The sequence below is a fragment of the Salvelinus sp. IW2-2015 genome, linkage group LG23 (assembly GCF_002910315.2).
Source record: "Salvelinus sp. IW2-2015 linkage group LG23, ASM291031v2, whole genome shotgun sequence".
Lineage (NCBI taxonomy): Eukaryota > Metazoa > Chordata > Actinopteri > Salmoniformes > Salmonidae > Salvelinus > Salvelinus sp. IW2-2015.
In genome coordinates, this window is record NC_036863.1 from 18,813,692 (window position 1) to 18,885,780 (window position 72,089).

At 43.4% G+C, this 72,089-nt stretch overlaps 2 protein-coding genes across 3 annotated transcripts in view; both read right to left on the minus strand.

The window, feature by feature from the left end:
• Positions 1–3,440: 3,440 nt before the first annotated feature.
• LOC111951081 (PRKR-interacting protein 1 homolog) lies at positions 3,441–22,108 on the minus strand. Of its 2 annotated transcripts, none has more exons than XM_023969083.2 (6): positions 21,953–22,108; positions 21,674–21,752; positions 21,378–21,478; positions 21,171–21,256; positions 20,979–21,037; positions 3,441–6,434 (listed from the first exon to the last, which is right to left on the minus strand). In XM_023969083.2, exons 1-6 carry the CDS (start codon positions 22,079–22,081, stop codon positions 6,337–6,339), a joined length of 552 nt encoding a protein of 183 aa, XP_023824851.1. In that variant the 5' UTR covers positions 22,082–22,108; the 3' UTR covers positions 3,441–6,336. The 2 variants fall into 2 exon arrangements, with proteins under 2 accessions (XP_023824851.1, XP_023824850.1); XM_023969082.2 differs by having other exon boundaries at positions 20,973–21,037; positions 21,953–22,107.
• A 14,462-nt stretch (positions 22,109–36,570) lies between these two features.
• Positions 36,571–72,089, minus strand: part of vps37d (VPS37D subunit of ESCRT-I) — a 47,789-nt gene continuing 12,270 nt past the window's right edge. Inside the window, exons 3-4 of the mRNA XM_023968712.2 lie at positions 43,120–43,202; positions 36,571–37,319 (exon numbers count right to left, since the gene is read on the minus strand). Of these exons, the coding sequence (XP_023824480.1) occupies positions 36,789–37,319; positions 43,120–43,202 (614 nt within the window). The 3' untranslated portion in view covers positions 36,571–36,788. The remainder of the gene's footprint in view (positions 37,320–43,119; positions 43,203–72,089) is intronic.

Consider the following 72,089-nt stretch of genomic DNA (forward strand, 5'->3'; position numbering starts at 1 on the left):
GTACACTTACAAATTATTTATTTCATGTTATTTTATTTAAAATAGCATACTTTGTGCGACATACTTGTCCATAGCTGCTGTTTGAAGAGTTGAGACACTGACTGAAGGATATTGTAGTAGACTCAGGCCAGGTGCACATATTTAATGACTATATAAATGTATCAGAAAAAGTCAAATTAAAAGGTKAATTCAATACGGAGACCAACTTTGTGATGGTTCTCAATGGAGATTCTTTTAGATGTGATCACACCATGTTCATTGTATTTATGAAAACTACACCCATACAGTGTACAGTACCATTGTCACCTACTGACCTTTCTTGATATTGCTGGTTGTAAGTACGAATACCTGCATACATACTGGACTGGTAAGGAGCACTGCTATAACTATTATTAGTAGTAGAATTATAATGATTTAAACATTTGAACAAGTTGGGAAAACCCTTCAGTTAACTACTGTACCTATCAATTATCCAGTTGTAGGAATTATGGTTCCTCAATATACATTTAACATATAACAACGTATACTATGTGTTACAGCACTACTTTTGGTGTCCCCCTCAGGAATTGCTCTTGAGAAAATGTAATGTAATTGTCCCCTCCAAGGTTGATATCAGATTTTCGCCCCTGCCTGTATCTATTGCCGGTACCAGCCATATTTCACAGGTAGCAGAAGAGCAGGACACATTTTTCAGACTGTCGAAGTAACACCTTGGAGGCATCAGTATCACTGAATTAGAGGTTAGTTTCCCAGCAAAGCTGGAAGGTGTTATTGCAGGAGTGTTGTTGACTGATAAAACTGTGAAAGGACAAAGATAAATACATAGAAAATGCTAATTTGATCATTATAATGACATAGAAAAAAAAGGTTCTTATCTGAAATGTTTCATCTTTGTTTTACAGATACTGCTTTTCCCTGAAACATTCCAACACTCACCTTTAGGGTGTGTCGGGTGAAACTAGAAGGTTGTATAAAAAGCAAGGCCCACTGTTATGGACTTTCTATCCAACTTCGCAGCAATATATTTTTAAATAGAGAGACACATGTCATCTTGATCAAGTTGCACTTATTAAATAATGGCCCGATTTCTTAATACTGGCTAAACCAGTGAGGGAGGTCATGTTATTGCYCAACATACTGTATGAGAGGTCACACTATTCATGTTCAGTCATGCCAATTGGATCTGAACACTATACCTCCCAACTGACCACACACTGGTTGAATCAACGTTGTTTCCACGTCATTTCAATGAAATGACGTTGAACCAATATGGAATAGACGTTGAATTGACGTCTGTGCGTAGTAGGTAGTAATTGATTCTCCTCTCAAATTGTAGATGAAGTAGAAAGATTTTCCATATGAACAAAGTGTGCGTGAGTTTTCCAACCTGTATTTAGGGGGTTAAACCTGTCAGTTTAAACTAGAGATAAACGTCTCAATCCACTGCATCCGCCTATGGCTGCCTCTGCATCTGCTCTGGAAGGTTGCTGAACTACAGCGGTGTTTGTCAGACCATGAGACATTCCGAGAAAGAAAAAAAATCGGTATGGTTTGGACTAACAAACTAATATGTTAGACCCTCACGAACACGATGGTGTTCTCCGTTTTGCTCTATGACCCCACAAGTGTCATGGGACTCGTCTGAAGATAACTGGTACCAGTTTAAAAAAATGAATGGCAGTATGGAGGTACAGTGCATTCGGAAAGTATTCAGACCTCTTGACTTTTTCCACATTTTGTTACGTTACAGCCTTATTCTAAAATTGATGACATTTCCACCCCCCTCAATCTAGCAGATTTATTAAAAATAAAGAACTGAAATATTACATTTACATAAGTATTCAGACCATTTATTCAGTACTTAGCTGAAGCACCTTTGCAGCGATTACAGCGTCGAGTCTTCTTGGGTATGACGCTACAAGCTTGGCATACCTGTATTTGGGGAGTTTCTCCCATTATTCTCTGCAGATCCTCTCAAGCTCTGTCAGGTTGGATGGGTAGCGTCGCTGCACAGCTATTTTCAGGTCTCTCCAGAGATGTTAGATCGGGTTCAAGTCTGGACTCTGGCTGGGCCGCTCAAAGACATTCAGAGACTTGTCCCGAAGCCAGTCCTGCGTTGTCTTGGCTGTGTTAGGGTCGTTGTCCTGTTGGAAGGTGAACCTTCGCCCCAGTCTGAGGTCCTGAGCGCTCTGGAGCAGGTTTTCATCAAGGATCTCTGTACTTTGCTCCATTCTTGTCACTAGTCAGTCCCAGTCCCTGCCGTTGAAAAACGTCTGCCACCATCATGCTTTACCGTAGGGATGGTGCCAGGTTTCCTCCAGATGTGACGCTTGGCATTCAGGCCAAAGAGTTCAATCTTTGTTTCATCAGACCAGAGAATCTTGTTTCTCCTGCACTGAGAGTCCTTTAACTGCCTTTTGGCAAACTCCAAGCGGGCTGTCATATGCCTTTTACTGAGGAATGGCTTCCGTCTGTCCCCTCGACCATAAAAACCTGACTGGTGGAGTGCTGCAGAGATGGTTGTCCTTCTGGAAGGTTTTCCCATCTCCACAGAGTTACTCTGGAGCTCTATCAGACTGACCATCAGGTTCTTGGTCACCTGCCTGACCAAGGTCCTTCTCCCCCGATTGCTCAGTATGGCCAGGCGGCCAGCTCTAGGATGAGTCTTTGTGGTTCCAAACTTCTTCCATTTAAGAATGATGGAGGCCACTGTGTTCTTGGGGACCTTCAATGCGGCAGAATTGTTTTGGTACACTTCCCCAGATCTGTGCCTTGACAATCCCACCTCGGAGCTTTACGAACAATTCCTTCAACCTCGTGGCTTGGTTTTTGCTCTGAAATGCACAGTCAACTGTGGGAACTTATATAGACAAGTGTTAGCCTTTCCAAATCATGTCCAATCAATTAAATTTACCACAGGTGGACTCCAATCAAGTTGTAGAAAAAGCTCAAGGATGATCAATGGAAACTGGATGCACCGGAGCTCAATTTCGATTAGCAAAAGGGTCTGAATACTATTTTTTTAATCAATTTGCTAACATATTTAAAACCTGTTCCATAGAGTATTTTGTGTAGATTGATGAGGATTTTTTATTTAATCAATTTTAGAAAAAGGTCTGTAAAGTAACAAAGTGGAAAAGTCAAGGGGTCTGAATATTTTCCGAGTACAGTGTAGTTTTGTGCCAAACCCCAAAAAGGGGTTAAATGTGTAAAAAAAAAAAATATATATATATATATATATAATTTGCAGTACATATTCTGCTGTTCTGCACCTGTCTCTTATACACATCTAGATGTGTATAAGAGACAGCCCCAAAAAGGGGTTAAATGTGTAAAAAAAAAAATATATATATATATATATATATATATATATATATATATATATATATATATATATATATATACACACACACAGTACCAGTCAAAAGTTGACACATCTACTCATTCAAGGGTTTTTATTTTTTACATTGTAGAATAACAGTGAAGACATAACACACATGGAATCATGTAGTAACCAAAAAAGTGTTAAACAAATCACAATATATTTTTGATTCTTCAAAGTAGCCACCCTTTGCCTTTATGGCAGCTTTGCACACTCTTGGCATTCTCTCAACCAGCTCCATGAGGTAGCCACCTGGAATGCCTTTCAATTAACAGGTGTGCCTTGTTAAAAGTTAATTTGTAGAATTTCTTTCCTCCTTACTGTGTTTGAGTCAATCAGTTGTGTTGTGACATGGTAGGGGTGGTATACAGAAGATAGCCCTATTCGGTAAATGACTAAGTCCATATTATGGCAAGAACAGCTTAAATAAGCAAAGAGAAACGACAGTCCATCATTACTTTAAGACATGAAGGTCAGTCAATGTGGAACATTAAAAACTTTGAAAGTTTCTTCAAGTGCAGTCGCAAAAACCAAGCGCTGATTAAACTGGATCTCATGAGGACTGCCACAGAAAAGGAAGACCCAGAGTTACCTCTGCTGCAGAGGATAAGTTCATTAAAGTTACCAGCCTCAGAAATTGCAGCCCAAATAAATGCTTCAGAGTTTATGTCACAGACACATCTCAACATCAACTGTTCAGAGGAGACTGTGTGAATCAGGCCTTCATGGTTGAATTGCCGCAAAGAAACCACAAAATAAGGACACCAATAAGAAGAAGAGACTTGCTTGGGCCAAGAAACACAAGCAATTGACATTAGACCGGTGGAAATCTGTACTTTGGTCTGAGTCCAAATTTGAGATTTTTGGTTCGAACCGTCATGTCTTTGTGAGACGCAGAGTAGGTGAACGGATTATCTCCACATGTGTGGTTCCCACCGTGAAGCATGGAGGAGGTGGTGTGATGATGCTTTGCTGGTGTCTGATTTATTTAGAATTCAAGGCACACGTAACCAGCATGGCTACCACAGCATTCTGCAGCGATACACCCTCCCATCTGGTTTGTGCTTAATGGGACTATTGTTTTTCAACAGGACTAAGGAGCCTAGCCCAAACAATGAAAAACAGCCCCAGACCATTATACCTCTTCCACCAAACTATACAGTTGGCACTATGCATTGGGGCAGGTAGCGTTCTCCTAGCATCCGCCAAACCCAGATTCGTCCGTCGGACTGCCAGATGGTGAAGCGTGGTTCATCACTCCAGAGAACGCGTTTCCACTGCTCTAGAGTCCAATGGCGGCAAGCTTGACACCACTCCAGTCAACGCTTGGCACTGCGCATGGTACCTTAGGCTTGTGTGCGGCTGCTCGGCCATGGAAATCCATTTCATTAAGCTCCTGACAAACAGTGTTTGTGCCGACGTTGCTTCCAGAGGTAAGGAGTGTTGCAACCGAGGACAGACGATTTTTACGCGCTACACGCTTCAGCGGTCCCGTTCTGTGAGCTTATGTGGCCTACCACTTCGCGGCTGGGCCGTTGTGGCTAGATGTTTCCACTTCACAATAACAGCACTTACAGTTGACCGGGGCAGCTCTAGCAGGACAGTAATTTAACAAACTGACTTGTTAGAAAGATGGCACCCTATGACTGTGCCACGTTGAAAGTCACTAAGCTCTTCAATAAGGCCATTCTACTGACAATGTTTGTCTATAGAGATTGCATGGCTGTGTGCTTGATTTTATACACCTGTCAGCAACAGGTGTGGCTGAAATAGCCAAATCCACTCATTTGAAGGGGGTGTCCACATACTTTTGTATATATAGTGTATGCTCACAACCTTCACATAAGTTCAGTAGGGGAAAAAAGTAACTTATCCTATGCAGGTCAAACAAACACTTACTGTAGGACTTGATACAGAGATTAAACGGTTTAGGATGTGTTTTTCAAAATAGGACAAAACCTGATTCCTCATCTATGTAAAACTGTAGTGATAGGTCACTGGAGAACCCTTGACAATAGCCACCGAACCGGTCTGGCAGGTATGAAAACTGAGTAACTGTGGGTGATAGTCCTTAGCAACCAACAATACACATATTTGAGGAAGGAAAATAAAGCATTACACCAATCTTATTGTACAATGGAACCACCAATAGCCGATTTGCAAGTCAAGGTCAAAAGGTATGCCATACCAGCAAACTAGTTCAAAACTCATTCCATTAAAGACTACAAATACTAGTACTAGACTACTCGTTACAAATACTAGACCAATTATATTATCCTTCCCCAAATTAATTTCACATGGAGGGTGGAATGAGTGGAGTGACCCCTATGAATGAGTATTACGTCCTGCTCAGCATTGTGGAAATAGCTTGAAAGTGCTACCTAAAGTAATTGTATATCTAGTGAAATTGGGTTATCATTTAGTAATACATTCCAGAAGATTCTATAGGGGTAAAATACAGCAAATATAGGCCCAATTCTTCCCAGATGTTCATGAAAAATATATACACAAGCATAGTATAAAATAAAAATTTGAGAAATGACGCTACCACACAACAAGAAACTGTTTCAAAGTAGAGACATGCATGAAATTAACACCTTGATAATCATATTCATCAGGGCACACTGTAGCAAAAGGTTTTTGCAACGAAAAACAGAAATGAGGACGTCTTATTTCAAGTTCAGGTAGTCCCTCCCCGTTACAGACCATTTGGTGCCTAATGAATACAACCAAGCTTTGTCAACCTCAATTCAAAGAATCTAACTACAATCACAAGTTGGGAAGAATAGCAGTTACCTAACAGAGGCTTATCTCCCTTGGTTCGCTCTCAGATAATGTCTCGAATCCATGACATTGATCAAAGCTAGGCTGTGTTGACTTCTGAACTGGTATTAGATGTTGTCCCACCGTTCAATTTCGTCTTGGAGCATGTCTCATGACCCGGAGCCATGCACTCATCTCTTCCCCATGACGAAACTGGGCGCCTCTGCATCATCCTCAGCCTCCCTCTCCTGGTCGTCCTCTTCACTGCTGGAGGAGGACTTCTCAGAATCTAAAGAGAGGGGACACCAAAAATAGTCCAAATCAGTCTCTTCTGCCATAACTTTTTACCATTACCATTTTCCACTAAGAAACTGTACTGGACCGGGTTTAGAAACGTTAACATCTCTGATCTGTTTCCCAAAACCATCGTTAATAACATTGCGCTTGTAATCTAACGAATGCATCAGACCACTCGTAGAACAGCCAAGTGTGCCGTTAAGATTATATTTTGCATTCCCAAGTCACTTGACAACATGAGGTATAAAGCGGGCTCTAGATGGATGTAACTCCTTTTAGCATAGAGATCGTCATTGAGGGCTTCCACCATTTAAAAGTAGTCAAGATGGTGGAGATTTCTATGGGTTGGGAGTGATCAGGCAATGATCGGCACTAGGGCTAGCACGCTAATTGTATAATCGTGTAACCGACTTCAATGAAAAAAATAACCGTCATAAAAATATATTCGCTAAAATGAATGTATTATCAACTTGATTCAAGTAGTAGATATACTATCCCAATTTCAGTAGTGTAAATTGATAATTGTTTTGCTACCTGAATGCATTTATATCAAACTGTCTCCATCTCCTCCCAACGCACACACTCACCTCCAAAATGCCTCCATTATCTGTACTACAGTGAGCATAACTCTGCACGTTTTCTGGTTTGTAAAGATGGTAAAATACACCCATAAAAATCACCACCATGCTGAAATGAGCTACCAAATATCATCTTGGTGAGTGTGGACATTTATAAGCTATAGTCATCAATGACGTTATAAAAACAAAGTTGAGAGCCATGCTAGGCTAGCGAACAAGTATGTGCGGGAGAGTAGACTCCAAAAAGAAATACAACTTGCCTAGGCAGCTAGGCTGACGTAGGCTACCAATTAGCCTTGAATATTTATGTTAGTATACATTGTCAGACGGCTCCATATGCATTCATAATCAATCACCCAGTTAATTATTGTGTGTGCACATCTGACATTGCAGCTGTAGCACTTGTGCTAATTTTGGTCAGTTTTGTCAAATTTGAGTCTGAGCAGGAGCCGGAGTCATTCACCACTACCTGCTAGTGGAGAGTRGACTCCAAAATAATTGATCCCTCGACTCCTGCCCTTTGACTCCCGGTGTCGACTCCCATTTCTGGGTGTAAAGCTTAGATTTCACTGGGAAACGACTCCTTAGAATCAGCATTTTTGCAACGGAGGAGACCGAATAGTGGCCGTAGGCTACTTCAGATAACAGAAACTCTTGCATCTTGCACGAGCAAAAGCGAGAGGCACAGTCAGGCATAGGCAGGTCGGCAACCAGACACTGCACTTGACACATTTACGAAATTGCTTATCCCAGTTACTAATAAGCATGCATCCATTAAGAAAAATACGGTAAAAACTTTAAATCCACATTTGAATTGAAAAATTGTTTGTCTGAGCGGGATGAGGAAAAAGGAATAGCAAATAAGTGTCTGCACAACTGATTGGCAAATGTACTGCAATTTGAGAAATAATGTGATTAAACTGAATAAAAATAAATCTACACTATGAAATAAAGATACATGACAAATGATAGTAAAAKGCTTTGGAGCACCTTAAAATTACGTTTTGGGCAAAAAAAGGTAAACACAGCTCCATCATTCATTGAATTAGCTGGCTCGTTCATCACAAAACCCACTGATATTGCCAACTACTTTAAATGATTTTTTCCATTGGTAAGATTAGCAACTTAGGCATCACACGCCAGCAACTACAGGGTTCTATTCAATAGAGCACACCATAGTAAAATGCTCTGCAACCAAAAATGAATAGTGGGTGTTTGTTATTGGACAATTTTTGACCCCTTTTTTGTGGTATCTAATTGGTAGTTAGTCTTGTCCCTTCGCTGCAACTCCCGTACGGGCTCGGAAGAGGCGAAGGTTGAGAGCCATGCATTGGTCCAAAACACAACCCTGCCAAGCCACACTGCTCGCTTAACCCGGAAGCCAGCCTCACGGACAAGGACATCCCGGCCGGCCAAACCCTCCCCTAACCCGGACGATGCTGGGCCAATTGTGCGCTGCCTCATGGGTCTCTCGGTCGCGGCCGGCTGCGAGGTAGCCTGGGATCGAACCCAGGTCTGTAGTGACGCCTTCAGCACTGCGATGCAGCGCCTTAGACCGCTACGCCACCCAGGAGGCCCAGTCCCTCCATGTTTTAGTTAGTTTTTCTCCCGGTTGGTGCCTAATTAATACGACCCATGTTCATAGGGTCTTTCACCTTTAACATTTGCTACTGGGGCTACTGTTTAATTAATAAATACCTTATTATCACTTTAATGTTAACTCCCTACTATGTTTGTTTTTCATGTATCTCCAGAAACAGTCAACACGTTTGTCTTTTTCTCCTTGGTTTTGTGTACGATGAAAAGTGTAGATAGTCCTTCGGCGAAGCCTGTACGGCTTTGTCTCAATATCATGGTTTAAATGACATTAAGCCATCCCTTTTTAACGTTTGTTCAAATAGGTATAAACGTTACCATTAACCACTTCTAGCAGGAGAAAGAGAAAGACAGAGTAAAGAAAATCTATCCCGTCCCTGAGGTATTTCAGATTTCCCTGAGCTTGAATTCTCTCCATTTCTTTTCCTTTTCTACTTAACACCTGTCTGATCTACTTGTCAGCGGTAGGCTAACCCTGGTGGTGGATCCTGTTACACATATACTAACACCCCGCTGTCTGTGGTCTGTCAGCTCAAACCTGTCACTGGTCAGGGGTCCCTACCTGATCTCTGCCTGGCTTTAGGCTTTACTTTTACATTTACATTTAAGTCATTTAGCAGACGCTCTTATCCAGAGCGACTTACAAATTGATAAGTTCATACATATTCATCCTGGTCCCCCCGTGGGGAATGAACCCACAACCCTGGCGTTGCAAGCGCCATGCTCTACCAACTGAGCCACACGGGACCGTTTTGGCTGTACTTAAAGCTGCAATACYTCACTTTTTGGGCTACCTGACCAAATCCACATAGAAATGTGTTATAGATCTGTCACTAATTGAAAGCAAGTCTAAGAAGTGGTAGATGTGAGCTATTTTGGGGCGGCAGGTAGACTAATGGTTAGAGAGTTGGGCCAGTAACCGAAAGGTTGATGGATCGAATTCCAGAGCTGACAAGGTAAAAATCTGTCATTCTGCCCCTGAGCAAGGCAGTTAACCCGCTGTTCCCCGGTAGGCCATCATTGTAAATAAGCATTTGTCTTGCCTTGTTAAATAAAGGTTCAATTTAAAAAAAACTAAAGTGGACACTACACATCCAAGTATAACTAATAGAATTATGAAAGACAAGCATTGTAATTTTGAATTCCGTAAAGTGAGTGTGGAAGTGAAAAAAATGATTGTTGTCTATCAACAATGACAAGCCACCAGGGTCTGACAACTTGGATGGAAAATGACCGAGGATAATAGCGGACGATATGTCACATCTTCAATCTAAGCCTCCTAGAAAGTGTGTGCCCTCGGGCCTGGAGGGAAGCTAAAGCCATTCCGCTACCCAAGAATAGTAAAGCCCCGTTTACTGGCTTAAATAGCCAACCAATCAGCCTGTTACCAACCCGTAGTAAACTTTTTGGGGAAAATGTGTTTGACCAGATACAATGATATTTTACTGTAAACAAATTGACAGACATTCAACAAGCACAGCACTTACACAAATGACTGATGATTGGCTGAGAGAAATTTATAAAAATATGTGGGAGCTGTTTTGTTAGACTTCAGTGAGGCTTTTGACATTATCGATCATAGTCTGCTGATGGAAAAACTTGTGTTATGGCTTTACACCCCTTGCTATATTATGGATAAAGAGTTACCTGTCTAACAGAACACAGAGGGTGTTCTTTAATGGAAGCCTCTCCAACATAATCTCCAGGTAGAATCAGGAATTCCCCTGGGAAGCTGTCTAGGTCCCTTACTTTTTCAATCTTTACTAACGACATACCACGACATACCACTGGCTTTGAGTAAAGCCAGTGTCTATGCATGCGGATGACTATACACATCAGCTACCACAGCAACTGAAATGACAGCAACATTTAACAAAGAGCTGCAGTTAGTTTCAGAATGGTGGCAAGGAATAAGTTGGTCATAAATATTTCAAAAACTAAAAGCATGGTATTTGGGACAAATCATTCACTAAAACCTAAACCTCAACTAAATCTGTAATGAATCATGTGAAATTGAGCAAGTTGACGTGGTTAAACTGCTTGGAGTAACCCTGGCTTGTAAACTGTCATGGTCAAAACATATTGATACAACAGTAGCTACGATGGGGAGAAGTCTGTCCATAAAATCAAATCAAATTTTTATTAGTCACATACACATGGTTAGCAGATGTTAATGCGAGTGTAGCGAAATGCTTGTGCTTCTAGTTCCGACAATGCAGTAATAACCAACAGTAATCTAACCTAACAATTCCACACTACTACCTTACACACACACACAAGTGTAAAGGGATAAAGAATATGTACATAAAGATAATTAATGAGTGGTGGTACAGAACGGCATGGCAGATGCAGTAGATGGTATAGAGTACGGTATATACGTATGAGATGAGTCTGTAGGGTATGTAAACATAAAGTGGCATAGTTTAAAGTGGCTAGTGGTACATGTATTGCATAAAGATGGCAAGATGCAGTAGATGATATAGAGTACAGTATATACATTAAGATGGGTAATGTAGGGTATGTAAACATTGTATTAAGTGGCATTGCTTAAAGTGGCTAGTGGTACATTTTTACATAATTCCCATCATATCCCATTTTTAAAGTGGCTGGAGTTGAGTCAGTATGTGGCAGCGGCCGCTAATGTTAGTGGTGGCTGTTTAACAGTCTGATGGCCTTGAGATAGAAGCTGTTTTTCAGTCTCTCCGGTCCCTGCTTTGATGCACCTGTACTGACCTCGCCTTCTGGATGATAGCGGGGTGAACAGCAGTGGCTTGGGTGGTTGTTGTCCTTGATGATCTTTATGGCCTTCCTGTGACATCGGGTGGTGTAGGTGTCCTGGAGGGCAGGTAGTTTGCCCCTGGTGATGCGTTCTGCAGACCTCACTACCCTCTGAGAGCCTTACGGTTGTGGGCGGAGCAGTTGCCGTACCAGGCGGTGATACAGCCCGACAGGATGCTCTCGATTGTGCATCTGTAGAAGTTTGTGAGGGCTTTTGGTGACAAGCCGATTTCTTCAGCCTCCGAGGTTGAAGAGGCGCTGCTGCGCCTTCTTCACAACGCTGTCTGTTGTGTGGACCAATTCAGTTTGTCCGTGATGTGTACACCGAGGAACTTAAAACTTTCCACCTTCTCCACTACTGACCCGTCGATGTGGATAGGGGGGTGCTCCCTCTGCTGTTTCCTGAAGTCCCAATCATCTCCTTTGTTTTGTTGACGTTGAGTATGAGGTTATTTTCCTGACACACACTCCGAGGGCCCTCACCTCCTCCCTGTAGGCCGTCTCGTCGTTGTTGGTAATCAAGCCTACCACTGTAGTGTCATCCGCAAACTTGATGATTGAGTTGGAGGCGTGCATGGCCACGCAGTCGTGGGTGAACAGGGAGTACAGGAGAGGGCTCAGAACGCACCCTTGTGGGGCCCAGTGTTGAGGATCAGCGGGGTGGAGATGTTGTTACCTACCCTCACCACCTGGGGCGGCCCGTCAGGAAGTCCAGGACCCAGTTGCACAGGGCGGGGTCGAGACCCAGGGTCTCGAGCTTGATGACGAGTTTGGAGGGTACTATGGTGTTAAATGCTGAGCTGTAATCGATGAACAGCATTCTCACATGGGTATTCCTCTTGTCCAGATGGGTTAGGGCAGTGTGCAGTGTGGTTGCGATTGCGTCGTCTGTGGACCTATTGGGTCGGTAAGCAAATTGGAGTGGGTCTAGGGGGTCCGGTAGGGTGGAGGTGATATGGTCCTTGACTAGTCTCTCAAAGCACTTCATGATGACGGAAGTGAGTGCTATGGGGCGGTAGTCGTTTAGCTCAGTTACCTTAGCTTTCTTGGGAACAGGAACAATGGTGGCCCTCTTGAAGCATTGGGGAACAGCAGACTGGGATAAGGATTGATTGAATATGTCCGTAAACACACCAGCCAGCTGGTCTGCGCATGCTCTGAGGACGCGGCTGGGAATGCCGTCTGGGCCTGCAGCCTTGCGAGGGTTAACACGTTTAAATGTTTTTACTCACCTCGGCTGCAGTGAAGGAGAGCCCGCAGGTTTTGGTAGGGGGCCGTGTCAGTGGCACTGTATGTCCTCAAAGCGGGCAAAAAAGTTGTTTAGCCTGTCTGGGAGCAGACATCCTGGTCCTCGACGGGGCTGGTTTTCTTTTTGTAATCCGTGATTGACTGTAGACCCTGCCACATACCTCTTGTGTCTGAGCTGTTGAATTTCGACTCCGATTTTGTCTCTGTACTGAGACTTAGCCTGTTTGATTGCCTTGCGGAGAGAATAGCTACACTGTTTGTATTCGGTCATGCTTCCGGTCACCTTGCCCTGGTTAAAAGCAGTGGTTCGCGCTTTCAGTTTCACGCGAATGCTGCCGTCAATCCACGGTTTCTGGTTTGGGAATGTTTTTATCGTTGCTGTGGGTACGACATCGTCAATGCACTTCCTAATGAACTCGCTCACCGAATCAGCATATTCGTCAATATTGTTGTTGGACGCGATGCGGAACATATTCCAATCCGCGTGATCGAAGCAGTCTTGAAGCGTGGATTCAGATTGGTCGGACCAGCGTTGAACAGACCTGAGCGCGGGAGCTTGTTGTTTTGAGTTTCTGTTTGTAGGCTGGAATCAACAAAATGGAGTCGTGGTCAGCTTTCCGAAAGGGGGGCGGGGGAGGGCCTATAAGCGTCGCGGAAATTAGTATAACAATGGTCTATGTTTTTTCCAGCCCTGGTAGCACAATCGATATGCTGATAGAATTTAGGGAGTTTTTTTTTAGATTAGCCTTGTTAAAATCCCCAGCTACGATGAATGCAGCCTCAGGGTGTGTGGTTTCCAGTTTACAAGAGTGCAGATAAAGTTCGTTCAGGGCCATCGATGTGTCTGCTTGGGGGGAATGTATACGGCTGTGATTATGATTGACGAGAATTCCCTTGGTAGATAATGCGGTCGACATTTGATTTGAGGAGTTCTAGATCAGGTGAACAGAACGACTTGAGTTCTTGTGTGTTGTTATGATGATCACACCACTTCTCGTTAATCATAAGGCATACCCCCCCGCCCCTCTCTTACCGGAAAGATGTTTGTTTCTGTCGGCGCGATGCATGAGAAACCAGCTGGCTGCACCGACTCCGTTAGCGTCCCTTGAGTTAGCCATGTTTCGTGAAGCAGAGCACTTTGCAATCCCTGATGTCTCTCTGGAATGCTACCCGTGCTCGGATTTCACAACCTTATTGTCAAGAGACTGGACATTGGCGAGTAGTATGCTAGGAGGTGAGCGCGATGTGCCCGTCTCCGAAGCCTGACCACGAGACCGCCACGTTTTCCCCTTTTTCGGCGTCGCACAGGGTCGCCGGCTGGGATCAGATCCATTGTATTGGGTGGAAGGCAGAACACTGGATCCGTTCGGGAAAGTCATATTCCTGGTAGGAACGATGATGAGTTGACGTTAATCGTATATTCAGTAGTTCCTCCCGACTGTATGTAATGAAACCTAAGATTACCCGGGGTACCGATGTAAAGAATAACACGTAAAAAAACAAAATACTGCAATTTTCCAAGGAACACGAAGCGAGGCGGCCATCTCTTTTCGGAGCATTGCTCTGCATTCTTAACAGCACTATCAACAAGACAGGTCCTAAAGGCCCTAGTTGTGTTGCACCTGGACTACTGTTCAGTCGTGTGGTCAGGTGCCACAAAGAGGGACTTAGGGAAATTGCAATTTGCGCAGAACAGGGCAGCACAGCTGGCCGTTGGATATACAAGAGAGCTAACATTAATAATATGCATGTCAATCTCTCCTGGCTCAAAGTGGAGGAGAGATTGACTTCATCACTACTTGTATTTGTGAGAGGTGTTGACATGTTGAATGCACCGAGCTGTCTGAACAACTGGCACACAGCTCAGATATTCATGCATACCCCACAAGGCATGACCAGAGATCTCTTTACAGTCCCCAAGTCAAGAACAGACTATGGGAGGCGCACAGTACTACATAGGGCCATTGCAACATGGAACTCTATTCCACATCAGGTAACTGATGCAAGCAGTAGAATCGGATTTAAAAACAGATAATACACCTTATGGAACAGTGGGGACTGTGAAAATACACACATAAGACACAAACTCCACACACATGTGCACAAGGGTGCCGTCTTTCGGATGGGACGTTAAACGGGTGTCCTGACTCTCTGAGGTCATTAAAGATCCCATGGCACTTATCGTAAGAGTAGGGGTGTTAACCCCGGTGTCCTGGCTAAATTCCCAATCTGGCCCTCAACCATCACGGTCACCTAATAATCCCCAGTTTACAATTGGCACATTCATCCCCCTCCTCTCCCCTGTAACTATTCCCCAGGTCGTTGCTGCAAATGAGAACGTGTTCTCAGTCAACTACCTGGTAAAATAACGGTGAAATAAATAAAAAAATAAAAAATTGGATGTTGTATTGTAAATATGTGGTGGTGGAAATGATGAAATGTAATGTAGTATTTTAAACTGTATGTAACTGTCTTATGTTGCTGGACACCAGAAAAAAATGGGGATCTATAATAAATACAACAGAAGAAAATGTACTGCTTTAAAATTGAGATGGCCTCAATGGTGCTATCCATGCTGTCACAGATACCATAATGGCAGATAGAGATACAAAGAGGAGTTCACTTTCTATGCTTTACACACAAGATCTCAGCCAAACACAGATCAAAATGTATATCTGTCTCTTTGTGACCGTCGATAACGTCATTGTTTAATACAAATATGAAGATGGCAATGTTATAAACAAGCGAATCAAGGTAAAAAATAAAGATCTAATGAAAACCAATGACTGCATTAATGTTACAATATAGCTTTTATAGGCTACATATTTCAATCATATTGAAATAATTTATTTAGTTATTTTTCCAATATTTGTCAGCATTGTGTAATCATTCTCATGTGAAGGTAAGAATGTGAATAGAGAAAGCTGATCCGAAGGCAGTGTCGCCTTCTTTCGATCCTATCCGTATCAACATACACCGAGCGCACAAAAAATTAGGAACACTTATTTCCATGACAGACTGACCAGGTGAACGCTATGATCCCTTATTGATTACACCTGTTAAATTCACTTCAAATCAGGGTACATGAAGGGGAGGAGACAGGTTAAAGAAGGATTTTTAAGCCTTGAGACATGGATTGTGTAAGTGTAGACAATTGAGACATGGATTTGGTATGGGTGCCATTCAGAGGGTGAACAGGCAAGACAATAGATTTAAGTGCCTTTGAACGGGGCATGGTAGGTGCACGTCACACCAGTTTGAGTGTGTCAAGAACTGCAACGCTGCTGGGTTTATCACGCTCAACAGTTTTAAGGGCAAAAGGGGATGCAGTGCAACTCAATATTAGGAAGGTGTTCCTAATGTTTTGTTCACTCAGTATACAACAACACACTTAAACCTTGTTCACACTGCAGGCCTTAATGCTCAAATCAGTTGTTTTTCAAATCCCTTTTGGAATACTGACTGTCCAAACAGAAAAGACATTGGATTTGTGTGTTCAGACTGTAGTCATTTGCTGACATTGCTACACTAGTTGTCATGGTAATGGCAGGTATGTATGCAGTGGCATAGGGTAATTGGTGGTGATGCGTCCTCTCACTCAGAAGTTGTGTGGTAAGCTAAGATGTCATTGCCTGCCATTGGAAGTATCCCAGTTGCTTTGAACGTTCGAAATCATAGTGTAAGAACACTTTTAAAGCCTCAAAGAATAAGATGTTTTGAATCAAGTCCTTTTTGGCTTACCACAACAGTCAACTAGCTAGCTAGCTGGTTAGCTTGCTAGCACATCAAATCAAATTTTATTGGTCACATACACATGGTTAGCAGATGTTAATGCGAGTGTAGCAAAATGCTTGTGCTTCTAGTTCCAACAGTGCAGTAATATCTAACAAGTAATCTAACAATTCCCAAACAACTACCTTATACACACAAATCTAAAGGGGTGGATGAGAATATGTACATGTAAGTATATGGATGAGTGACGGTCGGGCGGCATAGGCAAGGTGCAATAGATGGTATAAAATATGACACGAGTAATGTAAGATATGTAAACATTATTCAAGTGGCATTGTTTAAAGTGACTAGTGACWCATTCATTAAAAAGTGTCCAGTGATTGGGTCTCAATGTAGGCAGCAGCATCTGAGTTAGTGATTGCTGTTTAGCAGTTTGATGGCCTTGAGATAGAAGCTGTTTCAGTCTCTCGGTCCAAGCTTTGATGCACCTGTACTGACCTCGCTTTCTGGATGGTAGCAGTGTGAACAGGCAGTGGCTCGAGCAGTTGTTGTCCTTGGTGATCTTTTTCGCCTTCCTGTGACAATGGGTGCTGTAGGGGTCATGGAGGGCAGGTAGTTTMCCCCCAGTGATACGTTGTGCAGACCTCACTACCCTCTGGAGAGCCTTGCGGTTGAGGGCAGTGCAGTTGCCGTACCAAGCTGTGATACAGCCCGACAGGATGCTCTCGATTGTGCATCTAAAAGTTTGTCAGGGTTTTGGGTGATAAGCCACATTTCTTTAGCCTCCTGAGGTTGAAAAGGCGCTGTTAAGCCTTCTTCACCACGCTGTCTGTGTGTGTGGGTCATTTCAGTTTGTCCATGATGTGTACGCCGAGGGACTTGAAGCTTTCCAACTTCTCCACTACTGTCCCGTCAATGTGGATAGGAGGGTGCTCCCTCTGCTGGTTCCCGAAGTCCACGATTATCTCCTTTGTGTTGACGACGTTCAGTGAGAGGTTGTTTTCCTGACACCACACAGTGTCCTCACCTCCTCCCTGTAAGCTGTCTCGTCATTGTTGGTAATTGTTTTATTTCACCTTTATTTAACCAGGTAYGCTAGTTGAGAACAAGTTCTCATTTACAACTGCGACCTGGCCAAGTTAAAGCAAAGCAGTTCGACACATACAACACAGTTACACATGGAATAAACAAACATACAGTGAATAATACAGTAGGGGGAAAAAGTKTATATACAGTGTGTGCAAATGAGGTAYGATAAGGGAGGTAAGGAAATAAATAGGCCAAGGTGGCGAAGTAAATACAATATAGCAATTAAAACACTGAAATGGTAGATGTGCAGAAGATAAATGTGCAAGTAGAGATACTGGCCAAGGAGCAAGATAAATAAATAAATAAATACAGTACGGGGATGAGGTAGTTGGATGGGCTATTTACAGATGGGCTATGTACAGGTGCAGTGATCTGTGAGCTGCTCTGACAGCTGGTGCTTAAATCTAGTGAGGGAGATATGAGTCTCCAGRGATTTTTGCAGTTCATTCCAGTCATTGGCAGCAGAGAACTGGAAGGAAAGGCGGCCAAAGGAGGAATTGGCTTTGGGGGTGACAAGTGAGATATACCTGCTGGAGCGTGTGCTACGGGTGGGTGCTGCTATGGTGACCAGTGAGCTGAGATAAGGCGGGACTTGTAGATGACTTGTAGATGACTTGGAGCCAGCGGGTTAGGCGACGAGTATGAAACGAGGGCCTGCCAACGAGAGAGCATACAGGTCGCAGTGGTGGGTAGTATATGGGGCTTTGGTGACAAAACGGATGGCACTGTGATAGACCGCATCCAATTTGTTGAGTAGAGTGTTGGAGGCTATTTTGTAAATGACATCGCCGAAGTCAAAGATCGGTAGGATGGTCAGTTTTACAAGGGTATGTTTGGCAGCATGAGTGAAGGATGCTTTGTTGCGAAATAGGAAGCCGATTCTAGATTTAACTTTGGATTGGAGATGCTTAATGAGTCTGGAAGGAGAGTTTACAGTCTAACCAGACACCTAGGTATTTGTAGTTGTCCACATATTCTAAGTCAGAACCGTCCAGAGTAGTGATGCTGGACGGGCGGGCAGCGATCGGTTGAAGAGCATGCATTTTGTTTTACTTGCATTTAAGAGCAGTTGGAGGCCACGGATCAAGCCTACTACTGTTGTGTCGTCTGCAAACTTGATGATTGAGTTGGAGGTGTGCATGGCCACGTAGTCGTGGGTGAACAGGGAGTACAGGAGAGCACACACCCTTGTGGGGCCCCAGTGTTGAGGGTCAGCAAAGTGGAGATGTTGTTTCCTACCTTCACCACCTGGGGGCAGCCGGTCAGAAAGTCCAGGACCTAATTGCACAGGGAGGGGTTGAGACACAGGGCCTCCAGCTTGATGATGAGCTTGGAGGGTACTATGGTGTTGAATGCTGAGCTGTAGTCAATGAACAGCATTCTTACATAGGTATTCCACTTGTCCATATGAGATAGGGCAGGTTGCAGAATGATGGTGATTGCATCGTCTGTGGACCTGCTGGGTTGGTATGCAAACTGAAGTGGGTCTAGGGTGGCTGGTAAGGTGGAGGTGATATGATCCTTGAAGTCTCTCAAAGCACTTCATGATGACAGAAGTGAGTGGTACGGGGCGATAGTCATTTAGTTCAGTTATCTTTGCCTACTTGGGTACAGGAACAATGGTGGCCCTCTTGAAGCATGTGGGGACAGCAGACTGGGACAGGGAGCGATTGAATATGTCCGTAAACACACCAGCCAACAGGTCTGCGCATGCTCTGAGGACGCGGCTAGGAATGCCGTCTGGGCTGGCAGCCTTGCGAGGGTTAACACGTTTAAATATTTTACTTATGTCCTTGTTAGTGGGCCGCAACGGTGGCACTGTATTATCCTCAAAGCGGGCAAAGACGGTGGTTAGTTTGTCTGGAAGCYTGACGTCGGTGTCCGTGACGTGGCTGGTTTTCTTTTTGTAGTCTGATTTCCTGTAAACCCTGCCACATACTTCTCGTGTCCGAGCCGTTGAATTGCGACTTCACTTTGTCTATGTACAGACATTTCACTTATTTGATTGCCTTGCAGAGGGAATAACTACACTGTTTATATTCAGCCATATTCCCAGACCTCTTTCTATGGTTAAATGCGGTGGTTCGCACTTTCAGTTTTGCGCGAATGCCGCCATCCATCCACGGTTTCTGGTTAGGGTAGGTTTTAATAGTCCCAGTGGGTACAACATCTCCAATGCACTTCTTTATAAACGTACTCACAGAGTCAGCGTATAGATCGATGTTATCTGAGGCTGACCGGAACATATCGCGGTCCACGTGATCAAAACAATTTTGAAGTGTGGATTCTGATTGGTCAGACCAGCGTTGAATGGTTCTAGTCACTGGTACCTATTCGAGTTTCTGCCTATAAGACGGTAGGAGCAAGATGGAGTCGTGGCCGGATTTGCCGAAGGGAGGGCGGGGGAGGGCTTTGTATGCATCGCGGAAGTTAGAGTAGCAATGATCGAGTGTATTACACCCAAGCGTAGTGCAATCAATATGCTGATAGAATTTAGGTAGCCTTGTCCTCAAATTTGCTTTGTTAAAATCCCCAGCTACAATGAATGCAGCCTCAGGATATATGGTTTCCAGTTTACATCGAGTCCAGTGAAGTTCCTTGAGGGCCGTCTTGGTGTCTGCTTGAGGGGGAATGTACACAGCTGTGGCGATAACTGACGAGAATTCACTCATTTGTTTGTAAAGTTTTAACAACCTAGTTGACTGTTCCCGAAGAGTTGCATGGCCAGGAATCAGATTTATTTATATGAGTTGTTTGAAATTTGGCTGGAAATATCTGATTCCAAGTGCTCTTTGGCTATTCAGACTATAGGAAAAAAGATCAGATTTAAATATGCAAAAATAGAATTTGAGTCACTTCAAACTGCCAGTGTGAACAAGGCTTTAGTGAGCGTTCTCTAGGTGRTAGCCTAGCAGTTAAGAGCATTGGGCCAGTAACCAAACGGTTGCTGGTTCTAATACACGAGCTGACAAATCTGTCAATGTGCCCTTGAGCAAGGCACTTAACCCTAATTGCTCCTGTAAGTCACTCTGGATAAGAGCTTCTGCTAAATTACTAAAATGAAAATGTGTTTTGGGAAACGCATGTTACATCTTTGCCTGTTACGAAAACAATGCATCCTTAAAACACTCARAGGCTTAAGTTGCATGCTATTGGGAAACCTAGCCCTGTTCTGTAGCACAATATGGAAGTACAATTTGGCTCTTGCACTGCACTTACGAAAAAATATTGCAGTCAGAGTGTAGTATAACTGCAGTGCAGTATGCTGCAAATACTGCATCCAAAATAAGTTTTTTTACTACCGCAATTTTGCAGTGTAATTCTGCAATTACTGTGTCCAAAATACCACAGTCAACTGCAGTTAATGAACTTTTACTGTAGTTTCAAAACTGTTATCTTTTTTGTAAGGGTGGCCATAGCAACACGAGTAGTGGACTTGCACTTCCAAGCGTCTGAAGGGAACATGTTTCAATAAAATCCATCACTTAAATGTCATTTTTTCCATTTACCTTCACCTTTGTTGGCATCCAGCTTGGCTTTTTTTGCCATAAGCTTCTTCTGCTTCAGCTTTTCCCTGAAATACACATACATGTGTGTAACATAAACCATCAGCAAGTATACAGTTTACAGCAGAGACTCAAAGAATAAAGGCCATGTATGCTCTATAATCTTTCTTTTTTTAGCGGATCCATGATTACTGCACCAACCTTTTCTTCCTGTGTTTGGCTGTTCTTTCATCAGCTGCCTGTTGGTTATCTGACACCTTGTCAACATAGTCCAAATCCATCTTTTGCTGCAAGAACATTTTATTATTAAAATCTTATTGGTTACCCCCACCGCTTGAATGAAATTGGGTCCCATGAGAAACGATGTAGTCGGGTGTCCTTGGGGAGCCCGTAATAAAAAATGCCCACCTTCTCAGTCATCTTGTCCAGGAAGTCCTGTCTCTGATACTCTCGTCTGCGAAGGTGTCTGTACACATGGAATTCTCCACTGCCAGCTCCTGCACTGGAGCCTGGAGAAGATTAATTAAATATCTCATCAGTGGGTTTAAAACATATTGCTTAGGCTTTAGTGTTTTTGAAAAATGCGTCCATACGCCTCTCTTGCAAGGGCTCGCTCTACTCTTGGACTGCAAAAAAAGGGAATCGCACATGTCCTTGTCGCTACCTGAGATTTCACAAATTCATCCGCCAAATTGCAGGCTTACCCATCACATCCCGCACAAACTCCGGAGGAGCCCGGGGGTTCCATTCTTTCGGTCGGTCTGGGATAGGAGCAGGTTTATCCTGCAAACATATGTGAGTATTCATAGATTTTTACGATAATTTAACTAAATAGTAGCTATAGTCACACACTGTTCTGTCTACCGTAACGTTAAGCACATATTCGCTGGTACTAACGTCGTTAGTTAGCCTGGCTAGCTGTGGAGATAAACATGTGCCATTTGAAGATATCCTCAAAGGCCCGAACCTCCCCAGCCACTTACAGGGTTTCTCATCAATCTCTCCAACTTCAGGCGTTGCTCCTCTGCTGGAGTTTTGGCTATAATCAAAGGTTGCGATTCCTTTCCTGGCGGTTTCCCTGGTCTCCCATCTTTTTCCTTGATCACCGCCATCTTTCGAATATGATGTTTGTCTTCTTCTACATTGTAAGTAAGAACAAGGTTTAGCTCCGCCTAGCGTACTGGTGGGTGCATTCCTGGAAATTATAAATGAGTATTGTGCTAAATTGGTTATTATTTTACTGTTGGTATATTAGGCAGGCACTCGTAGAAAAACACAATGAACGATGTTCTTTCAAATGAAGGTAGTTGATTTACCTTGCAGAGTGTTATTCTAAAGTAGCACCTCCTTGACAAAGTTGTAATGCAGAAGTCTTGATAGGCCAATAGGGGGCACTCCTCCCCCTAGTTCAGGGATCATCAAATACATGTTTTATTAAAAKAAAATATTGAGCGGATGGTCAAGGGGCCGGAACATAATTAAAAATAATTTGTAGACTGCAAATTGACCGCATGAAGCCCAAACAGATATAACGTTTGATTAAAACATAGTCATTTCAAACCTTGCTTATATTATGTGTACAATCACATATTTTTATTTTATTTAACCTTTATTTAACCAGGTAGGCAAGTTGAGAACAAGTTCTCATTTACAATTGCGACCTGGCCAAGATAAAGCAAAGCAGTTCGACATGTACAACAACACAGAGTTACACATGGAGTAAAACAAACATACAGTCAATATTACAGTAGAAAAATAAGTCTATATACAATGTGAGCAAATGAGGTGAGATAAAGGAGGTAAAGGCAAAAAAAGGCCATGGTGGCGAAGTAAATACAATATAGCAAGTAAAACACTGGAATGGTAGATTTGCAGAGGAAGAATGTGTAAAGTAGAAATAGAAATAATGGGGTGCAAAGGAGCAAAATAAATAAATACAGTAGGGGAAGAGGTAGTTGTTTGGGCTAAATTATAGATGGGCTATGTACAGGTGCAGTAATCTGTGAGCTGCTCTGACAGCTGGTGCTTAAAGCTAGTGAGGGAGATATGTGTTTCCAGTTTCAGAGATTTTTGTAGTTCGTTCCAGTCATTGGCAGCAGAGAACTGGAAGGAGAGGCTGAGGTGCCCCCATGACCAGCTCTGAAACCAGATTGCATAGCGGAGAAGGTGCGGTGGGATTCGAAATGGTCGGTAATCTGTTTGTTGACTTGGCTTTCGAAGACCTTAGAAAGGCAGGGTAGGATAGATATAGGTCTGTAGCAGTTAGGGTCAAGAGTGTCCCCCCCCCCTTTGAAGAAGGGGATGACTGCAGCTGCTTTCCAATCTTTGGGAATCTCAGACGACACSAAAGAGAGGTTGAACAGGCTAGTAATAGGGGTTGCAACAATTTCGGCAGATAATTTTAGAAAGAAAGGGTCCAGATTGTCTAGCCCGGCGGATTTGTAGGGGTCCAGATTTTGCAGCTCTTTCAGAACATCAGCTGACTGGATTTGGGAGAAGGAGAAATGGGGAAGGATTATGCATGGGGATACTTTGGAACAGATTTCCAAAATTAAAATCACTTGGAGCTGATTTGCTGGTGTTTTTAGAGTATTTTATGTCCAACAATTTACAAAAATGCAATTAAAAATAAATGTTGGCTCAGAAAACTTGGAGACCAAGTAAAATTACCCACGGACCAAATTAGGCACGTGGGCCGCCAGTTGGGGAACCCTGCCCTAGTTTAATCGGCCAATCTTCAGTTTCTACTACCATTTGTGGACATAAATTAATGATATGTACCCATTGATTTTTTAAGAATATTTAATTGCGGCCATATATATTGGCATCTTTGCACTTAAAAAATAAACATTTTTCGATTTATTCTAAAATAAATAGAAATTGATTATTGAATTTTCTCGTTATTGGATTTTCAACATTACAGAAATAAATATATTTTTGTGAAACATTTATTGAAATTCTCAAACAATCAAACATGGGGAGTTTTGATAATGCTGTGGGGTTGCTTTGCTCTCTCTGGTACTAAGTCAGCAGATTATCTACGGTGAGATCATAAAACAGCAGTTGATGGAGGGCACCCCTCAAACATTGAAGAATTAGAACAGTTTGCTGGTAAAAAAAAAGTGGGCCAAATCACAAAGGTGTAGCAAGCTCATTGATGGCTACAATAAGTGTTTGTTTGCAGTTATCATGGGAAAAGGCTGTGTAACCAAGTACTAGCTCCGGGGTGCCAATAATTATAATTTTGTCCATGCCATTTGTCTCCATTACAACTTAAGTTTACAAAAATACAATTGGTTCTGCAATGTAGAAACTCCAATAACAAGGTGTGGTGACCAAATGTTTTATTCATTATTATTTCAAATAATTTTTAGAAGAAATTGGGAATTATTTAAGAAAGGCGCAAGGATGGCAATTTATTTCACATCAATTTTAACTTAAAAATGCCTCATGAGCTTTAGTTCAACAGTCATACCCAAACAGAACCCAAAATATAGCCTAAGCTTGTTTTACTCCAATGTTTGTGAACAAAATAAATGTAAACAGATTCTGTATAGACTCAAAACAAGCTTAAAACTATAATTTTGATATAATGGTCAGTACTTACATCCATAGCTCTGTCTATGAATTTGAGTGGTTGCATTACTCCAGCCCCATCCCTCAGCTTTTTACCGAAACAGTGGTGGGGGCAACGCTTTGTTATTGTTTCAACAGCGGTTTTGCCCCTTTAAAGGCAAAAGCTTGGGAGACTTGGCTTGATCCTGCCTTGAAAAACATATTCCACAGCCCTTGCACATTAAAAATGACATCCCATTTATTGTGACAATGTAACCAACTCCCCTACTTGACGCATGATTTCTTTATTGGTCATTGCTCAACAACTAATGCTTGTTGGGCATGTTGGCATAAGATGATGCATTAGCATCACCCAGGAGAGGAGTGAGCGTAAGGTTAGCCTTAAAAAAATAACTCCATTCCTTTCCATAATAGCAATATTTTGTTATATTTAGTGTAGTTTTCCTAGTCAGACTTTGAACATCAACATCATGCATGTTGCTCAGTACAGAGCACCCTAACCTCACCTATTGATACCAAAGCCAACACACAATCGATGGTCTCTGTTATGACAATAAACATATAACAACTCTTATGCAAAATACTCTGAATGGTCAAAGCCACAGTGTTACAGAGTTTCAATTAGGCTTACTTTCAGTCCCTCCGAGAGCGGCAATTACGCAAGGCAAATATGATACACACTCAAAATGCATCAACTCATTGCATCTGAATTAATTAGACTGGTTAAATCCTAAACAGAAAGCAATAGGGATATTTCCCCCCTTTACACATCAACCGTAGGGAGAATGTTTATGTCGAGGCAACCAGGCAGATATAAACTCAATTGAACTCCCAATAGGCACACATACACCATACACACTTACTGTGTGTGTGTGTGTGTGTGTGGTGTTGTGTGCTGGTGTGTGTGTGATGTTGCTGTGTGTGTGTGTGTGTGTGTGTGTGTGTGTTTGTTCATTCCTGCGTTTGTGCATGCACATATGCTTAACAGGTTGAGGGAGGTCCGGAAGCAACAGGGATGGTTTCTCCCAGTAAACTCTGTCTGAGCTGGTTTGTGAATGCACTCGAAGACTCCCTCAATTAATGTCAGCCCATACCTTAATAGGCTGTGGCAGCTCTCACAACAGCTCCCTGACTAAAGTGGACACTGTACTCACCCCTTGCTCGGTTACCCCTCAGTCCCCCCAACCTCCCATAGAGTTTCTCTCTAGGGTACAGGACTTGTTTATGCCACTCGTTCTGCGTGGCATTCTCTGGAGGCGTTGTGTGGGCTCTAGTCAAAATTATTTCATTTTCCCTATTACGCCCACAGCATCTTAATGTCAGCAGGGATGTGCCAGTTACGTAACATGTAGCACACTCACGATGGGATGTTTAAAACATGCAGATGGGCACCAAATTGGGGATTAGCAAGCAAGAGAACATCAGCCAGAGAAAGGGAGACTGAGTGAGATGGACTATATGCTGTGCTACAGCCCCCTGTCTTTGGGGCACAGGGGCTTATGTTAATTTGATACGGCTCTCGTGAATTTGACATTGATCGGCCCTGCCCCTTCCTCTCCTCAAATTCAGTTCTAACCCAAACCACTCACCAGATAGACCCTGCTAAAAGATCAAAGGCGGATAACTGTCTGGACAGAACATCACAGCTTCTCCCTGTGTTGCCTTTCAACTGACCCTGTCTTTCTTTGGGCCTTCACTTGACTGAACCCCCCTCCCCCAACAACCCCTACAGGGGCATTTGATAGGGCTAATAAGCAACATAAACAATCGCACGCGCACACATTGTTTTCACCTGATCCCATACTGTGAATAGTTGAAGGGAAAATAAATATGAAATATTTCTGCCTTAATTAAACATCAAACATTCACCTGACTTAAACATCAAACATTCACCTGACTTAATGCCCCTATACTGTACATAGGAAAAAGGCAAATATGCTTTCATAGATCAAATTTATCATTCAACTATGAAATATAGCTGATGATTTTTATGGTGTGTATGCAAAGGATTGGAGTTGGAGTTAAGCTTCAAGGAAATTGAAGGCCCACCTAATCACTGTGCCAAAACATTTAATTTGCATTGACTGGGTTACTATGGGGAAAATGGTAATTATTCCACACATGGCCACGTTTTATAAGATCACATCAATGTTAGGGTGTGGTAGGTTAAGACTAGAGCAAAATGCTGCATTCATTGTGCTCTAATGTAAGTGAATATCTCAAACCTGAAGTATTTGCTGTTCCTGATCAGTCCATATTTCTAACATTATCAATGCTGCTTTCATGAATTCAAAAAGAGTGTTTCTTCCTAATAAATGTAGCAAAAAAAGAAACGTCCCTTTTTCAGGACCCTGTCTTTCAAAGATAATTTGTAAAAATCCAAATAACTTCACAGATATTCATTGTAAAGGGTTTGAACACTGTTTCGCATGCTTGTTCAATGAACCATAAACAATTAATGAACATGCACCTGTGGAACGGTCGTTAAGACACTAACAGCATATAGACGGTAGGCAATTAAGGTCACAGTTATGAAAACTTAGGACACAAAAGCCTTTCTACTGACTCTGAAAAACACCAAAAGAAAGATGCCCAGGGTCCCTGCTCATRTGCGTYAACGTGCCTTAGGCATGCTGCAAGGAGGCATGCGGACTGCAGATGTGGCCAGTGCAATAAATTGCCATGTCTGTACTGTGAGACGCCTAAGACTGCGCTACAGGGAGACTACAGGGAGACAGGACGGACAACTGATCGTCCTCGCAGTGGCAGACCACGTGTAACAACACCTGCACATATCGGTACATCTGAACATCACTATGATCACTTGGCTACATAGCTGATGCCTGCTGGACTGTTCATTACTCCATTTTGTTTATTTTATATATCTGTCGGCCCCAGCCTCAAACTCAGGCCCTGTGTGTAGTTAACTGACCCTCTCTGCCCATTCAATGCCATTTTACCTGTTGTTGTCTTAGCTGATTAGCTGTTGTTGTCTTACCCGTTGTCTTAGCTATCTCTCCCAATCAACACCTGTGATTGCTTTATGCCTCGCTTTATGTCTCTCTAATGTCAATTTGCCTTGTATACTGCTGTTTAGGGTAGTTATCATTGTTTCATTTTACTGCGGAGCCCCTAGTCCCACTCAACGTGCCTCAGATACCTCTTTTGTCCCATCTCCCACACATGCGGTGACCTCATTTAGCATAACTAGTGCCTCCAGAGATGCAACCTCTCTTATTGTCACTCAATGCCTAGATTTACCTCCACTGTACCCGCACCCTACCATACCCCTGTCTGTACATTATGCCCTGAATCTATCCTACCACGCCCAGAAATCTGCTCCTTTTATTCTCTGTCCATGTCGCACTAGACAACCAGTTTTAATAGCCTCCTCTGTTCCTCGGGTGATGTAATGGCTAACTCAGGCCCTGTGTGTCCCCAGGCGCTCTCATTTGTTGACTTCTGTAACCATAAAAGCCTTGGTTTCATGCAATTTAACATCAGAAGCCTCCTGCCTAAGTTTGTTTTACTCACTGCTTTAGCGCACTCCGCCAACCCTGATGTCCTTGCCGTGTCTGAATCCTGGCTTACGAAGGCCACCTAAAATTCTGAGATTTCCATCCCCAACTACAACATTTTCTGTCAAGATAGAACTGCCAAAGGGGAGGAGTTAGCCTGCAAAGTTCTGTCATACTTTCCAGGTCTATGCCCAAACAGTTCGAGCTTCTAATTTWAAAAATGAATCTCTCCAGAAATAAGTCTCTCACTGTTGCTGCCTGTTYTAGACCCCCCTCAGCWCCCAGCTGTGCCCTGGACACCATATGTGAATTGATTTCCCCCATCTATCTTCAGAGTTCATTCTGTTATGTGACCTAAAAGGGGATATGCTTAACACCCCGGCCGTCCTACAATTTAAGCTAGATGCCCTCAATCTCACACAAATTATCAAGGAACCCACCAGGTACAACCCTAAATCCGTAAACATGGGCACCCTCATAGATATTATTCTGACCAATTTGCCCTCCAAATACACCTCTGCTGTTTTCAATCAGGATCTCAGCAATCACTGCCTCATTGCCTGCATCCGTTATGGGTCCGCGGTCAAACGACCACCCCTCATCACTGTCAAACGCTCCCTAAAACACTTCTGTGAGCAGGCCTTTCTAATCGACCTGTCCTAGGTATCCTGGAAGGATATTGACCTCATCCCGTCAGTAGAGGATGCCTGGTTGTTCTTTAAAAGTAATTTCCTCACCATCTTAAATAAGCATGCCCTATTCAAAAAATGTAGAACTAAGAACAGATATAGCCTTTGGTTCACTCCAGACCTGACTGCCCTCGACCAGCACAAAAACATCCTGTGGTGTACAGCCCTAGCATCGAATAGTCCCCGCGATATACAACTTTTCAGGGAAGTCAGGAACCAATACACACAGTCAGTTAGGAAAGCTAAGGCTAGCTTTTTCAAACAGAAATTGGTATCCTGTAGCACTAATTCCAAAAAGTTTTGGGACACTGTAAAGTCCATGGAGAATAAGAGCACCTCCTCCCAGCTGCCCACTGCACTGAGGCTAGGAAACTGTGTCACCACCGATAAATCCACGATAATCGAGAATTTCAATTTCTCTACGGCTGGCCATGCTTTCCTCCTGGCTACCCCAACCCCGGCCAACAGCTCTGCACCCCCCGCAGCTACTTGCCCAAGCCTCCCCAGCTTCTCCTTCACCCAAATCCAGATAGCAGATGTTCTGAAAGAGCTAAAAAAAAAACTGGACCCGTACAAATCAGCTGTGCTACACAATCTGGACCCTCTCTTTCTAAAATGATCTGCCGCCATTGTTGCAACCCCTATTACTAGTCTGTACAACCTTTCTTTCGTATTGTCCGAGATTCCTAAAGATGGGAATGCTGCTGCGGTCATCCCCCTCTTCAAAGGGGGTCTACCCAAACTGTTACAGACCTACAGTTGAAGTCGGAAGTTTACATACGCCTTAGCCAATACATTTAAACTCAGTTTTTCACAATTCCTGACATTTAATCCTAGTAAAAATTCCCTGTTTTAGGTCAGTTAGGATCACCACTTTATTTTAAGAATGTGAAATGTCAGAATAATAGCAAAGCTAATGATTTATTTCAGCTTTTATTTCTTTCATCACATTCCCAGTGGGTCATGGTTTACATACACTCAATTAGTATTTGGTAGCATTGCCTTTAAATTGTTTAACTTGGGTAAAATGTTTCGGGTAGCCCTCCACAAGCTTCCACAATAAGTTGGGTGAATTTTGGCCCATTCTCCTGACAAAGCTGGTGTAACTGAGTCAGGTTTGTAGGCCTCCTTGCTCGCACATGCTTTTTCAGTTCTGCACACAAATTTTCTATAGGATTGAGGTCAGGGCTTTGTGATGGCCTCTCTAATACCTTGACTTTGTTGTCCTAAGCCATTTTGCTTTGGAAGTATGCTTGGGGTCATTATCCGTTTGGAAGACCCATTTGCGACCAAGCTTTAACTTCCACACTGATGTCTTGAGATGTTGCTTCAATATATCCACGTAATTTTCCTGTCTCATGATGCCATCTATTTTGTGAAGTTCACCAGTCCCTCGTGCAGCAAAGCACCCCCACAACATGATGCTGCCACCCCCGTGCTTCACGGTTGGGATGGTGTTCTTCGGCTTGCAAGCGTCCCCCTTTTTCCTCCAAACATGGCCAAACAGTTCTATTTTTGTTTTCATCAGACCAGAAGACATTTCTCCAAAAAGTACGATCTTTGTCCCCATGTGCAGTTGCAAACCATAGTCTGGCTTTTTTATGACGGTTTTGGAGCAGTGGCTATTTCCTTGCTGAGTGGCCTTTCAGGTTATGTCGATATAGGACTTGTTTTACTGTGGATATAGATACTTTTGWYCTTGTTTCCTCCAGCATCTTCACAAGGTCCTTTGCTGTTGTTCTGGGATTGATTTGCACTTTTGCCACCAAAGTACAGGAAGGAGACAGAACGCGTCTCCTTCCTGAGCGGTATGCCGGCTGCGTGGTCCCATGGTGTTTATACTTGCGTACTATTGTTTGTACAGATGAACGTGGTACCTTCAATTTGGAAAATGCTCCCAAGGATTAGCCAGACTTGTGAAGGTCTACAATTTTATTTTTCTGAGGTCTTGGCTGATTTCTTTTGATTTTCCCATGATGTCAAGCAAAGAGGCACTGAGTTTGAAGGTAGGCCTTGAAATACATCCACAGGTACACCTCCAATTGACTCAAATTCTGTCAATTAGCCTATCAGAAGCTTCTAAAGCCATGACATAATTTTGGGGGAATTTTACAAGCTGTTTAAAGGCACAGTCAACTTAGTGTATGTAAACTTCTGATCCACTGGAATTATGATACAGTGATTATAAATTAAATAATCTGTCTGTGAACAATTCTTTGGGGAATTTTTTTTAGAATTTTTTTGGGGGGGGAAATGACTTGTGTCATGCACAAAGTAGATGTCCTAACCGACTTGCCAAAACTATAGTTTGTTAATAAGAAATTTGTGGAGTGGTTGAAAAAAGAGTTTTACTGACTCCAGCCTGTGTCTGTAAACCTCCGACTTCAACTGTATATCCATCCTGACTTGCCTTTCTAAAGTCTTCAAAAGCCAAGTTAACAAAATGATCACTGACCATTTCGAATCCCACCTTCTCCGCTGTGCAATCCGGTTTCCGAGCTGGTCATGGGTGCACCTCAGCCACGCTCAAGGTACTAAACGATATCATAACCGCCATCGATAAAGACAGTACTGTGCAGCCGTCTTCATTGACCTAGCCAAGGCTTTCAACTCTGTCAATCACAGTATTCTTATCGGCAGACTCAATAGCCTTGGTTTCTCAAATGACAGCCTCGCCTGGTTCACCAACTACTTCTCAGACAGAGTTCAGTGTGCCAAATTAGAGTGCCTGTTGTCCGGACCTCTGGCAGTCTCTATGGGATGTACCACAGGGTTCAATTCTCGGGCAGACTCTTTGCTCTGTATATATCAATGATGTCGCTCTTGCTGCGGGTGATTCCTTGATCCACCTCTACGCAGACGACACCATTCTGTATACATCTGGCCCTTCTTTGGACACTGTGTTAACAAACCTCCAAACGAGCTTCAATGCAATACAACACTCCTTCCGTGGCCTCCAACTGCTCTTAAACGCTAGTAAAACTAAATGCATGCTCTTCAACCGATCGCAGCACCCGTCTGCCCGACTAGCATCACTACTCTGGACTGTTCTGACTTAGAATAGGTGGATAACTACAAATACCTAGGTGTCTGGCTAGACTGTAAACTCTCCTTCCAGACTCATATTAAGCATCTCCAATCCAAAATTAAATATAGAATCGGCTTCCTATTTCGCAACAAAMCCTCCTTCACTCACACTGCCAAACATACCCTCGTAAAACTGACTATCCTACCGATCCTCGACTTCAGCGATGTCATTTACAGAATAGCCTCCAACACTCTACTCAGCAAATTGGATGCAGTCTATCACAGTGCCATCCGTTTTGTCACCAAAGCCCCATATACCACCCACCACTGCGACCTGTATGCTCTCATCAGCTGGCCCTCACTACATATTCGTCGTCAGACCCACTGGCTCCAGGTCATCTATAAGTCTTTGCTAGGTAAAGCTCTGCCTCATCTCAGCTCACTGGTCACTATAACAACACCCACCCGTAGCACGCACTCCAGCAGGTATATCTCACTGGTCATCCCCAAAGCCAACACCTCCTTTGGCCGCCTTTCCGTCCAATTCTCTGCTGCCAATGACTGGAACGAATTGCAAAAATCACTGAAGTTGGAGACTTATATCTCCCTCACTAACTTTAAGCATCAGCTATCTGAGCAGCTTACCGATCGCTGCAGCTGTACACAGCCCATCTGTAAATAGCCCATCCAACTACCTACCTTATCCCCATATTGTTTTTATTTACTTTTTGTTGTTGTTGCTCTTTTGCACACCAGTATTTCTACTTGCCCATCATCATCTGCACATCTATCACTCCAGTGTTAATTTGCTGAATTGTAATTACTTCGCACTATGGCCTATTTATTGCCTTACCTCCTTACTCCATTTGCACACATTGTATATAGATTTTTCTGTTGTGTTATTGACTGTACGCTTGTTTATCCCACTTGTAACTCTGTGTTGTTGTTTATTGTCGCACTGCTTTGCTTTATCTTGGCCAGGTCGCAGTTGTCAATGAGAACTTGTACTCAACTGGCCTCCTGGTTAAATAAATGTGGGGGAAAAAATGGAAAGAAAAACCTGCGGGACAGGTACAGGATGGCAACAACACCTGCCCGAGTTACACCAGGAAGGCTCAATCCCTCCATCAGTGCTCAGACTGTCCACAATAGGCTGAGAGAGGCTGGACTGAGGGCTTGTAGGCCTGTTGTAAGGCAGGTCCTCACCAGACATCACCAGCAACAACGTCGCCTATGGGCACAAACCCACAGTCGCTGGACCAGACAGTACTGGCAAAAAGTGCTCTTCACTGACGAGTCGCGGTTTTGTCTCACCAGGGGAGATGGTCAGATTCTCGTTTATCGTCGAAGGACTGAGCGTTACACCGAGGCCTGTACTCTGGAGCGGGATCGATTTGGAGGTGGAGGGTCCGTCATGGTCTGGAGCGGTGTGTCACAGCATCATTGGACTGAGCTTGTTGTCATTGCAGGCAATCTCAACACTGTGCTTTACAGGGAAGACACCAGATACTGACTGTTACTGACTGTTACATTATTCAATTTCTGTTAGTCACATGTCTGTGGAACTTGTTCAGTTTATGTCTCAGTTGTTGAATCCTGTTATGTTCATACAAATATTTACACATGTTAAGTTTGCTGAAAATAAACACAGTTGACAGTGAGAGGACGTTTCTTTTTTTGCTGAGTTTAGATGAAATTGGCAGGGACAAAAAACACTGGGAGAAAGTGAGCATGGGTACTTTTTTTTAATGTCATTATTTTTACCCCTTTTTCTCCCCCAACTGGTAGTTACAGTCTTGTCCCATCGCTGCAACTCCCGTACAGACTTGGGAGAGGCGAATGTTGCGTCCTCCGAAAAATGACCCCGCCATGCCGCAGTGCGTCTTGACACACTGCTCYCTTAACGCAGAAGCCAGCCACACCATTGTGTTAGAGGAAACACCGTACAGCTGTCGACCGATGTCAGCGTGCATGCGCCCAGCCGCCACAAGGAGTCGTTAGAGCGCGATGGTACAAGGACATCCTAGCCGGCCAAACCCTCCCCTAACCCGGACAACGCTGGCCCAATTGAGCGCCGATTCTCCCGGTCGTGACCCATCCTGGGATTGAACACGGATCTGTAGTGACATCCCTAGCACTGCAATGCAATGCCTTAGACCGCTGTGCCACTCGGGAGGCCCCGAGCATGGGTACTTTTAAAATAAAACTCCTTGCCCAAAGACATAGAGCTAAAGGTTAGAAATGAGCTGATGACAGAGGGCAATTTTGTCAGATAAACCACCAGTGACTAAAGCTGTTGTTGACATAAAATGTTGCTAAAGAGCGCAGGAAACATTCCTTTATTTGACAAGGCCTGTGGTTCTACTACCCATTGTCAAGCCTTGCCCCCTCTGTCCAGCCACTGTGTTGCCCCTGGGGCCTGTTAGAGAGAGCACATGAGGCTGATGAGACTCCAGATGACCCATGGGGGGGGGGTCAACCGAGAGATGGCCAGGCTTTCTGCGTGTCGCCTGCAGGGAATACAAGTAAGGCCAACGTCTTTAATTTACGATATACTGTAGGCTTTAGCATAAGATTTGATAATGTTGAATGATGTAGGCCAAGCTTAAATAATGAGATCAATGAATTCATAGTAAGTGATGTAAGTATTGTAACGAATCATTGTTGTCTCTCATTTAGTTTGCTTCACCACACACAGCGCCGACTCTGTTTTTTTCTCCTCACGCAATCAGGTCACTGGCAGTTCAGTGTCCAGACATCCATACAAGTAGACATTTACCTACTGAGACGCCATGATCTTATTCGGAGTGGCCTGCCCCACTCATATTTTCATACGCCACACGCATTCATACTGAGACATTGCAGTTAAATACACAACAGGCAGAAAGGAGAAATTGACTTGACTTGAGTGTTATATAGTGCACATTTTCAATGGAATACACACTGATACATTTTGACATACACTGGGCATTTTGTAGAAGCGCTTGCAACCACAATCCACTGATATGAAAAGCTGTGGGCTTTTCATGTCAATAGTATTGTTTTTGGCTAGTGAATAACCACCACATTCAATTTGATGTACTGTAATTTACATTTCCATCCATTTTAAGGAAAGATGCAGGAGTATTCAGTTACCTTGAGGAGGGAAGAGAAAGATACTATACTGGACAAAATGCTAAAAGCTTTAGTTGTGATCCTGAAACAGAATGGAAACCTAACATTGATATGTACACCATTCCCTTTCATAAAGACTTTTGTGATAGCTTCTGTTTATTATCATTAGGCCTAATATCTGGGTTAGAATTAAAATCCACACTGTCACAAATGTTAAAACACGAGTAACTTCAGTACTCCAACATGAGCTGAAAGGCCTGGTAAACAATTAATGTGGGCTAAATAAAGTCCTCTAATTCTTGGCCCTTAAGTCACTTATAAGCTCCGTACAATCTTATTGCCATAATAACATATTGAGGATATAGGGGAAGACTTGTTTGTGACCACAGTGAAGTTTTGGTTGTTCGCTCTGGCTTGCCCTGGCAGGCTTCTCCTATGAGAGGGCACAAGATCTGAGCTCTAAAGTTCACCCTCACCTTGGAGCCTTAAGCAATAAGGCCCGATGGGGTGTGGTATATGGCCAATATACCCAGGCTAAGGGCTGTATCCAGGCACTCAGCGTTGTGTCGTGAATAAGAACAGCCCTTAGCCGTGGTATATTGGCCATACACCACACCCCATCTGGCCTTATTGCTTAATTATCCTATTTTCCCCAAAGTGCATTTATATGCTGGACTGGTAGTAAGGAAATTTGAGGAAATAAATTGTTTCATATTAAATCATAACAGTATGTGCTGTCTAAGATCAGCCTGCAGAAGGTTGGCTTTCTCACTGAGATAAAATGTACATGCTCTCCTACTCAGTTGGGAGGAGAAAAAAAAGCTGAAGTCCTGAAAGATCCTGTGTGGCTCAGTTGGTAGAGCATGGTGCTTACAACACCAGGGTTGTGGGTTCGATTCCCATGGGGGACCAGTATGCAAAAGTACTAAAACAATGTATGTACACACTACTGTAAGTCGCTCTGTATAAAACATCTGCTAAATGACTAAAATGTAAATGCAGTTTCTCATCTATCAGAATAAATAAACAGCCWTTGTTGCTGGTCATTTCAAATAGGATTTCCATAAGTAAATAATTTGCCGATGTGAACGCTTCAACACTGTTTGTGAAATAACACAGAGTTTGGCGCTCTTCAAGGTTTATTTGTGACGGTAATCAACTTCGGCTGAGAATCTTGGTGACCTTTTAGAAAATGTAGCCCTATTTGGGAGCCGGTCCAAAGATAACAATGACTGTAACAATCCATGTGACAACACCATTTTTTGAAGACCATCTGCCCTAAATGTGCATTTGAAAAGGGAAGCTGCATAAACACTGCCACATATCGTGTTCTTGGTTCATCTTTGTGTTGCAATTTCAGAAAGATGGCTTGGAAATGGTTCCAAAGCTGCATAAATATGACTGTTTTGCTCGGATCTAACTATGAAACAAGTAACAACAAGGATTTAGGTTAATAATAAAAACCATGATTTGGACTTTATTGATCATCAGCAAAACGACACCAGGCCATTTCATAGAAACCTTGCAATTCTCAGTCGGATGGATGGACAATGGGGTCCTTTATGACAAGCTGGAGACACTAGTCCATCTGTGACATTTCCTTATCATAGCTGTGCTTTACAACCCTGTGACGCCCTGGAAGTGTAACATTCAAATAAAAATGAAAACCATGCCCTGTTTCTCCTTCATTTACTCCCTTGCTTTCAACTAAACTTATTCCGTGCTTTATGGCTTCTGGTTATATCCCATTTTAGGTATGTTTACGTTTTGTGTCATGGATGGCGAACATGTTTCAGATCAATTCCACAAACGCTTCAAAAGCCATCTTTGCGTGCATGAGTCTGGTAGCCACTGTTTGGTTCCATGTCTAGAGACCTCTAGGGCCCATGCCTCTGTTATCGGTATGGAGGCTCAGGCTGGTGAGGGGCGGGTCTATAGAGCTGCTGTAACCGCATCGGTCTGGTTGACCAGCCTCCGGGTAACTGTCCAATGACCCGTAGGTTCACAGGATGCCCATGTCCAGAGAGCGGGGTACTGGGGCTCAGGATTTGGGTCTGGCCCGGCTGGGAGTCCAGCGGAGGTAGACTGGTGTGGGTCGGGGCAGATGGTGAGGTGGTGGAGGATGGTGGCAGGGGGAAGTGGGGAAGCAGGATGGCGGGGGTGAGGCCGTAGCGGAGCTGGAAGACCCGGGGCGGGCCCTGGGCCATGAAGCCGTTGGTCCGCTGGGGTTCCGGGTTCTCGTCCCGAATCTTGTCCTCTCGCTCCTCTGGCTTTTTGGGTTTGCTGGAATTCCGTTTTGCTCGGTTGAACTCCTGGATTTTCTCGGCCTGAGCACGGCGGATGTGGTAGCTCTTCCTGGAGCTTTGGAAGGAGTCCAGAAACCCCTCCAGGGGCACGTTCCCCTCCATGAACTTCTCCAGGAGGTCCTGCAAATCAGAGGCCCACAAATAAACGGGTATCAGAAGACAGGAATTCAAACAAAAGGATTCCCAACCCCTMGGAACAGTTCAAACACAGCCCCACATGTAAACGTAGATTTCACATTAACTTATGTTTTTCCATTAATACAGTGTTCACCACACTTCCACTGGAACAGCCCTAGAATGATTGTAATCAGTCTGACTGGCAACTGTGCCCCCAGTGATGGGGAGCAGGTGGAAGACCCATCTAGCCCAGTATGGGGGGAGTGAATAATTCATGACAGTCTAGTATGCACGCACAGCCCACCTCCCCAAACACTCTAACCTCTGTCTGAGCACAGCCAATGGAAATTACTCAATTAACAGGCAGCTACTGGCTACGCACACAAAAAAGGCTTGGGTCATTACTGTGTCTCTTCCATATCGGATCAGCGCAAATGGTCCCCACAGTACCACCATAATTGCCCTGAACACTGTTTCTTTCTTCACAGTTGCCAGCTGTAGAGGGCTTGACATAATCAACACTATGATATTACCTTCAGCCTCTGGGGCTGAAATCTGGCGTCTTCAACAGGGAGCCGCCAAAGATAGTGCGGCGATACATAAAACCAAATGGTGTTAGAAGGCTGGAACACGCAAAAGGTCCCACCCTTAATGCCATACGTTAGAGAAATTGTGTGAAATCCATCTCATAAACAAATGGGCTGAGGGTCGTCTATTTTTGAGAGACCCATGTTTTTTCAGTGCTGGCTAAGAGCCATCACTCAACACAGTCCTATTATAATGAGGGTCACCCAATCAATCAGGCTGACTGCTGCCCTAACAACTTTGAGTCATGGAGCCATCAATCGGGGTTGTATGAGGTGGAGGAAACACAGTTTATTTAAGTCTGTGAGCTGGACAGCCTTGCATGGATAAATCAAAACTGTTGGAAGGATTGTGTGTGGGGGGTAGTCTCTGGAAGTAAGCCTTTCTCTTGATGGGAATGTGCTGTATAGGACTGTAGTCTGTTCACAGTTATGCATTCGGTCACCTACTTAAAGGGTTTGTGAAATGAAGGATTACAAGGACCACTTGCTAATGGATCAAGCTCAATAAATGTGTTGCGCCATGTGTTCCTCGCCAAATAAAAATGTTTTATCACCTAGGACAGTACGAGGGCGGATTAAATGTGTCGACGTTGCACAAATTGTTTGGTAAAAAATAACCTTTCACACAAGGGTAAAAACATACCGGTATGTGCCCAGCAAACTTGACCCCGTGATTCCATTTCCATTGGCCCTGTGCYGTTGGCACGGTGTGCACAGGCTAGCCCACCAAGCCTAGCTACTTCATAATATAGAGGCAGAGGCTCATTGGAATATTTTGGGATGTGGTTTGCGCACAGTTCTTTTTGTGCAACCATTACTGAGAGTGTTCTGTTGTGTGACGCCAAAAATATTTGATCTTGTACACTGTCAACATTGAAGTCTTTATAAAGACAAAGATGGAATCCGCAGTAGGGGGAAATTGCCCCACCTCCGTGATTGTTTTTTTTTGTCAAGCTGAGGAGCGTCGTGCAGCATGGTAAAAAAAAATGCAGTATGCTCTTCTAGCACACGTGCAATGATTTCCGAGGTGAAAAAAAAGTGTTGTTTGCAGTAACTTTCTTTGTTGTTGTGATATTGCAAATGGATGTGGCAGTTTCACCATTTAAGGATTCCAGCTTTAAGTACATGTGACATATTAGACTTAACAGTTTCTCTAATAAAATGTATGAATGAAAGCAACAACTTGGTTGTCTTTGCTAAATACCTTAAAGCTGGAAACATTAAGATGGGCTAGCCACATCTGTTTGCGATATTACAAGAACAAATAAGTTACTGAAAACAACATAGGCCATATCCGAATACCCATACTAGCATACTACATACTTAAACTGCATAATATGTACTCATTGTCGCATACTATTTAGCACGTACCATTTAGTAAAAAGTATGCAGTATGCCACGGCTGCAACCAACGCAGTAGCGGCTCCTGACTGGCTGAGTAAAGGTGTGTCGCAGAGTGCGGGTGGATTTTTCAAAATTCCAGACGTGCATAGCATTAACCAGCCTGATAATAGCTCATTTCCAATTCAATTAATTTATCTAAACTCTGAATAGAATAGGAATGTAGTTATAGGCCCTACTCAGGCAAGTTATAGGCAGACTATCACATTCGACATATACCGTAGCCCATCTATCCTATTTAAAATGGACTGACGACAGAAACAGATAATTTGGTTCAATTTCAATATTTATTAGTGAAACCATAGTCCTGTAACATACAGTACCAGTCAAACGTTTGGACACCAACTCATTCCAAGGTTTTTCTTTATTTTTACTATATTCTAGTGGACATCAAAACTATGAAATAACACATATGGAATCATCATAAAAATATATTTTTGATTTTAGATTCTTCAAAGTAGCCACCCTTTGCCTTGATGACAGCTTTGCACACTCTTGGCTTTATCTCAATAGTAAAAATAAAGAAAACCCCTGGAATGAGTAGGTGTGTCCAAACTTTTGACTGTAACTGTATATAAATGAAATCAAATATCCTAGTACACATAAAACCTTTTAATGTTAAAATCGAAAGGCTATTGCACAGAAAAACGTAGACCGTCTGCTGCATCGCAATTTCAGAAACGCCGGACAGCAACATAAAACTAACACGGAACCCAAACCGGCTGCGCGCGTGCGCTATCGTGCATACATTTATTTTGTACCCCTACACCAAACGCGATCACGACACGCAGGTTAAAATATCAAAACAAACTCTGAACCAATTACATTAATTTGGGGACAGGTCGAAAAACATTAAACATGTATGGCAATTCAGCTAGTTAGCTTACATTTGCTAGCTAATTTGTCCTATTTAATTAGCTTGCTGTTGCTAGCTAATTTGTCCTGGGATAGAAACATTGAGTTATTTTACCTGAAATGCACAAGGTCCTCTACTCCGACAATTAATCCACACATAAAACGGCCAACTGAATCGTTTCTAGTCATCTCTCCTCCATCCAGGCTTTTTCATCTTTGAACTTATATGGTGATCGCATCTAAACTTTCATAGTATTACCACGACCACCGGCAAAACAGTACGTCTTTCAATCACCCACGTGGGTATAACCATTGAGGAGATGGCACGTGGGTACCTGCTTCTATAAACCAATGAGGAGATGGGAGAGGCAGGACTTTCAGCTCGATCTGCATCAGAAATAGAAAGGAGTTCTATTTTAGCCCTTGGCATCGCAGACGCTCGTTGAAAAACATGAATTGAATAACATGGATTTCTAAATTTTTATTTTGCAACGCTCGCGCACCCGACGTGTCCGGTCTGGTCAGCATGTAAAGCACTGATAATTGGGAACGAGATCAGACTGACTGCTGAAGCTTGATCCATACTTAAATAATTAAATAGGTAGCCTAGCCTACAAAACTAAAACAAACAATATCAAAATCAAAGGTCTGATTAACATCAATAACGCAGCCACACCCAGAGTCCCCGTTGCCAACACATTCAGAAATCAAAATATGGTTTATTATTTAGTTTTAAAGCTCTGACAAAGGCCAAGCTAACAAGAAACACTTTTCAATGAGAAAACAAAAAGCATACGATGCAATTATCTTGTTAATTTGAAGGAGAACAAAAACTACTTGGCCTACTATTGAACACCACCGCAGAAACATRGCTATTCGGCACCATTTAAGTAGGCTAGTTGTATTGTTTGGCTACTTGAAGAGAACTAAGGACTATTACTCGCAGCCCACCTCTTCCAATGCGGATATGCCAGATGAAGAGCCGAAATTAGCATAACATCCTGGCATTGAAGCATACTCATTTTTAGAAAATTCACATAATATGCAACATTTTTWTTTTCGCATACTGAAAATACGTCATGCATGATGGCGTTGTTTCCCGCTATTCGTTAATTTCGGTAGCGCATCCCCATATCTAATTGATCAGCTGTTGTCAAAGCCAAAAGTATTATGACATCCGTGCATTTTAAAGTATACTAGATTTTCGAAATGTCACATACTATTAAACTTTATTTTTCCGCATACTTAAACGGCCTCCTATTTAGGATGCAAATATGGGTATTCGGACATTGCCATCGTTTTCCCCCTTGGACATCATTGCAATGCACGCGCATTGGAGCCAATGTGGAGCCGATAAGCAAAGTTGCATCAGCCCAATGTAGGCAGCCTATACATTTCAGACCGCATTGGGCCCACGTCGTGCCAATGTGGGCATGTTTGCTGGGTAGTGTATAGGTTGTAGTATCGAGCTGAAAGTACACTGAACAAAAATATAAACGCAACATGCAACAATTTAAAATACTTTACTGAGTTACAGTCATATAAGGAAATCAGTCAATTGAAATCAATTCATTCATCTATGGACTGGGCAGGGTCGCAGCCATGGGTGGGCATAGCCCCCCCACTTGAGAGCCAGGTCCACCCATTCATTAGTCCCTAATCTATGGATTTCACATGAATGGGAATACAGATATGCATCTATTGGTCACAGCTACCTTTTTTTTTAAAGGTAGGGGCGTGGATCAGAAAACCAGTCAGTATCTGGTGTGACCACCATTTGCCTCATGCAGCGTGACACATCTCCTTCACATAGACTTGATCAGAGAAATAAGCTTTTAGAGAATATTTCTGGGATCTTTTATWTTAGCTTGTGAAACATGGGACCAACACTTTACATATTGCATTTATATTTTTGTTGAGTGTAGATATATCAAATTGAAGCTTTAGGTTACTGAGGTATTTACATCTTTCAGTAAACCGTGACGGTTAACCTGCAGTACACATTAAAAAGTAGCTGAATATACACATTTATGTAAATGTAGGCACATGCTATAATTCATCAAAGGTAGGCCTATATCTGTAAATCCACCCAACCATGTCAGTGTTTGAGTGTTACATTTCCCAGCACTGTAAACATTATCAATATTCCCTGTCTTCCTTCACGCACAGGTATTTGCGGAATATCACACGTACTAAGATGAAGCGTTAGGGGGGGGTTCTGTGCTATGGCTCATGGTAAAGACCCTTGAGCAGGCTGTGTGGAATACAGAGCGTTATTAATGAAATGTGATGTGGACATACAGTATAGGCTAGGCTATGGGGGTTGGGGGAGTCCTTTCATTCTGGAGAGAGACAACTGAGAGCTGTCACATGACTCCTGCTCCATTGTGGCTACCCGGTTTCTCTTGGGATGCATGGGCTGTCGATTGATTTGAACAGTGATTACACTATTGCTCAGTCTAGGTGGACATTTTTGGAAATGGAGCGGATCATCCCCATGTATGGATTTCTGTTAACTGTCTGGTTGTCAATAACATTGTGTGTTTAATGCGCAAATTAACATTTGAAAGACCCTGTTCTTTTGAAATCAAAAGGTCTAGGCAAATGCTCTCTTTCAAACTGTAGACATTTCTATTGAAATCGTGACCAGATAGATGTAGTATAGTGCACAGAAAACATTTTTTATTTTTTTTAAATCTCACTTGAAAAAGGCAACCAGTACAGTGTGGATCATAACTCCTGCATTCTTGAATACTCAAGTGTGCATGAGTTTCATGGACTATTCCTAGAATAAGCAGTAATCTGTCCATCTTTACCGGAGTGCAGAATGAACAAAAGTGGCCTGGCTGTTGACTGGCATGGAGGCTTTTCAATTATACTACACTAGTGCTGACAATGCAAAGAACACACTCAGTTGTTTATGCTAAGACTAAACATTAGAGTTCAGGCTTTGGATTTACCTCAGACTGTTCCTCAGCACGCGCCACATCTTCCTGGAGAAGATTCTGTGCTGTCTGGAGGCTGTGCTTCTGTATGTCGGCCTCTGCAAGGACAAAGAAACATAATTTATTCACAGGGAATGACAGTGACAGAGGGAACAGTTAAGAAAAAGAGCCTACCAAAACAGTGACTTATGACTAGCTCAAGACTGAGGGTGGTTTAGTCACTGAGAAACCAGGTGAGATTAAATCATTTAAAAACAAATATCCTTTCAGGGAATGAACATTATTTCAAAATCGGACCTCTGAAATGAAAATGGATGGCCCTGCCTCCAGCAAAATATATTTGACCTAAACCCTCTCTGAATGCTTGAAAATAAAACAAGTGACCCTCCTCTATACCCCAAAATAATAATTTCAACWAAATGGATTGCAGAGAACATGTCTACCGTTTACCCTCACTTGTTGGACAGACCAGAGCCTTAAATATGCAGATTTAGAAACGGTTCTTCGTACTGTAAGCATTACATGGCACCGCAGGAATTCTGATACACAGGGCTGCAGGCCAGAAGGTTGTGGCTCATGGTAAAGATCCTTGAGCAGGCTGTGTGGAATACAGAGCGTTATTAATGAAATGTGATGTGGACATACAGTATAGGCTAGGCTATGGGGGTTGGGGGAGTCCTTTCATTCTGGAGAGAGACAACTGAGAGCTGTCACATGACTCCTGCTCCATTGTGGCTCCCCGGTTTCTCATGGGATGCATGGGCTGTCGATTGATTAAATCTGAGACATCATTAGGAATCTGGGAATGGTACTTTGAAAAGTTAGGCCTACCTTAACCAAATGAGAGAAGGTCACAAGTGATTCCCTAAAAGCTATCTGGGTTTAAACCTCTTCTATTTTACAGAAAGTCAATCAATCAATCACATTTATTTATAAAGCCCTTTTTACATCAGCAGATGTCATAAAATGCTTATACAGAAACCCCAAACCGCAAGCAATGCAGATGTAGAAGCACGGTGGCTAGGAAAAACTCCCTAGAAAGGCAGGAACCTAGGAAGAAACCTAGAGAGGAACCAGGCTCTGAGGGGTGGCTGAAGTGAATAGCTTAATCAATTGCTAGTGACATAATTAAATTTTTTCCCAAGCAAAGTCAGCCTCTGAATGTCTAAGACACGAAACAACGATATCCCAATATGCATCGGAATCACATCTTTCCCGGGTATTTTACAGCTTGTTTCGCAAACCAAAGCACTGTTATAGATCACATTATACACTGAGTGTGAAAAACGTACTTGTTAAATTACTTGTTAAATCTACTTCAATCAGTGTGATGGGCACACATCGATATATAGCTTAGCAACTAATTCTAAAACCCCTGAGAAATATTTAAATTTCATCAATTACAAATTACATGCCCATCCCCTGGACTGAAATTGAAAAAGTATGACCCTTCCCCATTTTCTTCCAGGTATCCATTCTGTACATTTTGATCCGTCCATTAAGGGGTCTACACGATTAACGTGCGTAGATCTACAGTACATGCATGCATGTTCGTGGGTGGAGTCGTTCCCCAGAGAGGAAGTCCGCCTTGTGTAGTGTATATCCACTAGGGGCTTAGGGAACCAGAGAAGCTACCAAGCAAGAGGAGCCGAGGAACTCTTTTTCAATCTAGCTAGCGACGACGTTTGAACTTCCGGATCCGGTGTTATATGCCTGTTTACAAATGCTAGCTACATGTCAGGCTAGTCTGGTGTTCAATGCTTTACGATACAACTTTTTAGCCACAGAAGCAAACATGTCTCTTTTTGAATTGCTTTTGCTAGAGCTTGAACAGCAAGAGATTGAACTGCTATTACTACTCAGGAGAAGAAGAAGAAGAAAGAAAAAACTGAGAAAATGGAGAATACACGTCTCTTGTACAACCTATGCAAAGCATTGACAAGGAAAGACATGTTCAATACTTTCATATGTCGGTTGCCAGATTTGACGACTTGCTTCAGCGGCTTTCCCCTTACATCTCGTACGAGAGAACTCACAGCTTGCCCGTAATTGCTGCACAAAGGCTGTGTGACCCTTTGGTTTTTGGCGAGTGGCAGCACACGGACAAGTATCACTGCAAGTTATAATTTATAAGCTAGGAATCTCAACAGTTTGTGCCATCATCACGGAAGTGTGCCAGGCTATCTGGCATGTCTTGAAAGATGATTCTTTTTGTTTATCCCTCCATAGCACAATGGGCAGAAATCTGCAGAGATTTTGGGGATCGTTGGAATTATCCGTATTGTGCAGGAGCTGTCGACGGAAAACATGTTCGGATCCAAGACCTGGCAAACTCGGGCAGCGATTACTACAAGGGCTTTTTCTCAATGGTCCTGATGGCAGTCTGCGATGCAAGGTACCGGCCATATCCAGTTAAGATACGCTAAATACATGCAACTATACACATATGATGTGAAAATAGTACCAATATATACGTTGCAATGATATGTCTCACATGAAAGTGATCTGGTATCTCAATAAGAGGATGGGGGCCTATGTCCAAAGCATACAGTTGAAGTTGGAAGTTTACATACACTTAGGTTGGAGTCAGTAAAACTTGTTTTTCAACCACTCCACAAATGTCTTGTTAACAAACTATAGTTTTGGCAAGTCGGTTAGGACATCTACTTTGTGCATGACACAAGTCATTTTTCCAACAATTGTTTACAGACAGATTATTTCATTTATAATTCACTGTATCACAATTCCAGTGGGTCAGACATTTACATACACTAAGTTGACTGTGCCTGTAAACAGCTTGGAAAATTCCAGAAAATTATGTCATGGCTTAAGAAGCTTCTGATAGGCTAATTGACATAATTTGAGTCAATTGGAGGTGTACATGTGGATGTATTTCAAGGCATACCTTCAAACTCAGTGCCTCTTTGCTTGACATCATGGGAAATTCAAAAGAAATCAGCCAAGTATGGTTCACAAGTATGGTTCATCCTTGGGAGCATTTTCCAAACGCCTGAAGGTACCACGTTCATCTGTACAAACAATAGTACGCAAGTATAAACACCATTGGACCACGCAGCCGTCATACCGGTCAGGAAGGAGACGCGTTCTGTCTCCTAGAGATGAACGTACTTTGGTGCGAAAAGTGCAAATCAATCCAAGAACAACAGCAAAGGACCTTGTGAAGATGCTGGAGGAAACAGGTACAAAACTATCTATATCCATAGTAAAATGAGTCCTATATCGACATAACCTGAAAGGCCGCTCAGCAAGGAAGAAGCCACTGCTCCAAAACCGCCATAAAGAAAAGCCAGACTACGGTTTGCAACTGCACATGGGGACAAAGATCATACTTTCTGGAGAAATGTCCTCTGGTCTGATGAAACAAAAATAGAACAGTTTGGCCATAATGACCATTGTTATGTTTGGAGGAAAAAGGGGGAGGCTTGCAAGCCGAAGAACACCATCCCAACCGTGAAGCACCGGGGTGGCAGCATCATGTTGTGAGGGTGCTTTGCTGCAGGAGGGTATGGTGCACTTCACAAAATAGATGGCATCATGAGGTAGGAAAAGTATGTGGATATATTGAAGCAACATCTCAAGACATCAGTCAGGAAGTTAAAGCTTGGTCGCAAATGGGTCTTCCAAATGGACAATGACCCCAACCATACTTCCAAAGTTGTGGCAAAATGGCTTAGGGACAACAAAGTCAAGGTATTATGGTGGCCATCACAAAGCCCTGGCCTCAATCCTATAGAAAATCTGTGAACAGAACTGAAAAAGCGTGTGCGAGCAAGGAGGCCTACAAACCTGACTCAGTTACACCAGCTCTGTCAGGAGGAATGGGCCAAAATTGGGAAGCTTGTGGAAGGCTACCCAAAACTTTTGACACAAGTTAAACAATTTAAAGGCAATGCTACCAAATACTAATTGAGTGTATGTAAACTTCTGACCCACTGGGAATGTGTTGAAATAAATAAAAGCTGAAATAAATCATTCTCTCTACTATTATTCTGACATTTCACATTCTTAAAATAAAGTGATGATCCTAACTGACCTAAGACAGGGTATTTTTACTAGGATTAAATGTCAGGAACTGTGAAAAACTGAGTTTAAATGTATTTGGCTAACAGGCTGACCAGACCGGAAAATCGCAAAATAAATTTTGAAATCTATGTTTTTCAATTATTGCACCCACACTGCTCGTGCTCGTCAARGAGCGTCTGCGTTGCAAGGGCTAAAATTGAAGTCATTCCTATTTCTGAAAGTCCTGCCTCTCCCATCTCCTCATTGGTTTATAGAACCAGGTACCCACGTGCCATTTCCTCATTGGTTATACCCACYTGGGTGATTGAAAGACGAAATGTTTTATGCCGGTTGTCGTGGTAAAAGTGTAGATGCCAATCACCATATAAGTTTAAAGATGAAAAAGCCTGGAAGGAGGAGAGATGACTAGAAACGATTCGGTTGGCCGTTTTATGTGTGGATTAATTGTCGGGGTAGAAGACCTTGTGCATTTCAGGTAAAATAACAACTCAATGTTTATATCCCAGGACAAATTAGCTAGCAACAGCAAGCTAGCTAAATAGGACAATTTATCTAGCAAGTGCAAGCTAACTAGCCATACATGTTTAATGCTTTTCAACCTGGCCCCAAATGAATGTAATTGGTTCAGAGTTTGTTTTGATATTTTAACCTGCGTGTAGTGATCGCGTTTGGTGTAGGGGGACAAATAAATGTATGCACGATAGTGCACGATGGCGCACGCGCACAGCKGGTTTGGGTTCCGTGTAAGGTGTATGTAAACTTCCAACTTCAACTGTATCTACTGTACTCTATACCATCTACTGCATATTGCCTATGCTGTTCGGCCATCGCTCATCCATATATTTATATGTACATATTCTTATTAATTCCTTTACACTGGTGTGTATAAGGTAGTTGTTGTGAAATTGTTAGATTACTTGTTAGATTTTACTGCAAGGTTGGAACTAGAAGCACAAGCATTTCGCTACACTCGCATTAACATCTGCTAACCATGTGTATGTGACCAATACATTTTTGGGGGGATTTGATATCATGTACAAAGCAGTACAACTTTACTGTACTGCACAAAAATCCCCAGTAAATTACCCACCACCCTAATGTATGTATGAATGAGAAAGAAAAAAAGCACACAACAGTTTTTGCGGTGAGACAAACAGGAGACGTTGATCAGGAATAGACATCATCCATTGTACCATGACATCGTAGACGGCCTTTGCTGGACTCTGTTGCTGTTTCTGTAACTCCTGGTGCAGTTTATTTAAGTCATCCACCCACTGCATAATGTCAGTGTCCAAAGGATCCTCAGCTGTCTTTCTCGGAGAGATGGGTCAGGGAGATGGGGTGGAGGTTGATGGAGTTGCATGGCAGAGGGCACAGGTGCGCCTGGACAGTGGGTTGGGTGTTTGTGAGAAGGGCCTAGGTGTTGGAGAGAGGTGCCGGACAGGTGATGAACCAGGCTGGGGAGATGATGAATCAAGGGGCGATGAACCACCTGTAGATGGGCCCTCATCTCCATCTCTGGACTGTCCAAAACATCACCCACATCCAACAAGAACAAGCACATGGCGAATACATTAGAATACAATGCAAGCAATCTTAAAATATCTCCATGGGCTCCATGGAGTTAAAATGGATTTCATAAACCTCTCAATCTAATTAACACACACAACACACGTCTGTTTTCTGATGTTTGAACTTGCCATCATTATTATAACACAAGCACTGAATATTTCCCACTCACAGTTTCCCGCATCCAGAAAAGAGCTGATGTCATATGTTCTAACTAGGTCTGCTAAACATAAGATCACAAACACCCACACACATAATGTACAAAAGGACTCGGTTGCATAACGACTACATACTGTATCTGGCATATCGGTGTCTGTCTGTTGATGTTTCACGTGAACACAAAGCCAATCTAGTTGTCTGAGAATCGGTGGGACATACACCACCAGCAGCCCCACTCCTCTTGCCAAATTCACTTTTCAGATTGTGAACATACCAGTTCCGAATCTTTCTACATGTTTCTTTGATATCAGTATCGGTGTTCAAATTTCYTGATATCTCCCTCCAGCTGTTGACTTTTGCTGGCTTGTCCGAATATAACCGCATCGAAGGGTTGTAAAGGTTCTCCTATTGTCTCATCGGCTCGCACAGACGCTCCTCCAAACTGGACATAGACAAAATTGCACTTAGCAAATCTCAAATAAAAAAGGAAGCTTGCAAGTAGTAGAAGCAAAGTAGCAGACCATCTGTTCTGTGTTTACACCAGAAGGGATACCGGAAAATATATGACGTAGACACAGGGGCGGGGACTTACATTGCAAAACCAACTTAATACTGCCCCTCAGTATTCGCAAGGAATGATACGTCGGGTCTCAATTTCCAGGTATTACAAGGAACTGCCTCTTTTGTGGCGCAAAACGACATTGCAACACTGCGCTACGTCCTGTTGGCCCTGTTTGCGTATTGTCTGTAGTCCCCTTTAGGGGTGTGTGAAGGGCTGGGGAGCTGTAAATGTTACCTGTGAGTAAACATTTAAAAACATTGAGGTTTGCTCAAATTAAGAAAAGCCTCTAGCTCTTCTCTCTCAGCCTGTCAACACGAGAAAGAGGCATCCTCACACAGCAAGGCTCCACTTCCATTGAATAATGTTTGCAGTGTCATCGGTAGGCCCCGGGGCAGGGGAATAAGGCAAACACAATCTATTAGCTCAACCCAGCTGATGAAAAATGGGGGCTTGTCCCTTGACGTGTAGCTTTGCTGTTACTATGGAAACGTGTCATCATATTAACGTGCCCTCATTTGTTTACGGCCGCAGGGTAGTAAGTGGCCCAGGCAAGTTGGCCAGCGTAACCGTGGAGCTAAGAAAGGTCACGGTGATGACACTATCTTTCTGCACCACAGAGAGAAGCCCCCACCCTTGTATCTAGACAGATGGAGCTAAAAATGCAAGATATGCAAAGACCAGCCCAACAGCTGTGGCAAACAGGCCTACTGTTATTCAGAAAATGCATAATAGCTAATTGTACACAGATCTCCTTGTTTGTCCAGCCAATTAGTGGTGTTTTCAGCATAGTTTTAGTTGAACATGTCTCCACAAGATGTTCCCTTTAACATGTCACTTCAGTTGACCTGTGATAATGGATTTTAGCATGCTAATGATTTATACAGAGCACCACAGGCAGTGTTCACACAAAAACAACAAACCATAGTAAACATTCCAATAACAAGCCCATGACAACTCTGTACCTACGCCTCCGTTCATGTCTCCATTGCCTGAACATGAATAATCCAAACCAACATTAAGGCCTCTTCTGGCAAGAGCTGTGTGAACATGTATCTCCAAATGCGTGAGAACCATGCATGTGGGAAATGGTGGGGTGAGGCGTGTCACGTGCATGACCCTGTGCTACAGATGTTGGGGTGTAATGGGAGGAGACATCAAAACACTACAGGAGCAGCTGCATGTGACCTACATTGAGGGCAGAAATAATTCAGCAGGCCTGAAGGGTAACTGGCTAACACAATAGCACTAGCGGTAGCGGGTCCACCTCTGGGGGAAATGGTGTAGGGGGGGAGCAACACCACCCCCAACCTCTGGGAGTGGCGGTTGGCGTGCTGACACCCACAGKAGAGGATTTAGGATTTTGCACATTTGAAAAGGTCTGTTCTCCAAGCAAGCCAACAGAAAGAAGACCGATTTTATGATTGCACTGCAGCTGACATTGTCTCTTGTCAATGGCTATTAGATAGCATTACTGCTGACTGGTATGCCTGCAGCACTGCATATAGACACCAATGCAAGGACCAGGCTGTATCACATTTGGCTGTAATTGGGAGTCCCATWGTGCGGCGCACAARTGGCCCAGCGTCGTCCTGGTTTGGCCGGGGTAGGCCGTCATTGTAAATAAGAATGTGTTCTTAACTGACTTGCTGTCACGATCGTTTGAAGCATACTCGGACCAACGTGCAGCGTGATCTGGGTTCCACATCTTTATTTAGTGAAACGCACAAAACAATAAAGCAAGAACGAAACGTGATGACAATGGAGTGCTGACATATAACTACCCATAAACAATATCCCACCAAACACAGGTGGAAAAATGCTACTTAAATATGATCCCCAATTAGAGACAACGATAGCTAGCTGCCTCTAATTGGGAATCATACCAAATCAAATCAAATGTATTTATATAGCCCTTCGTACATCAGCTAATATCTCGAAGTGCTGTACAGAAACCCAGCCTAAAACCCCAAACAGCAAGCGATGCAGGTGTAGAAGCACGGTGGCTAGGAAAAACTCCCTAGAAAGGCCTCTCCAGTACGCCTTCACAGCCCAGTACGTCCTGTGCCAACGCCTCGTAGTCACTGTGCGAAGTGTGTTAAAGTTCCGGTACAATTGATGCCGGCTATACGCACCAGGTCTCCAGTGCGCCTTCACAGCCCAGTACGTCCTGTGCCAGCTCCACACACCAGGCCTCCAGTGCGCCAACATAGAAAACACCAACATAGAAAACAAAACTAGAACCCCACATAGAAAATATAAACTAGACTAACCCCACAGTCACGCCCTGACCTACTCTACCATAGAAAATAAGGACTCTATGGTCAGGACGTGACAGTATCCCCCCCCAAAGGTGTGGACTCCGGCCGCAAAACCTGAAACTAAAAGGGAGGGTTGGGGGAGTGTCTAGTGTCGGTGGCGGCTCTGGTGCAGGACGAAGAACCCTCTCATCCCGTGGATCCGCTAGCATCGGAGGCGGCTCTGGTGCGGGACGAAGAACCCGCTCATCCCGCGGATCAACCATCTTTGGTGGTGGCTCTGGTGCGGGCCGAAGAACCCGCTCATCCTGCGGATCCAGCCATGGACCCAGGCTGAACACTGTGCCTGGACTGGACCTAGATGCCGAGGAAGGCTCCTGCCATGGAGCGGGACTGGACACCGGCCCTGGCCTGGACATCGGTGCAGAGGAAGACTCCTGCCATGGAGCTGTACTGGACGCCGTGTTTGGACTGGACATCGGCGCAGAGGAAGGTTCCTGCCTTGTAGCTGGACTGGACGCCGTGCTCGGACTGGGCATCGGCGCAGAGGAAGGCTCCTGCCCTGGAGCTGGAGGTTCTAGACCGTGGACCGTCGCAGGAGGTTCCGGACAGTGGACCGTCGCAGGAGATTCCGGACCGTGGACCGTCTCAGGAGGTTCCGGACTGTGGACCGTCGTTGGAGGTTCCGGACTGTGAAACGTCGCCAGAAGCTCTGGACTGTGAACCGTCGCCGGAAGCTCTGAACTGGGACTCATCACCGGAAGCTCTGGACTGGGAACCGTCACCGGAAGCTCTGGACTGGGGATCGTCGCCGGAAGCTCTGGACTGGGAACCGTCGTCTGGAAGCTCTGGACTGGGAACTGTCGCCGGAAGCTCTGGACTGGGGAAACGCACTGGAGGCCTGATGCGTGGGGCCGGCACAGGTGGCACCGGACTGGTGACACACACCTCAGGGCGAGTGCGGGGAGCAGGCACAGGATGTACCGGACTGGGGAGGCGCACTGGAGGCCTGGTGCGTGGAGCTGGCACAGAACTAGAACCCCACATAGAAAATATAAACTAGACTAACCCTCCAGTCACGCCCTGACCTACTCCACCATAGAAAATAAGGACTCTCTATGGTCAGGACGTGACACTTGCCTAGGTAAATAAAGGTTAAATAAAAATAAAAGGACATGTGTCCACAGGAATGTCCTTTTCCAATGGTAGTGTCCTGTCAAATTAATATGGGAATTCATATTAAGACGTCTAACGTGGAAGATCATACTGTTGTATACTGATGCTACGCAAATAGGTCATAATATCACAGGTGGGGTGTCGCAGGGTTTGGTGTATTAGAGCCCTCAAAATTAGCCAGTGGGTCAGCAGTAAATTATAACTCTGCAGGACCCTGGCCCGGTTTAGATGCCTACAGAGCACAACATGTCTTCTCTCTCAAATTAGGTCAGGATGAAAAAGACAAAGCACGCAAGCTCCTAGACCATTTTATTCAGCGAAATGAAAGCCCTCTCCCCCAGACACATGCACACACTCTTCCTGACATAACAGTGGGTGTTCTCTTTGGTATGTGGAGATACTGTAAATACTGCGGTCTGCTGCTGCTCCTCTTGAATGGGGATGATAAAATGAGCTTGATGGGCTTCACACAAAGAGACACACAGTGATGTTTCCTGAATGTGTCACCCTGTCTCTTTGCAATGTTTCAAGCTTTTTATAACATAAAGGCACTGTGGTGACATCTGCTATGCCTCCCTCTGACAAGTTTGGTAGAGTTCCCAGAAATCTTTTAGGATGTAGATGAGGCGGATAAAATGCATACCTGGGGCCTCATTTATAAACAGTACGTACAGTTGTAGTCAGAAGTTTACATACACCTTAGCCAAATACACGTGAACTCAGTTTTTCACAATTCCTGACATTTAATCCCAGTAAAAATTCCCTGTCTTAGGTCAGTTAGGATCACCACTTTATTTCAAGAATGTAAAATGTCAGAATAATAATAGAGAGAATGATTTATTTCAGCTTTTATTTCTTTCATCACATTCCTAGTGGGTCAGAAGTTCACATACACTCAATTACTTTTTGATAGCATTGCCTTTAAATTGTTTAACTTGTGTCAAACGTTTCGGGAAGCCTTCCACAAGCTTCCCACAACAAGTTGGGCCAATTTTGGCCCATTCCTCCTGACAGAGCTGGTGTAACTGAGTCAGGTTTGTAGGCCTCCTTGCTCGCACACGCTTTTTCAGTTCTGTTCACAGATTTTCTATAGGATTGAGGCCAGGGCTTTGTGATGGCCACTCCAATACCTTGACTTTGTTGTCCCTAAGCCATTTTGCCACAACTTTGGAAGTATGCTTGGGGTCATTGTCCATTTGGAAGAACCATTTGCGACCAAACTTTAACTTCCTGACTGATGTCTTGAGATGTTGCTTCAATACATCCACATAATTTTCCTACCTCATGATGCCATCTATTTTGTGAAGTGCACCAGACTCTCCTGCAGCAAAGCACCCCCACAACATGATGCTGCCACCCCCATGCTTCACGGTTGGGATGATAGTCTGGCTTTTTTATGGCAGTTTTGGAGCAGTGGCTTCTTCCTTGCTGAGTGGCCTTTCAGGTTATGTTGATATGGGACTTGTTTTACTGTGGATATAGATACTTTTGTGCTTGTTTCCTCCAGCATCTTCACAAGGTCCTTTGCTGTTGTTCTGGAATTGATTTGCACTTTTCGCACCAAAGTACGTTCATCTCTAGGGGACAGAACGCGTCTCCTTCCTGAGCGGTGTGACGGCTGCGTGGTCCCATGGTGTTTATACTTGTGTACTATTGTTTGTACAGATGAACGTGGTACCTTCWYGTGTTTGGAAAATGCTCCCAAGGATGAACCAGACTTGTGGTGGTCTTGGCTGATTTCTTTTGATTTTCCCATGATGTCAAGCAAAGAGGCACTGAGTTTGAAGGTAGGCCTTGAAATACATCCACAGGTACACCTCCAATTGAGTCAAATTCTGTCAATTAGCCTATCAGAAGCTTCTAAAGCCATGACATCATTTTCTGCACTTTTCCAAGCTGTTTATCCGAAATGTCTTTTTGATACTGTCGCAAAGCTAACTAAAAAGCAGCATTCCCCAAGAGAGGATGGCTTTCACTTCATCAGTAATAAATTCATGAACTTCTTTGAGGAAAAGATCATGATCATCAGAAAGCAAATTACGGACTCCTCTTTAAATCTGCGTATTCCTCCAAAGCTCAGTTGTCCTGAGTCTGCACAACTCTGCCAGGACCTAGGATCAAGAGAGACACTCAAGTGTTTTAGTATTATATCTATTGACACAATGATGAAAATAATCATGGCCTCTGTAACGATTCTCCTCTTCGTCTGAGGAGGAGTAGGAAATATCYGACCAATGTGCAGCGTGGTAAGTGTCCATAATTAGATTTTTAATAAATCAACTGAACACTGAACAAAATAACAAAAGCACAAACAAACAAACAACCGAAACAGTTCTGTATGGTGAAACACAGACACAGAAAATAACTACCCACAACCCATAGTGGGAAAACAGGCTACCTAAGTATGATTCTCAATCAGAGACAACGATCGACAACTGCCTCTGACTGAGAACCATACTAGGCCAAACACATAGAAATATAACACACAGAACAAAACATAGAATAACAACATAGAATGCCCACCCCAACTCACGCCCTGACCAAACTAAAATAAAGACATAAAAAAGGAACTAAGGTCAGAACGTGACAGCCTCTAAACCTTCAAGCTGCATACTGGACCCTATTCCAACTAAACTACTGAAAGAGATGCTTCCTGTGCTTGGCCCTCCTATGTTGAACATAATAAACGGCTCTCTATCCACCGGATGTGTACCAAACTCACTAAAAGTGGCAGTAATAAAGCCTCTCTTGAAAAAGCCAAACCTTGACCCAGAAAATATAAAAAACTATCGGCCTATATCGAATCTTCCATTCCTCTCAAAACATTTTGAAAAAGCTGTTGCGCAGCAACTCACTGCCTTCCTGAAGACAAACAATGTATACGAAATGTCATGCAGTCTCGTTTTAGACCCCATCATAGCACTGAGACTGCACTTGTGAAGGTGGTAATTACCTTTTAATGGCGTCAGACCGAGGCTCTGCATCTGTCCTTGTGCTCCTAAACCTTAGTGCTGCTTTTTGATACCATCGATCACCACATTCTTTTGGAGAGATTGGAAACCCAAATTGGTCTACACGGACAAGTTCTGGCCTGGTTTAGATCTTATCTGTCGGAAAGATATCAGTTTGTCTCTGTGAATGGTTTGTCCTTGACAACAAACTGTACATTTTGGTCTTCCTCAAGGTTCCGTTTTAGGAACCTATTTTACATCTTGGGGATGTCATTCGAAAACATAATGTTAACATTCACTGCTATGCGGATGACACACAGCTGTACATTTCAATGAAACATGGTGAAGCCCCAAAATTGCCTCCCTAGAAGCCGTGTTTTAGACATAAGGAAGTGGATGGCTGCAAACTCGGACAACAAGATGCTTGTTCTAGTCCCAAGAAATAAAGAGTCTTCTGTTGAATCTGACAATTAATCTTGATAGTTGTACAGTCGTCTCAAATAAAACTGCGAAGGCCTCGGCGTCACTCTGGACCCTGATCTCTCTTTTCACGAACATATCAAGACGTTTCAAGGACAGCTTTTTTCCATCTACGTAACATTGCAAAAATCTGAAACTTTCTGTCCAAAAATTATGCAGAAAAATGTATCCATGCTTTTGTTAGGTTACATACTGCAATGCTCTACTTTCCGGCTACCCGGATAAAGCACTAAATAAACTTCAGTTAGTGCTAAATACGGCTGCTAGAATCCTGACTAGAACCCCAAAATTTGATCATATTACTCCAGTGCTAGCCTCCTACACTGGCTTCCTGTTAAGGCAAGGGCTGATTTCAAGGTTTACGCTAACCTACAAAGCATTATATGGGCTTGCTCCTACCTATCTTTCCGATTTGGTCCTGCCGTACATACCTACACGTACGCTACAGTCAGAAGACGCAGGCCTCCTAATTGTCCCTAAAATTTCTAAGCAAACAGTTGGAGGCAGGGCTTTCTCCTATAGAGCTCAATTTTTATGGAATGGTCTGCCTACCCATGTGAGAGACGCTGACTCGGTCTCACCCTTTAAGTCTTTACTGAAGACTCATCTCTTCAGTGGTCATATGATTGAGTGTAGTCTGGCCCAGGAGTGTGAAGGTGAACGGAAAGGCTCTGGAGCAACGAACCGCCCTTGCTGTCTCTGCCTGGCCGGTTCCCCTCTCTCCACTGGGAGTCTCTGCCTTTAACCTTATTACAGGGGCTGAGTCACTGGCTTACTGGTGCTCTTCCATGCCGTCCCTAGGAGGGGTGCGTCACTTGAGTGGGTTGAGTCGCTGACGTGATCTTCCTGTCTGGGTTGGCGCCCCCCCTGGGTTGGCCGTGGTGGAGATCTTTGTGGGCTTTACTCGGCCTTGTCTCAGGATGGTAAGTTGGTGGTTGAAGATATCCCTCTAGTGGTGTGGGGGCTGCTTTGGCAAAGTGGGTGGGGTTATATCCTGCCTGTTTGGCCCTGTCCGGGGGTATCATCGGATGGGGCCACAGTGTCTCCTGACCCCTCCTGTCTCAGCCTCCAGTATTTATGCTGCAGTAGGATATGTGTCGGGGGCTAGGGTCGTCTGTTATATCTGGAGTACTTCTCCTGTCTTATTCGGTGTCCTGTGTGAATTTAAGTATGCTCTCTCTAATTATCTCTTTCTCTCTTTCTTTCTCTCTCTCGGAGGACCGAGCCCTAGGACCATGCCTCAGGACTACCGGGCATGATGACTCCTTGCTGTCCCCAGTCCACCTGGCCGTGGTGCTGCTCCAGTTTCAACTTTCTGCCGCGCTATGGAATTCTGACCTGTTCACCGGACGTGCTACCTGTCCCAGACCTGCTGTTTTCAACTCTCTAGAGACAGCAGGAGCAGTAGAGATACTCTCAATGATCGGCTATGAAAAGCCAACTGACATTTACTCCTGAGTTCTGACTTGTTGCACCCTCGACAACTACTGTGATTATTATTATTTGACCATGCTGGTCATTTATGAACATTTGAACATCTTGGCCATGTTCTGTTTATAATCTCCACCCGGCACAGCCAGAAGAGGACTGGCCACCCCTCATAGCCTGGTTCCTCTCTAGGTTACTTCCTAGGTTTGGCCTTTCTAGGGAGTTTTTCCTAGCCACCGTGCTTCTACACCTGCATTGCTTGCTGTTTGGGTTTTAGGCTGTTTTCGAAGGCTATAAAATACATTGATTTGATTTTTTACAGGCACAGTCAACTTAGTGTATGTTAACTTCTGACCCACTGGAATTGTGATACAGTGAATTATAAGTGAAATAATTGTCTGTAAACAATTGTTGGAGAAATTACTTGTGTCATGCACAAAGTAGATGTCCAATCGACTTGCCAAAACTATAGTTTGTTAACAAGAAATTTGTGGAGTGGTTGAAAAACGAGTTTTAATGACTCCAACCTAAGTGTATGTAAACTTCCAACTTCAACTGTATTATATAACACTGCCTCAAAAAATAAAGGGAACACTTAAACAACACAATGTAACTCCAAGTCAATCACACTTCTGTGAAATCAAACTGTCCACTTAGGAAGCAACACTGATTGACAATAAATTTCACATGCTGTGCAAATGGAATAGACAAAGAGAAAAGGTGGAAATTATAGGCATTAGCAAGACACCCCCAATAAAGGAGTGGTTCTGCAGGTGGGTGACCACAGACCACTTCTCAGTTCTATGCTTCCTGGCTGATGTTTTGGTCACTTTGAATGCTGGCGGGTGCTTTCACTCTAATGGTAGCATGAGACAGAGTCTACAACCACACAAGTGGCTCAGGTAGTGCAGGTCATCCAGGATGGCACATCAATGCGAGCTGTGCAAGAAGGTTTGCTGTGGTCTGTCAGGTAGTGTCCAGAGCATGGAGCGCTACCAGGAGAACGCCGATACATCAGGAGACGTGAGAGAGGCGTAGAGAGGGCAACAACCCAGCAGCAAGGACGCTACCTCCGCCTTTGTGCAAGGAGGAGCACTGCCAGAGCCCTGCCAAAATGACCTCCCAGCAGGCCACAAATGTTGCATGTGTCTGCTCAAACGGGTCAGAAACCAGACTCCTATGAGGGTGGGGTATGAGGGCCCCGACGTCCCACAGGTGGGGGTTGTGCTTACAGCCCAACACCGTGCAGGACGTTTGGCATTTGCCAGAGAACACCAAGATTGGCAAATTCGCCACTGGCGCCGTGTGCTCTTCACAGATGAAAGCAGGTTCACACTGAGCACATGAGCACATGTGACAGACGTGACAGAGTCTGGAGACGCCGTGGAGAACGTTCTGCTGCCTGCAACATCCTCCAGCATGACCGGTTTGGCGGTGAGTCAGTCATGGTGTGGGGTGGCATTTCTTTGTGGGGCCGCACAGCCCTCCATGTGCTCGCCAGAGGTAGCCTGACTGCCATTAGGTACGGAGATGAGATCCTCAGACCCCTTGTGAGACCATATGCTGACACATGCACATTTTCCAATATGCAACCAATCTTTCAGAGTGCATGGACAGGCACTCGCTATAGGCAGCATGCATGTTTAGTTTGAAAAGTTCACAGTAAAATATCTAAATGTTCGCCCAAACCTCTGCAGAAATGTGATCAAATATGCCATTGCACTTTCTTTTACAAACTGCAGTGGTCTAATTCCAATAGTGGCAAATTATACAGCAAATAGAGGGTGTTATTGTCACCATAAAAGGTGAATGGAGGGTGTTTTCCAGGCAAAGTTTTAATGCTTGTTCACATGTAACAGATGTCCAACAAAGACAAGAAGACTGGTCCCGGCACCAGTGTAACTCTTGCGTTATGTTTTTAAAGAAAGGATTGTCCAGCCAGCGATCCCAGTTGATTGGTGTTTATTCTGACGATGGACACAAGAAGCACATTAGATGTGCAGGAGAACAGTATGTTGATGGCTGTAGATTCTTGATTTGACAAAAATCGAAAGTTTGTTGGTTCAAATCCCAGAGCAGACTAGATGAAAAATGTGCCCTTGAGCAAGGCACTTAACTAATTGCACCTGTAAGTCGCTCTGGATAAGAGTGTCTGTTAAATGACTATATGTAAAATGTAGTGTGAAAATCATTGTGAATTAGCAGGGAGTTATTGCGGCCATTACAATTAGAGCATGCAAGCTAACTCGCTCTTACAGCAATACAATAGGAAAGCACATCCCAGGATGCTTCCAATATCTAACAGGCACTGTACACATATACAGTAAACCTGGACAAATTTGATTGTGTTACAAAGTGGGATTAAAATGTATTAAATTGTCTTTTTTTCCCTTCAACGATGTACACAAAATACTCAGTAATATCAAAGTGGAAGAAAAATTCTAACATTTATTTACATTTTTTAGTTATTTATTATATCTTGATTAGATTAACCCCCTGGGTGAATACATGTTAGAATCACCGTTGGCAGCGATTACAGCTGTAAGTCTTTCTGGGTAACTCTCTAAGAGCTTTCCACACCTGGATTGTGCAACATTTGCCCATTTTATAATTTTTCAAGCTCTGTCAAATCGCTTGTTGATCATTGCTAGACAACCATTTTCAGGTCTTGCCATAGATTTTCAATCAGATTTAAGTCAAAACTTTAACTCAGCCACTCAGTTGGTAACCAACTCCAGTGTAGATTTGGCCTTGTGTTTTGGGTTATTGTCCCGCTGAAAGGTGAATTTATCTCCCAGTGGAAAGCAAACTGAACCAGGTTTTCCAGCCATTAAACTCTGTATCTGTTTTAGTCACCATTGGCCTCATGGTGAAATCCCTGAGCGGTTTCCTTCCTCTCCGGCAACTGAGTTAGGAAGGACGCCTGTATCTTTGCAGTGACTGGGTGTATTGATACACCATCCAAAGTGTAATTTATAACTTCACCATGCTCAAAGGGATATTCAATGTCTGCTTTTAATTTTATTTTACCCATCGACTAATAGGTGCCCTTCTTTGCGAGGGATTGGAAAACCTCCCTGGTCTTTGTGGTTGAATCTGTGTTTGAAATTCACTGCTCGACTGAGGGACCTTACAGATAATTGTATGTGTGGGGTACAGAGATGAGGTAGTCATTCGAAAAGCATGTTAAAAACTATTATTAAACACATAGTCCATGCAACTTATTATGTGAATTGTTAAGCAAATGTTTTACTCCTGAACGTGTTTAGGCTTACCATAACAAAGGGGTTGAATACTTATTGACTCAAGACATTCCAGCTTTTCATTTCGAATTAATTTGTACAAATGATGGGGTATTGTGTGTAGGCCAGTGACAAAAAAAATCTAAATCAGTGGAGGCTCCTGTCACTACTCCCGCCGAAGTCGGTCCCTCTCCTTGTTCGGGTGGCTTTCGGCGGTCGACGTCACCGGTCTTCTAGCCATCGCCGCTCCACCTTTCATTTTCCATTTGTTTTGTCTTGTTTTCCCGCACACCTGGTTTACATCCCCTCATTACTCTACATGTATATTATCCTCTGTTCCCCCCATGTCTGTGTGTGGTTTTGTTCGTTCGTTACGTGTGTGACGCTACAGGCTGGTTTTGCGCCGGGTATTGTTAACCCGTGGTTTTGTTATTTTGTACCATGTTGTGTGATTTTGTGCGCTATCGCTTGTTCCTTGGGCCAAAGTGTTGACGCAGTTGCGTCCGGCTGTTTTCCTCTGCCTGATTAAAGTGTGCCTGTTCACTAATCTCTGCTCTCCTGCACCTGACTTCCTTTGACCAGTTGCACACACTCTGACAGCTCCTCAGAGGAGGAAGGGGAGGACCATCCTCCTCAGTGAAAAACATTTCAAAAGTTATCCTTTATAAATAAAACTATACTAAATATATTCACGTCACCAAATAATTTATTAAAACACACTGTTTTGCAATGAAGGTCTCCAGTAGCCTCAACAGTACTCTGTAGGGTAGCAGCATGGTGTAGCCAGAGGGCAGCTAGTTTCCGTCCCCCTCTGGGTACACTGACTTCAATACAAAACCTAGGAGGCTCATGGTTCTCACCCCCTTCCTTAGACTTACACAGTAATTATGACAACTTCCGGAGGATGTCCTCCAACCTATCAGAGTTCTTGCAGCATGAACTGAAATGTTGTCCACCCAATCAAAGAATCAGAGAATGAATCTAGTACTGAAGTACATTTACATTTAATCTCGTACATTTATGCAGTGCATAATATATGGGGAGTAGTTGACTCAAAGTGAGAGAAATACAATAGTTGAACAGTTTGAACAAATGTATTCATTTAAAAATGAAGGAGAAGCAAGAGTGGGAGAGCTAGCTATATTTAGTTATTTTTTTTTACTTTCACTTAGCTATGCAGCTAGCTAGTTCAGCCTACTCAAAAACCCAGCTCAAACAGAGAGTGATGCTATGTTTGCTAGGTGGTTATGGCCATCRAACACTAGAACTCTTCCAAGGAAAGGTAAACTTTTGGTTTTATTAATGTATTGACACCGGGTAACTGCTAAACTGATTGCTGACTGTACACTGTATTGCGTTATTGTAGCGGGTTTACTGACGCGTTAGTTCTAGTAGCTATGTTGATTATGACGTTTGCTAAAATGGTGACATCAATGTAGACTGTGTGTAGCGGTTAGCGGTAATGATATGAAGGTTTGGCTTGGAAATGTTTTTTCGTCTGGTCACAGACAGCTGTTGTGTTGTGCACGACAGCTGAGAGTAGGAGAGCTCATAGATGCGAGAAGGAATTATATAAAGAGCAAAATGATCATGCTGTTTGTATGTGGCTGTTATCAAAGTGAACTGTGTTTGCATGTGATCAGGGGTGTAACGGTCAGGGCGTGACAGTACCCCCCCCCAAAGGTGCGGACTCCGGCCGCAAAACCTAAACCTATAGGGGAGGGTCTGGGTGGGCATTTCTCCGCGGTGGCGGCTCTGGTGCGGGAACCCTCGCCGCCGACCCCGGACTGGGGACCCTCGTAGCGGGCCCCGGACTGGGGACCCTCGTTGGGAGCTCCGGACTGAAGGGCGCCTCAGGAGGGTCCGGACTGGAGGGCGTCGCTGGAAGCTCCTGACTGGAGGGCAACACTGGAGGCTCTGGACTGGAGGGCGTCGCTGGAAGCTCCTGACTGGAGGGCGACTCTGGAGGGAGGAGACGCAGAGACAGCCTGGTGCCTACAAGAGGCCTGGTGCGTAGAGGAGGCACCGGATGAACCGGGCTGTGGGGGAGCACTGGAGCATGGCACTTGCGGGGGGCTGGCATATAGCGCTCCGGGCTATGAGCGCGCACTGGAGACACCGTGCGCTTCACCACATAACACGGTGCCTGACCAGTACCACGCTGCTTCCGGTAAGCACGGGGAGTTGGCTCAGGTCTATCGCCTGACTCCGCCAATCCCCCCGTTCCCCCCCCCCCCCCGCTGCCTCTCATGCCTGCTGCGCTGCCTTGCCTCATATCGCCGCCTCTCCGCTTTAGCTGCCTCCAGCTCTTTTTCGGGCGGCGATATTCCCCAGCCTGTCTCCATTGTCCCTGTCCGTCCAATATCTCCTCCCAAGTCCAGGAGTTTGAACCCTCTGCTCCTCGTTACCACGCTGCTTGGTCCGTTTCTGGTGGGTAGTTCTGTAACGGCCGTCGTCTGAAGAAGGAGTGGACCAAAGAGCAGCGTGGTAAGTGTTCATGCTTTCTTTATTAAAACTGAACACTGAGACAAAATAACCAAAAATAGAACAACACGAAAACAGTTCTGTCTGGTGCAGACACAAAACAGAAAACAACTACCCACAAAAACCATGTGGGAAAAAGCTACCTAAGTATGGTTCTCAATCAGAGACAACGATAGACAGCTGCCTCTGATTGAGAACCACACCAGGCCAAACAACAAAGAAATACAAAACATAGAAAATTTACATAGAATGCCCACCCAAATCACACCCTGACCAAACCAAAATAGAGACGTAAAAAGCTCTCTACGGTCAGGGCGTGACAAGGGGTGTATTCATTCCGCCGATTCTGTTGAAAAAAGTTAAACGGAAGCAAACAAAATGAGGATAAACATACATGAATTTGTCCAATCGAAACTCTTGTTTGCAACTGTTGTACTAAGTATTACAGTACACCCTAGATCAGCTAAATGCAGGAAAGAGTCTGCATGGCAGTATTGAATGTGTCACAGTTTGTCACCTTGATTACTCAAATGTTTATCTCGACCTGTGCACCTACGTTGTGAACTTTAATTCATAGGCTAGGTTTTAGCAACCTCATGATGGGTATACGGAAAATTTGAATATCATGTAGTAGCCTAATGTTACATGGAGCTGGGTGTTACATGGAGCTGGGTTAATGGAATATGAATGCAGTCATCCAATATGCTGTAATAGAAATAAGGCCATGCTTATAAAATAAAAATTGTCCTCCCTCATTTTAAACGTCACCGACCGCCACTGATCTCAATTTAATACATTTAAAATTCAGGTTGTAACACAACAAAATGTGAAAAAAGTCAAGGGTTGTGAATAGTTTCTGACGGCACTGTAAATAAATCTGGACATGTACATAGTGAACTCGTACACATGTTAATATGATAATAGAATATAGTATTTCAGATACATATTTCTGAAGTGTCAAGTGGACACATAACCCACCATGTTACACACACGCACAGCAGTTTTACAACAGGTCTGATTTAGAACGGAAAACATGCATAGCCTATGTATGGCATGCGCCAAGTTTATAAATCTCAATATTTTTAGATGTCAGTATTCTTTTCAGAAATGCCGCACGCAGATATTTAGTGTGAAACTTACGAAACGGTTATAAATGAGGCCCCAGCATCTTGTGTAATGAGATTTGTACAGAATGGTTTCTCAGCTCTCCTCAGATCCAAGAAGACTGTGTGCGTGCAGAGGAGGTTAGAGCAGTGCTAGCACTCCAGATTGGAGCCGAGTGGCTTCATCTTTACTTTACTACAGTCTGACAATAGCAACACCGTTTGCATCTTCTAGTGCCTTCAGCAGCTAACATGAGAATAACATGAGAAGAATTCAAAACACAAATCCAGCAAGATTGATTACACCTTCAGGCTAGTTGAAAGGTGAAGGATTTTGTCTCTAGATATCTTCCTACAATGTGTGCTTTCACAGCTCACCACTATATCACATTTGTTGGGCATTTTTATTTTCTCCTTACAGCTCCCCAAAATATTAGACATCGAGCTAATTATTTCACAATCTCTTTATGACAACTTGGCAGTCAGTATACAGCAGGCCTACACTGTGTGAGGTAATGGAGGGAAAGCTCCTTACATAGGCCAATGCTAACATGTTTAATTAGGCAAATGCTAACATGTTTAATTCCCTCCCCCCTCACGTCAGATTTAACAGATCTCGAAAAGGTCAAGGTCATYGGAAGAATATAGTTAAATATGGGTGCGGGCAAAAAAAAGACTTCAGGCCACTGAAGGTCTCCTCATGCTGCAGAGATTACTCTCTCTCTCGTACAATGCTGTGTGAAACTATGGGTACACAATTCCCATTGGAATGTGCAATGTTGAGAAAAACTGTTCTCCATTTGTTACATAACTACTTTATGTATCATTTGTTACACATACACATACGTGAGGGCTGTCTTTGTCTATCTGGCAGTTGTGGTTTGATTCCCAGGGGGATTGAGTACAAAAGCCTGCAAAGGGCCCCATTCTCCCCCCATGTGGTAAGGTCTGTATAAGGGGAGTTCAGTAGCCTTAATCCAACTTTGATAACTACCCCCACCAACACACATACCAAAATGAAACTGACTTAATTACTGACTCCCACCAGTCACAGTGCAATCTCACACCCTAGCACTAAAGTGGCTGGCTTCCAATCAGTCTGAAGCCGTGGGAGTGTAAGCGGCCAATAAAAGCCTTGCGCTTCATGGTCACTCAGAGAAGTGGGCTTTGTTTGTCTTGGTGCTTCTTTTCACGTTTGCATGTATAATGACCTGATTTATTGTAATTTATTGTAATAGTTCCAGATGTATCTCAAGTCACACTGAAAGATATCTGTGGGTGGGAAGAGCCCACGTTGTAGAGCAGGGGGGCATACTTTTCTGCAGCAGTCCCATTCTGTGTACATTCAATGTGGGCGGAAGCATCAACCACAGGTTTCTTTCTGTGTGTTCTGAAGAGAGGAGGTGACGTCGGAAACACATGCCGTCTATAGAGAAAAATAAGAAACTCTAAATACATAGATCAGATTTGTTGCCTACTTTCTGTCAGAAGTTAGAGCCCAAACTTGCGCAAACAAAATTCACAACTCAAAGGGAAACAGCTCTGAATTCACCTTCTGGGTATTTTGAATCCCACAAATAAGCCTAAGCCTCAGTGCTGACAGTAATTTGAAACGAGGGGGAGAAATATATCTAAACTTGGAAGTCAATACTACTGTAACCCTCTCACCAGGCTCGAATTTGACTCTCACAACATTACCTTACTTAGAATATCTGAACAACATGGGACATTAGGTGAGAAGGACATCTCCAATAAGAATCCCTATTGTAAACTCGCTAGGGTTGTAACGATGTGCGATGACAGTTGGGAAGCAAGTTCAGGAAGTGAGTGTTTTAATAAAACAAACAGAATATAATACAAAACAAGAACCACTAACAGCACACAGACATGACACTGGAACAGAAACAATAACGCCTGGGGAAGGAACCAAAGGGAGTGCCATATATATAAGGACGGTAATCAGGGAGGTGATGGAGTCTAGGGGAGTCTGATGTCGCGCAGGTGCGAGTAACGATGGTGACAGGTGTGCGCTAGGGTATTAACTTCAGATAGACTGATTATAGATTTTTGTTATTATATAAGGATATGCTTTCCCATGCATCAATTTGTAAGTCGCTCTGGATAAGAGCGTCTGCTAAATGACTTAAATGTAAATGTAAATGTAAATGACACTGAAACAGTAAATGACTCCACCAATGCAACAGAGATAAGGTTCAAGATGTATATTACCACATTTTCAATGTGCCACATCAAAATAAATAAAAATAATGAACCCCAATGAGTGGTGCACAACCCATGTCCAAATTACTTGCAAGCTTGCTTAGACCTGTTGGAGCGCGTTGGAGCTAAAAAAAAAAATACTACACACAAAGTCCCGAAGCACCCCACCGTTGTGGTTACTCACTACTCGTAGACATTTCCTCAATGAAGTAACTTATAGCAGTTCCGTGCAGGTGTCACAAGATCCACAGCAAGCACAGCTATCAATGCAGACAGTACTCCTTAGCAGCAACAGATATCCCATAGAAACATGAACTTGTTAATCTTCCACAAGCAATTCTCTCCAAGTCTCACACGATGCTAGGCTAACCTCGAGCTGTCAAATACTTCCACGATGAGACGGTACGTCGGTAGCTTCAGTCTCTACTAAGTCTTTCTTAACAAAATAATAACTATATTATAAAATCAAATCAGTATTTCCCTTCAAAACTCAGTAGATATGGGTTTTGTTATACTTTTCTCATCATCTTTTATAGTTTTTCTTCACCAACACTGAAAATGTCTCTTTCCCCCAGGCCTCCTGTTAACGAGGTCAACTCTCCCATTGGCCACAGCTTAACAAGCTACCTTATTGGTCAACATTTTAACTTAAAAGTAAACCAACCTATTCACTTGTACATTAAATAAATATTTATTCAAAATAAATGCATTAACGACATTACAATTCAGGAGCAATTCGATCACCCTTTAAATCTAATACCAATTAATTATAACAAATAAACTCTATACCTGGTTTTAACAAGGTTATTACACTACTAATTATCAATAGTGGGAACAAGCTGAAAAGAATAGAACGTGAGCTGGTGGTGGGAAGTTGATGTGACAAGTGACAGACAAACAGACAAAGGCTGCAGGTCCACCTGTGACCACAGCAACCTTGACCACATTCCGCACTTGATGTCTTCCATCTCTAAGCAAGCTGCATTACGCAATACACACAATACGTTGAGCCAGAACACAGTGTAACTCTTCTGCGATTTCTTGCCTCAGGAATTGTTCCTTTTTTCCCCCTTTTCCCCTCTTCTCTGGCCAAATGAGAATCAGATGTTTTGTGGAGGAAGGACGGACTCCCAACCATCCTGCTTTGTTGGTGCAGCTGGAGTGTTGGGACAGTATGTGTGTGTGTGGTGACAAGAAGGTGAACATTCCACCCTCCTTCCATCATTGGACAGCTGCTAAGGCTGTAGAAGGGGATAAAAGGGGAGGAACGATTGGCTTCAAAACATGCCTGTTGTACATGAGGGTTAATTTAAATCGAATGCTTTTGAGATTTCCTCTGTAAATAATATGGATAAATCCGTCTAAACATCAAAATAGGTGTTCGACAATTTAACTGATTTAAACATCTGTGGATCTGAGCAGCACCTGCTTTATCCCCAATTGAGGAAAAAGTAACATATTTCTGAGTTTCACCCATGAGGCTCAAGAAGAGGAGTTTTACGGCTTCCTCTACCGAGCGGCTGCTGCTCTGCTAAAGCATTTAAGAGCTCTAACATACCCCACTGGTGCAGCTCTACTGTCGTCCTGTCAACATCATGCCTCTGCTAAGCAAAGACAAGGCCCCTTTCCACCCCCAAATCCCCTGACAACTGCTCAGTTTCCTGCTGGCATTTATGCGCCCAATCTTTCCCATGACCATTAGCTGGTGAGTTTGCACACAGTTACAGCAGCAAAAACCCAGCCTGAGGGGTGGGCCGTTTGCCTTAAGAGGCTTTTCGAAGCAACTATCTACACAGTCATGTGCCATTGTCTTTGAACTACCAGCTAGTGGGAGAGCAGCAGACAAAAGCCTTTCGTATACACCTCCGGTCAATTTTTTTTAATTTTTTTTACTATTTTCTACATTGTAGACTAATAGTGAAGATGTCAAAACTATGAAATGACACATGGAATCATGTAGTAACCAAAGAAAGTGTTAAACAAATCAAAATATATTTTATATTTGAGATTCTTCAAATAGCCACCCTTTGCCTTGATGACAGCTTTGCACACTCTTGGCATTCTCTCAACCAGCTTCACCTGGAATGCTTTTCCAACAGTCTTCAACGGAGTTCTCACATATGCTGAGCACTTGTTGGCTGCTTTTCCTTCACTCTGCGGTCTGACTCATCCCAAACCATCTCAATTTGGTTGAGGTCGGGGGACTGTGTAGGCCAGGTCATCTGATGCAGCACTCCATCACTCTCCTTCTTGGTAAAATAGCTKTTACACGCCTGGCGGTGTGTTGGGTCATTGTCCTGTTGAAAAACAAATCCTAGTCCCACTATGCCCTAACCAGATGGGATGGCGTATCGCTGCAGAATGCTGTGGTAGCCATGCTGGTTAAGTGTACCTTGAATTCTAAATAAATCACTAGCAAAGCACCCCCACACCATAACACTTCCTCCTCCATGCTTTACGGTGGGAAATACACATGCAGAAATCATCCGTTCACCCACACCGCGTCTCACAAAGAAACAGCGGTGGGAACCTAAAATCTCCAATTTGGACTGCAGACCAAAGAACACATCTCCAGATACCCCCCCCCCCCCCCKRCACAACACAACTGATTGGCTCAAACGCAAGAACGAAGAAAATAAATTCCACAAATTAACTTTTAACAAGGCACACCTGTTAATTGAAATGCATTCCAGGTGACTACCTCATGAAGCTGGTTGAGAGAATGCCAATAGTGTGCAAAGCTGTCATCAAGGCAAAGGGTGGCTATTCAAAGAATCTCGAATATAAAATATATTTTGAATTGTTTATCACTTTTTTGGTTACTACATGATTCTATATGTGTTATTTCAGGGGTGGCAGGTAGCCTAGTGGTTAGAGCATTGGGCTAGTAACCGAAAGGTTACTGGATCGAATCCCCGAGCTGACAAGTTAAAATCTGTCACCGTGAACAAGGCAGTTAACCCACCCACCCTAGTAGGCTGTCATTGTAAATAAGAATTTGACATAAAATAACTAATTTCATAGTTTTGATGTCTTCACTATTATTCTACAATGTAGAAAATAGTAAAAATAAAGAAAAACCCTTGAATGAGTAGGTATTCTAAAACTGACCTGTAGTGTAGATTTGCAGCACCACTTGGACTGTACAACAGTTGGGGGGGTGTTAAAGTCAACAAATAATTAATATCTCCTTGTTTGATTTGAATGCTAGAACACTGGCTGAGGCCGTAGGGAAATGCAGGTTGGGAGTGGGATTGAATGGAAGTAGGATTAGGAGGTGTTGCAATCTCATTCCTATGCTTGTCCTCATATCTACTGCATGACTTGGTGCACCTGGGAGATTTATAGCTAATCTAGACTTTGTTTTGTGCTCCCCTAAATTTCCATAATCTAAATAATTCATTCGCAATGCGCTGAGCCCGGGTTGTTGAAGAGCCGAGTGGAGTTCAAACAAAGATTACCGTTTAACCCTTTACACTCGTGGGAATTGGTCTATATAGGTGCAACATATGACTAAAACATTACAAGGGTTTGAGTGAAAGGACTAACTGGTGTCTCCAAATGTGCACAGTTCCTAAGCAATGTCAATGCACTTTTATGACTCAAAGAATTGTTTTTTTTTTTGCTCTCCTAGCCGTGCCATTGAGGAACTAGAGCAAGCACACTTGTAGTCGTTTCATTTAGAACACAACCCACCCTCACACATMTACTGTTGTTTACACAATCCCAAAAACGGTCCATTATAAATGGCAATCTGGGACAGGTAGGCATGATTTGAAAGCTTGTTCTATTGCCAACATAACTAGCTATGTTATAAAATATGATCTTACAGTGTTAGGTTTCACAAGGCAAATCAGAGAAACAGATCGTAATTTTGGTGTGCATAGAAAGGAGACATGAGAAATGTTCCCTCTAAACTGTGCGCGGGCACGCAGCTCCCCGGGACTACTATGCAGAATAAATATAAGCCCGCACAGAGAAACACGAGATTGAACTTCACTCAACTTTCTAGAGTTTTCCCCGTTAGTTAACACTATCAACTTTTCCCTTTACTGTGGGAATTGTGATCAAATTAACACAATATTAGTCGCTTTCAATGCAACATACCGAAACAAAATGAACAATGCAAAACTTAGTATACAAAACTAACTATGCAAGAGATTTTGTTGTAGGGAGAATGCATCTGAGTAGGATTCTATTGCATTGACAGGCACGACTCAGGCCCATACTCTACACAGACCGGTACGCCATAACCAATCAGAGCTGCAGCAGGCCTATATACAAATAGARGATTGCCATATATGGATCTGTGCCATTCACCTTGAGCTGGACTGTCTTTACAGCATGAGCGGTCCTGAGTAGATGTGCTTGTTTTGAGATCAAAGCCAGAGCTACATGTAGTGAAGTATGCACAGTTGTGCATTTGTTCATATCCTTTGCTAGTTACTGAGTTATTAATCCAGTTACAGATAAGTTGTAGTCAGCAATGGGTGAGTGATTGCTTCCTACAAAACGTGTGCATTTCATCTTTCAAAAGCAAGTCAGGTAAAGAGCTTCTTTGTCTTAAAGGTGCAGTSTTGTATTTTGAGACTTGAATAAGCTTGAATAAGCTAAGTAGCCAATTGGCAGAGGGTAGCATGATTTGCCTTATTCTCTGTAATAACGGCATGGAAATAATGATGCATTTTATTTTGCAAAGTGGTTTCATGCATCAAACAACACCACATTTTCAGTTACCTCCTTGTCTGAAGGACAAGTGGTTATAAACAAGTTAATGTCAAGCGCTGCATGTTTTTTTTCAAAGGTCTCATAGAATGTAGAGCTACATTGAACACACATTGGCTGCTACTGTAGGCTGAAGAGTGAACGGCTATTTCCATGTTAAAATGATATGGGATGCATGTTTTTGATTGTGGCCCACACTGATAGTCCTACATTATGATAAAATAGCCATAGTAGCCTACTTAAAACTGTTTCTTAAAGCGGGTACAGCCTGTGTCCACAGTAAACGTGTCCCGGAAGTTTTCACAACGTTCATGTTTGCGCTCAGCAGACCTGAAATTTGCTCAGTGATAATWTTTTTTGAGGGAACATAGGTCATAAATGCATTCAGGTGAAGTGTGACGCGGCAAATTTTCTTCACAATAAACAAACATAGGCTCATTCTGTTCAGAACAACCCAGGGTATGACGCTATGTCATCTTGTAGCTGTACATCAAACATGGTGATCATAAACTTTGACACTGTATATGACATGAGTTTTATGATTTGGAAATGTGAAGTGTACATTTGGACTCACGGGTGTTTGGCTT

What these genes read in the sequence shown, in the direction of transcription:
- LOC111951081 (XM_023969082.2), bottom strand. Translation starts at nt 22,081, where the DNA reads ATGGCGGTGATCAAGGAAAAAGATGGGAGACCAGGGAAACCGCCAGGA. An exon ending in AGAGATTGATGAGAAACCCT is followed by an intron (nt 21,753 to 21,952) that starts GTAAGTGGCTGG and finishes ATATGTTTGCAG; the next exon opens with GATAAACCTGCTCCTATCCC. An exon ending in GCCAAACACAGGAAGAAAAG is followed by an intron (nt 21,038 to 21,170) that starts GTTGGTGCAGTA and finishes TGTGTATTTCAG; the next exon opens with GGAAAAGCTGAAGCAGAAGA.